We start from the raw sequence: 72,089 nt of genomic DNA on the forward strand, positions 1-72,089 counted from the left end.
TACAATGGAAAAATAGATGTAAGCAAAGTGAAACAGAAACTTAAATTTAAAAATGACAGTTATGCATATATAGAAAATAGGGAGAGAAAGGAAGTTTTTGGGGGAGAGAGAAAAAAAGAAAAAGTTTTTCAATATTGAGCAAAGGGAAGGGAAGGGAAGGGAGAAAAAACGTGAAAAGGTTAAGAAGTAACCCTTGTAAATTTAAAGAAAGATAAATTTTGTGTAACAAATTAGAAGTGTAAAAAAGAACTAATGAAAAAAAGACTATGGGATTGAGAAGAAAAGAATAGACACAATGCTAAATATTTGTAGCGGAAATTAACGGGTTAGAAATGGATTTAAGAAGGACTAACAAAGGACAAATATAAGAGAGGAGAATGAATTATATAAGAGGGGGGGGGGGGAGGTGGGCAGTTGCTAAATGAAAAAAAGGTTAAACAAGGTAAGGAATCTTTGGAGAGGGGGTAAATGTAAAATAGAGAGGGGGAATTTGTGTATAAAGAAAGATAGATGTATTTATATATATGTATAACTAGAAAACAAAAGATAGAAAGAAAAGTAGGGGAGAGGGGGAAGAAACAAGGGGGGAGATTAAGCGAGAACCAAGTCCTAAGAGACTTTAAAATCTAAACTAACCTAACTAGACTAACTAACACTAAACTAAGCTAACTCACACTAGCTAGCTAACACTAACATAACCTTTAAACCAACCTAAAAAATAACCAACTAACAAACCTTGGCAAAAAAAAAACCGTGCTAACTCTAACTAAAAATTAAGAAGCGAAACTAACTAAAAACTATAGAAGTAAACAAGGCCACGTCCAAAAAGACCACAGGGGGGGGGGGGGCAATAAACAGAGTAAGAGGGGGGTTTTAACTTCATGAAAAAAGAAAAAACAAAAGGAAAAGGACCTGTGAGCCATGTCTGGCGCGATGCTCGTGAGAAGAAGGGAAAGGCGACGGCGCAGGGCAGTCAGCACTGAGCAGTAGAGCCACGCGAGTCTCGAGAGCTAGAGGAGACAATATAGTAAAGATGCGTAGCCAGAGGAGTAGCGCGCGGTGACGAGGGCAACGGGAAAACCGAGACGGGGGGTTTTGGAGTTTAATGCAATGAGCAGCGACAGGAGGTGGGCAACGGACAACGGCACAGCAATAGACGTAGGGGCGCAGGAGTAGCAGTAGAGGTAGGGGTGCAGGCGCAACGTAGAGCGAGGGTAGTACGTACGGATAGTTAGTGTAGGAGTATTTAGAGCGAGGGGTAGTACGTAGTGCAAGGAGGGGAGGGGTTATTATATAGGTACGCTAGTCGGGATAGGGGGAGGTCTTCAAGGGTCCGAGGAAGAGGGAGTGGACAGACTACAGGTGGGGCGGCATTACAATGCAGGGACCGCAAGACGAGGTGTAGAAAAAGGACCGTGCAGTCTAGCAAAAAGGGGTTACTTAAGATTAAAAAGGGGGAAGGCGGGGCGAGGGGGTTTCAGATAAAATTAGGAAATTTTTAAAAAGGGGGAAGATAAATTAAGTTTTTTTTTATATAATAGGTATATAAGGGAAGAATAGGAAAATAGAGAAATAGGGAGTACGAAAAAATAGGAAAATTAGGGAGATAAGGGAACTAGGAAAATAGAAATTATAGGAAGAATAGAAAAATAGGGGGATTAGAAAAAATTAGGAAAAAAAGGTTTAGAAAAATAGGAAAAATTAGGGAGATTAGGGAAATAGGAAAATAGGATAATTAGTAAAAAAGGAAATATAGGAAAGTAAGGAAAACAGGAGAGAATTAATAAGGGGTTAGTGTTTAAGGGAAAAATTAGGAAGAGTCGAAAAGTTAGGGAGTGTAAATGAGAGAGAGGGAACTGAGAGTGTAAGTGTAAGGAGGGAGGGGGGAAGGGAAATATAGAAAAAATTGAAAATCTTAGAAAAAAGGTAGAATAGGAAGAAAGGAAAATTTAAAAATAGGAAAAATAGGGAGTTTAGAAAAAAGAGGGGCTTTAAGGGAGATTGGGGAGATAGGAAATTAGGGAAAAACAAGGAAAAAATAGGACAATTTAGAGAAATAGAAAGAAGAAACTTGGAATAACAGGAAGATAGGGAAAAAATTAATAGGGGTTTAGGAAAAAATAGGCAAAATTAAGAAAAAAAAGGAGGTTTGGGAAGTGTAAATAAGAGAGGACAAAGACTGTAGGCATAAGGGGGGAAGGAATTTCGAGAGAGAAAAGGAAGGGAGGGAGGGAGGGGAAAGGGGAAAAAAGTAAAGTACCTATAAGGTAAAAAGTGAATAGGAAGTGTGTGTGTGTGTGTGTGTGTGTGTACCTGCCTTTGCCCCAGTAGAGTACATCACACAAGGTGAGACAGTAGGTCATCACCGAGTGACCTACTCTCTACTTGAAAAGGAAAAGTGTGTAAATTAAGTTTAAGATGTGAAAAGGAGTTTGAGGCAATGTAGTTGTGAAAGATTTTAGTGATTCTGTGACTTATTGACATTTGCATGGACAACGGCTTCCTTCCCAACAATAAATGAAAAAAGGCAAGGACAGGGAGAATAAAGGTTAGACAGACTTTATAAGAGGATGAAAACCGTCGGTAGCTATGGCAACAAATAAGGGATATGGTAGAAAAATTGAGTAATTTTTTCTTCCAGACAAATGTGGAAGAAAAATCTTTAAGAAAAGGGAAGGAGAGATGTGAGTATTTAAAAAGGTGCAAGAGAGTCCAATGAGATTTTGGTAGGCATTGATAAAGGAGGATGTTAAGCTGCATTTGAGGGAGATGATGTGAAGAGGGTAGATGATAAGGGGATCATCCTCCTTAAGAGGTCTAGAGGGATCGAGGAAAGTGGTAATGAGGGGATTATTGATGAAGACAATGTCATGGACATACCTAAAGGTAAGGAGAGAGAGAGAGAGAGTCAGAAAGGCCAAGAGGTGCTAACTTTATTATGAACTTAAACTCAAAATAAGTGAGATTCAAGTGGCACTAAAGAGGTGAACAAGAGAAGCCCATAGGTATGCCTTTAGATTGGGCCCAACACAGAAAGCCGGCTTGGATAACACAAGAATCAAGAAAAAGGTGGTTGTAGCTTAGAAAAGTATCAAAGCTAAAGAGAGTTTTTACACTAACCCTTTTTGTGAGGTGGAAACTACCAAATTTGTATGTGTGTGTGTGTGTGTGTGTGTATGTGTGTGTGTGTGTGTGATGCAAACAAATATGTATCGCATGAATCAAGAAATTGCACAACATCTGATTCATGATTAATGGCAATGAACAAGTATTCTTTAACTCATAATTACATAAAACAACTCCCATAGGTAAAACACAACGATATTACTTGAGAATAATATATTGCTTGTAAATACATACCATGATTATTATGAATAAGATTGTTGCACCAATATGATAATTCATGAAGGATCCTTAGAAGGAAAGAAGGACAACATAAATATTTTATGGATATAGTATAATGTTGTGAATCAAAGTACTTATTGTGCTTGAATGATCATCATGAATCAAAAGGAAAAGGCTAGAACTAAAGGAGAGGGCAAATCCAATAATCATATTCCTACAAATTTGCAAGTCGTACAAAATAACATTTGCACATCCACAAATAGACGCCCAATCCTCACCACCCTCCCCATTTTTCCATAAAATTTCAAACACATCTTCGGGGAGAAGCTTCCCGGTGAAACACTGTAATATCATGTCCATTCTTTCCAGATAATTTATGAAGCCTATGCTAGTCATTATTTAACCAAGTAAGATGTTTGATGGCTAAAATTCAAGGAAAAAACACACTCAGAAGCTACCTGTTTGAAAAATATCTACATTAATAAACTCAAAAAAAGACCACAGCGCAGTTATCATAAGGCATCCTCTTTGTGTCGCCATACTTGATCCTGAGCTCGTTACACCCAAACCAGAATCTGGTTGGTGATTGTCCTGCTACTTGGCCTTAGCATTGTGGCCTTGCCTAAAAGACCTTCCCTATGCATACCTCCCTCTCTCTCTCTCTAAGTCATTTGCAAATCTTGAGCTGCATTTTTCTCTAGATCACCACTTTCAGCTGCCATTCCAGGTGGATTATCTGGCATTCCTTTGGTCATACCACCTTGATGGCTTAACAACGGAGAAGAATCTATTTCTGCTTTTATTGGAGGATCTGCAGGTTGGATTTCAACATCCGGATAGGCAGCCTTGAATCTTGCTCTCAATCCTTCATCTACTAAGCGCACTCCATTTAGCTGATTGCCTAGAGAGATCCACCTGGAAGACTCAAACATATCACAACAGATAGGCTATTGAGAATTTGCGTGTTGAAGGATCCCTAGAACTATGAAGGTCATAATTATCTCCAATTTATTGTTCGGTAAAAAAAGGCTCATTTCCACTAACAAACAGCAGAGTTCCAAAATATATAATTGACACCAGAAAATATACCCTGCATGTGTATTGTGCATTCGTGCAAACAATTCCAACTTTCGAGTCCGGGGACTGATCCTCTCCAACATCGGATACATCTGCAAGTACAGCAGTTGATGAAGAGAAAGTATTACAGATTTTCAGTAGTATAAGGCTAATTGGAGTGATAGTTCTTTGCAGTTCAGCCAAAATAGAAGATCTATCTCTATGGAGTAAACCAAACCCGCAAACACCACCACGCATTTTGGCTTCATTTCCAATAGCTCTACCAAAATACACCATTTCCACGTTTCTTTACAGTTATATTCTCTCTCAAGTCCCTAAAAAAAATGCAAAGGGTTGTTTTCTTCGAGACAAGTGCCTTGATGGATAATGCAGAAATATCATAACAAACTCTTAATTGGCATAACTCCAAACATAGTTCCATTGCTATGCAGCAGTCAGACCTTCAGGAAACATATGCTCACTCTACCCATCCAATTCAGGATGATCGGCTGAAGTCATACTGAGTGAAGTGTCCAATTTCTTGAACACAGCTTGCCAAAAACGCCCAATAAACTAAGCATCTCTATCAATGACAATTTCAGCTAATAAGCCACACACGCTGAACAACTTCAAACAAGTGAGCAAGTTGTGTGGCTGGAAATACTCTTTTGTAGGGCTCAACCGTGACAATTTGGTGAGTCAATCCACGGTCACCCTAATTGCACCATTGGGTGCATGGTAAGACAATCATAAAATCCATCAAAATACCCAGTCATTTCTTCTCAGGTATTTCCAACAGATGCCAAATGCAACAAGCAGTCTCGAGTGCTCAACTTTATTGACTTGGCACTGTTTATAATTTTGAAGATACATCTGAACATTAACCTTAAGCTTAGTCCAAACGATGGTTCTTTTGAATATATCCAAAGTTCTCCGTACCCCCTGGATGCACAGCACTAGGACTATCATGACATTCATACAATATACGATTAAGTAACCCTTCTTAAGAGATACTATGACCTACATACTTGACTTTTTAAAAAAGAAGCCACACTAAGACTCTTTTTGCATACAATTGAAGCTGCCCAAGTAATTCGTACCCCCTGGATGCACAGCACTAGGACTATCATGACATTCATACAATATACGATTAAGTAACCCTTCTTAAGAGATACTATGACCTACATACTTGACTTTTTACAAAAGAACCCACACTAAGACTCTTTTTGCACACAATCGAAGCTGCCCGAGTAATTCAAAGCCTAAGAAAATTAGGCCTACTTAAATGAAGCATGTCATGTCAATGACCTAGAGATCCCTAGCAAAGAAGGTACCAAGAGCTACCAAATGATACTAGAGTAAATCTAAGAAACTAGATCCTCCCTGAAGGAGATGTGGGAATTTTTGTTTAACATGCAGCTAGACCAGACTAGATAGCATCACATATTCCTTCATCTCAATTGCACGAGAGGCACAAAGGATGCAAATGTAATTCCTTGTCTTGACCCATACTTACAAATGCAGGTGTAAACCCTAGCCTTGACCAATGCTTACAAATGCAGGTGTAATCCCTTGTCTTGTTCATCCCTATTATCAGCTTTCCCCTTTAATTTGCCCTTTAGGCACTCCCATGCCATATGCCCCTCTTCCTTGCAATGAAAGCTTATGTTGGCATCCATCAAGGCCTTTCTTTCTACATGGGATAGCCAGTCAAACCCTGGCCTATCACGTTTCTTTCGTCTATTAAAAGGTGCCTTAGAAGCATTTCTTGGCTTTCCAACTTTCTTGAAATCGTTATTCTTACTGCTCTTCTAACCATTAGTTCACCCAAGCAACAAAGCACCAGCTGTAGTTTCAACTGCGACATGTTGGTTACTCTCGTCTGAGTGCAGTAATCTCTGATTTCTTTGGGCAGCCTACAGCAATACTTCTCAATCTGTTCTGATAAAGGCACTCATCTTAGTGCAGTAATCTCCGATCTTTGGGCACCTTGTCATGTGCATGGACCGTATCTGACGTGTGCTTTAGGCACACAAGACTAGCTCAAGAAGGCTTCGAGCTAGGCAGGCAATTCATGGTTGAGTTGCAAGGGCACGGATGGATTAGGGTTTTAATTAGGATTTTTGCTATTTTTAACAACACTGGGCTCGAGCCTATATAAGGAGCCCAAGGGTTTAGTTTTTAGTACGCAAGTCAGAGCAAGCTTAGCTCTTCCTTACTGGTATGAATCTTGGAATGTGTTGGTATGGGACGCCAAACTAGTGAAGATCTAGTTGGCAGATGTGCCAGTATGCCAGCAGCTCAGCCCGTGGCTCAAGGGGAGCATCTGGATGCCATGGTTGGGTGGTGAGCATGCATGTTCTATGGTTGTTTCTTTGTACTTGCTTGCAGATCCGGATTCTCACGAGTGCTGGGAGCATGTTAGTTCCAACTCCTGATGCGATTTTCTGTAGAGAGAGACATGGATGAGTCTTCTGATGAGATATCGAGCTATGAGCACATAATTAAAGGCTAAGGTATGGTATAGGAATGTATTAAAGTAGCCACCCTAGGATGTGGACTACATGATGTGAGGATGTGGATCGAGGACATCCACAAGGAGAGATGTGGATCAAAGGATCCCACAAGTGTTGACTATTCAAAGGGCTCTCTCTATATAAGAATCCTATTATGTATTGTTGATTATACATATTTGGAATAGATTGATTCATAGTTGCTCATCATCTCTTTCATGGAGTTTCCTCTGTGCTTTGAGCCTCCGTACTTCTTATGCTCATCTAGTTGCACTAGGTTTAGCACAATCTTACATTCTTTGACATCTTCCTCCAAGTATGGTTTAGAATTCGTTGCTTGCTGAGGTTTCCTATGTTGAATTGGTTATCCCGTCAACTAGGTATGTGTGATTGTCTGAGAGAACTGTGAGCGTAGTGCAAGAGAGTTTTGTTGGTAGGAGGAAGGTTTCGAGAAGATTTCGCAAGGGTATTGGAACAAGAAGAGCAATGGGCGTTAGGAATTTCGCTTCGATCTGCAAGTAAGTCGAGTAGTGCCGAGAAGGTGAATCCTAGATTTGTCATCACTTTTGGCTCGGGCACGATGAACAATGGTGAGCTTAGAGGTGGTTAGGTGCTACAAATCGTGGCCCAAGGCCTGGCTAGATCATCTGGATGGGAAAAGGTGACTTGTGCAAAATTAGGGCTGGAAGATGAGCAATTAGGGCTGGTTAATTTTGGGTTGCTTCTTGGGCATCTGGCTTTTGAGATGCCTTGATTTCCAAAAGCTTAGCTTTGGCCTTGAATTGCCAGAGAAGAAAATCGTTTTCTTTTTTTAAAGCCCTCCCCCCCCTCCCAAAAACAAGTGCTTTTGGACCAAAAAGCAGTGCTTTGGAGGGGAAGGCTAAATTAGTTTTTTTGGGGGGCAGCTTTTTGATACTTTCAGGGAGCAAAAAGCACAAGCCAACAGCCTTAAATACCCCTGCCCACCCTTGTTCAGCCCCTACGAATACCTTCTGGTGATTTTGGCTTGCAATGGAATATTTAACTGACAAGGCACTCCTTCGGTGGAAAGAGTTACGGCCGAAGCCTACCAATTGGAACGAATTTGAGGAAACTTTCAGGAAGGAATTCCTAGAGGAGGAGGAGGATGACATAGGATTTGAACACTAAGAATTAGAGAAGTTGTTAAATGAATTCTCCAATGTATTTCCAGCTCAACTACCAAAGGGCTTACCTCCCGAAAGGGCAGTAGTGACTTAGTCCCTAGCACTCAACTTGTTAGTATACCACCATATACGATGAGCCATTTTGAGGAGGGCGAATTTGCTAGTCAACATGAAGATGGGCTATATACGCCCGAGTAAGACTTTTGAGAAAGGAAAAAGATGGTTCATGGAAAATGTGCGTTGATTGCAAACATTTGAATAAAGTGACAATTAAGAATAACTACCCTCTTCCCGGCTTAGATGATAGGATAGATAGATTGGCAGGAGCGAAGTATTTCACAAAGATTGATTTGTGTACTAGTTATCACCAAATACGTATCTATGTGGAACAAATAGAAAGAACTGCTTTTCGAGCTAGGTATGGCCATTACGAGTTTGTTGTGTTACCTTTTGGTTTGACTAATGCTCCATAACTTTCCAACAAATAATGAACGACTTGTTTTGAGATTATTTAGGCAAATTCGTTGTTGTGTTCTTAATTCTGTTGGGCAAATTCGAATTATCTTAATTCTATTGAGATGGCATAAGTAAATATCACTTCTTTATGAAGGGGATCATTTGCTTAGGATGCAAGATTCTAGGGAAGGTGTTAGCATTGATCTCGATCGTATCAAAAGGTTTTGGATTAGCCGATACCTCAAACTGTGAAACAACTTCATTCTTTCCTAGGATTTATTGTCTTTCTGAGGAAATCCATCTCAAAATCATTGTTCCTCTTACCGATGTATTGAAAGGTCGTGGACGTAAGTCAAATCAGCCTATCTCTTGGAATGATGATTTGAACAAGGCTTTTGACACTTGAACCTCTGTGTCAAGGAAGCACATGTTCTCGCGCAGCATGATTTTACCCGGACGTAAGTTTTAGAGGCTAATGCGAGCAATTATGTGATTGGGGCGGCATTGTTCCAAGATCATAGACCTGAAGCTTTTGACAGTTAAAAGCTAGATGACACTCAATACCGTTGGCCCACAATGGAAAAAGAACTTTATCCCGCAGTGTATGCTCTCAAGGTTTGGAGACACTACCTCTGTGGTTCTAAGTTTGTTATATTGACTGATCATCAGTCAATTAAGTATGTGTGTGATGGTTTGGACTTGAGGGGAAGAAAGGCTAGATGGTTTGAGCTAATGCAAGACTTTCATTTTAAAACACATTATTATAAGGGTTCTTTGAATAGTGTGGTTGATGCCTTAAGTCGCATCAAGGTTGCAAATGCTATGACATTTACTGAGATATCCTCTAACCTATTTCAATCTATGAGAGGGATTTGTGCAATCAATAGTGTAATGAAGGGGAAAAATGGCCAAGTTAGAGGTCCTTTAGGTGGAAAATGTGGAGGGACTATGTAAGTCCCCATCCACCCCCTACTATATACTTTTTTATGTGACATCTAATCCTATCTACTCTCCCTTCCTCCTTCCTACCTACGCTCTCTTCCCTACTCCCTCTCATTCTCTCCCTCTCTTTCCTACTTCAATCTCTCTCTCCTACCCCCCTTCTCCTTCCTTCTTCCCCTATCTCTTTCCCCTCCTGCTAGTCTATCCCCCTTTCTCCAAATCTGCCCCTGTACCCTTTTCTACATTGGTATTAGAGTACGAGTTTGGAACCTTGCTTCCAAATTTCTAGCACCGTGCCAACACCAAACGTCAAGCAGCCTCACAAATGCCCGTGTCCACACCCGGCGACGAACTAAGCAAAACTAATGACGACGGTTGCAAAATAAGTCTTGAAGTTGCCATCGTTGTCGAGAGTGGAGTTCCCGGAAAATACTAGAGGATGGACTCTCAAAGGATCCCCTCCCTTTGAGGGGCAGGCTTGCCTACGAGTTGCTATCCCAAGCTCCTCTGAGGGGAGGCAACAAGGGTTAAAGGAGCAGAGAACCTAACGACAATGCTGGCCGGTATATAGCTGTTCGACCACGGCACGTTCCTCCTGAAGCCCACGCCACACCTAACGTGACGAATTCACCGACGCTGCTAGTCCGTCGCCACACCCACGCTCCGCCAGGGATTCGCCGCCAGTGCAAGTTTGCCCTGCGACGCCTTCGCCATTCCCATCCACCATGCCCACGCTTGTTTGTTTCGTCGACCTCACATGTCGCGCGACAAGCCGACGCCTCCCATCTCGTCCGTTTTTGCCGCCACCTCCACCATTCATATGCCGCCCTCCTGCTTCAATCAAACCTTCGCTTAATTTTTTTTTAAAATTAATTCCTTGGTTACTTAGCCGGGCTTAGTTTGTGATTAAGGTTAGGTTGGTAGGTCTGGTAGGAGTAGTAAACCAACTTCTAGAGGATATGTTTCGTGCATATGTTTCCAAGAGGTAGTCTTCGTGGGAAGGATATTTACCCATTATTGAATTTGCTTACAACAGTGCAAAACATTTAAGTACAGGTTTCGATCCTTTTATGCTTAGGTACGGTTTTTTAACCTAAATCACCAATAATGATTGGACTCAAGGGAATCAAGAATGAAGCTGCTAGGACATTCTTGCAAGACATGCAAGAGATGTTGCAGTTTGCCAAGGAGTTTATTAGAAGTGCCCAACACGGGGACAGATTTTATGCTAATAGACATCATTCACCTAGGGAGTTCTCTACTGGAACAATGATATATTTACGCATTCCCAAGGAATCCAAGAACCTAAGTACTGGACAAGTTAGGAAATTATCCCCTAGATATTATGGTCCATTCAAGATTATAAGAAGAAGTGGATAGGGTGCACATGAACTGGAATTGCCTCCTAATGTAAGAGTTATCCAGTTTTCCATGTCAGTCGACTAACAAAAGTATTGCGTGGTGAGGTCATTGTATCCAAGGCCATCCAGCTCTTCTTTTGCTGCCTATTCCCACCATCACCTGGTGTGGAATCGTGGGACTTGAAGATTTGACCTTTGTACCGCACAAACCTGAAAGTATTCTTGGATTCCGTAACGTCAAATTAGAAATAGAACAATCACTAAATACAAGATTAAGTGGAAGGATCGTGCTGAGGAAGATTCTACATGGGAGACATTGACTAATCTTCAAAGAGAGTTTTCGAACTTTCTTATGAACTCAAGAGGGAGTTCTTAGAAGAAGGGGAGTATGTCATGTGCATGGACCGTATTTGACATGTGCTTTAGGCACACAAGACTAGCCCACGAAGCCGGGGGAGGCTTGGGGCTAGGTAGGCAATTCTCGGGTTGAGTTGCAAGGGCACGGAGTGGATTAGGATTCGAATTAGGATTTTTGCTATTTTTAGCAGCAGTGGGCTCGAGCCTATATAAGGAGCCCAGGGGTTCACTTTTCAGTGCGCAAGTCAAAGCAAGCTTAGCTCTTCCTTGCTATATACCTTCTTTGTAAGACTAGAATATGTCCAATCATACAATTTAGATTTTTTGTTCTAGATTTAGCTCTCCCTTGCTAGTCTATACTCTGGATCGTGTTGCGAACGCACACTTCCTTCATGGTGTAGTCCAAGACCCTACAATAGATCCAAGGCCCTTGAGAGCACCACTTGGTGGTATGGGACACCAAGTTGGTTGGGATCTAGTTGGGAGATGTGCCAGTGTGCCATTAGCTCACCTCGTGGCTTGGAGGGGACATCCTAGTCTTGGATGTCATGTGGCCCCAATCCTTGGCACCCCTTTTGGTATTTCTTTATTATTTGAAAGACCCGGCAAATGGGTACACAATGGATACAATCCCTCTTGAATTAAGTGCAATTCACCACCCATTAGGCATCAATCTCCCATGCTTAGACGCTATTGGGCTCTGCTCTTATAAGCATTACAATAGGAATCCATTTCTGATCCAATGTGCTTGCACTCAGCCTCGAATCGTTCCTAGCAACCCATACTGGGTCACAATTCCCATTGCTGCCTCAAATGCGCACTTCAGCTCTTATATGTCCCGAGCAGAGAGAGAAAGCATAAATACACAGTCAGCATCAATGGGAATTAAACAAGGGATCAGCCCACCACTATGAGATTCCTGCACGACATAGGCCTTCCAAAATCAATTCGTAAGTAAAGCAGGGCACCCAAGGTGACCAGCCCGCTCTCCAAATGGCCCACAGCTAGCTGAAGGACAAGCCAAATCGTCACATACTGCATATCGCCCATGTATCTACCTCAATTCTTCCCTTCACCCACATTGGGAAGATCCTAGAATGCAAGGTTAAAATTGTAGGCTGATTGTATACTCAGATTTGAAAATATTTACACATTTCTTTTGGTTGTACATTGGTGTGTGTACTTTCTCCAGATCTGAAGTGCTTCCATCTGCTTCTGCTTATATTGTTAGACGTTGACTTACAGTGTTAAATTTTCTTTTGTTGTAAACACAACATAATTCCACTGCTTGGAGCCACTAGCTAAACATCGAATCACAAGTATACTAGACTAGGTTTCTCTACCACATCTAGGGGTAGAGTGTTAGCACTTGGACTAGGGAGTGTGAGGTGCTAGCCATGCGCTGAGGTGGGCTCCGAATCTGGCACTGTTTGCTGCTGCTGCAACACCTACTGTGGCTCTTCTTGGATCACCGTGCACCGCTCAAAGGCTTCAGTAGCTACTCCAAGATTCCTCCAGCTCAATTTGCTATGTTGCCCTATGAACCACAAGATGATCTCCCGGTATGCACTCTAGAATGCCCTGGGAACTGTGTCCTTGGCTGACTGCTAGGAGTGACTGGCAGAATGAACTGATTTCCCCATTCAAAGGGGCTCGGTCAGCCAACTGGGGTCCAGACCTGGCTGTCTGCCAGGACCCACCTGCAAAATGTGCTGATTTGCCCATCCATAGGGGCCTTTGTATAGGGCACAAAGCCCTTCTAGGTCGGCCGACTGGGGCCAGACCTATTTGCATAGTTCCCAGGAGTTTCGGAAACGGGGAAACGGAAACAGGCGGAAAACAGTGTTTCGGAGTTTTGAGCACTAGAAGAAACGGTGGAAACGGAGTTTGAGTTTTTAAGGTTAATAAAATATATATTATATATGTAATTATTATTAATACATATGTCATACAACAACACTTGAGAGGAGGACAAGGAGGAGAGCAGAGGGCAAGGGCTAAGGAGAGCAAGGAGAAGAGGGCAACGGCTGAGGAGAGCAAGGAGAGGTTGGAGAGGAGAGCAAGGAGAGGTTGGAGAGGAGAGCAAGGGAGAGCAAGGAGGAGGGGCAGCGGGCTGAGAGGGGGGTTGTAGGATGAGAGGAGAGCTGGAGAGGGAGAGCAAAAACTCCCCTACCCGCCGATGGGGTTCTAACGTCTTACTCAGTGGTTGAGGCGGGTGTCTGTGTGTGTGTGTGTGCTGGTACTTTTGCTTCTATAGCTGAGCATTGGTGTCTACAAGCTCTTACATTGCTGCTCTATATATGTGTTTCCTTGGATAAATTCCAGAGGCACTACAAAAGCACAAACACCCCCCCCCCCCCAAAAAAAAAGGCCTGTCCGAAACGCCCTTTTTGGTTTTGGAAACGGCGCAGAAACGACGACCCGTTTCTGGGCACTATGCCTGTCTGAAAAGATCTAACCTACCAGCCCTAGCCAATGAGGCCACTTGGACAGCACACAGGGTCGGCAGAGCTGCAGCCATGTGGACTGCTGTGCAGGCCTGCATAGACCCTGCTTTAGGCCCATATGATGGGCATATGGGCTTGCATACAGCCGGCACAAAGTGTCTGCAATGGAGGGCCATTTACAGGCAGCAGAGACTGCCTGTTAAACAGTCTGCACAGCGAGCTGGTTAGCCACACGTTGCATACAGCCGGCACAAGGTGTCTGCAATGGAGGGCCATTTACAGGCAGCAGAGACTGCCTGTTAAACAGTCTGCACAGCGAGCTGGTTAGCCACAAGAAGAATCTGCTACTGCTGCTGCTGCTGCTGCTGCTGCCACCACCACCTACGTGGCAGCCTGTCTGCTGCCCACATGGTGGCCTCTCTCAATCCCTCCCTGCTACAGATCTCAGCCCCTTGTCTTTCAATCATAGCTAGATCTTGCTTCTCAAGCTCTTCACTGAAAGCCTCGTATCACCTTTCATTGGCCACTGGCTTCTTTTAAGTCCGAATTGTCTTGGTAGTTATCCAATTTTCTGTTGGCATCTTCAGATCCTCCATCTACCCATTGTGCATCCATGAATTATTCCTCCTTTTCATTGTCCTCATCAATTCAAATCAGATGGAGTCTGCTCAACTTGAGCAATTGCTTTCCTCAATAGGAGCACTCGCTTATGACATTAGTATGCACACCAGTCCTCTTTCACCAGACGGAGGACATTCAGATTATGTTCATAGATGAAGTATTTCAAAACATGGATGATGGCCTGGCCCCAGCATAGACTTTCCACTAAATTAGCTGACAGATTAGCATGCAGAATGGTCAATATATTGGCTAGATTGGATGGGGGTTAGCTGTTAGCTCCAAAGATACAGGCAAGCAAACAAATGCCTGAGCACAAGCATGATCATGCCATATCCATGTCAGCAAGACACCATCATGCCCCCATACACATAATTATAAAAGTAATGCCAAACGCACTTTTGATTTCTCATTGCCAAAGTTTCATAGGCCTTCCCTCGCAAAGTCTTCAATCCCTGGCTAGCCTGATCGTGCGCACATTTTATGATGTGCCCTACGTGCTCAGAGGCATCCATGTTGATCATGTTTTAGGTCACAATTTGGTTCCAATGCTTAGGAGTGAGGTGAAACATCAAGATAGCTATTTGGTATGAACCTTCATAGCAATGATGTTTGAGAGCTTGATTCATCCAAATAGGGACAGGCACCTAGTGGATGCCCTACATGGGTAACACCATGCCTCAAAGATAAGTGTCACACTTCGGTACCCCCCTTGAAGGATCTATTATCTCATACAATTACGTCATATCGTGTCCTATTTGAGGATGTCAGGCAAGAGATGCCTTTCCATTATTATATCAACCTTAGCAAGGAATGAAGGAAGCCAATCCTCCTCAAGGCATGAACAAACAAGTTCACAATAAGTAAGTTCAAGGGGGAAATGCAAACCTGCAAGTACAAGCCAAATATGGGCAGCACATCCATATGGAAGCATACTAAAGGCTGAGAAGGAGCCCACGATGCTTGAATGGAATGAGACAAAGGTTGCAACAGCCCCACTTTCCAAGTATCCAATTGCTATGGGCGCAAAATGTCTTATGCCAACCCATACAGACCACTAAATTAGAAACCCAGCGCAAAGAGTAATTCTGTAGAAGAAAATTCAGAAATAAGACAGAACTCGACAGCCATCATGGACAACAAATTCAGGTCAAATTTGTGCTTTGAATGAGGAATGGAACCTTGAGCACAAGGATGTTGGGAAAATCAAGCTCATCATGATGATAGAGGAGCAATGTGGATTCCCCTAAGATCACAAACGTTGAGACAATTATATTGAGAGGTAAAATCACTGGGAGAAGGGCTCACATCTTAATGGGCATCAAGAGTACCCACCATTATCTACACAAAGAGCTTGCAAACAATGAGACAGCTTGACAATGTCTTGCATGTGACTGGATGCCATCTTTGGGGAAGATAAATAAATACCATGACTCTCTGCTTCTCACACAAAGGCAAGGTAGTGATGTTGCAGGGTCTTATTACACAAAAAACAAAGTTCATAACAGCAGGGAAATTGGCTAGACAACTCAAGAAGAAAGTGCCATACATGCACTGCAATTGTCGAAGCCCCATACAAGTAATATTCCCTTGATGTTGAAATGCGACAGGCACTCCTAGAAGATCCAAAGGTGTTGAAAAAGGGGGTGAGATTGGAACTTGATGAGAAAGATCCAGATGTTGATGGCAAACTGTATAGGACACTAGTAGGCAAGCTCATCTATTTGCTCCAACCAAGCATGATTTAACTTATGCAGTCATTGCAATGAGTCAATTCATGGCTCATCTAAAACAGGTCCATTGGAAGGCAGCCAAAAGAATTTTGAGATAATGAAACATGCCATTCACATGAATCTTCACTTTGGCCATGCACGTTAGCTCCATCAGCACAAATGTGACATTGATCAGGGAGGCAGTTATGACAACAAGAGCACAACTGGTTTGCAGCATCATTTTGAATCCCTTTTAAGCCAACCATAACTGGTGACTCAGGTTGAAACCCGTACATAAGCATAAAAGGACTCTAACCAGTACTCGAATGCTTTGCACTGTTATACTTCTCAAAAACAAGTGTCCAAAAGTTACTTGTAAACTTCGAGTCCCAGTCACTGACTATGTCAGAGGGCAAACCATACAGCTTAAACAAGTGGTCCACAAACTCGTGAGCCAGCTGAACTGCTGAAATAGTTGTTCTAGTAGGTAAGAACCTAGCCATTTTTTGTCAAACGGTCGACTATGACCCAAATGGAGTCATGACCCTTGCGCGTTCGAGGCAAACCAGTAATAAAATCCATGGAAATACTTTCCCATTTATTACCTGGAATCTGCAGTGGCTGTAATAAACCCGCGCTTCGAAGGTGTTCTGCCTTAGTAACCTAACAAACCCGGCAACCTACTACATAGTTTTCAATGAATGCACGCATCTTAGGCCAATAAAAGGTATGCTTCACAAGAGACAGAGTCCGATGTATACCCAGATGTCCAGCACTAGGAGCATCATGACACTCCCAGAGAATCTTGGATCAAAGTTCCAAAACATCTGGCACACAAATCTTTCCATTTCGGAACAGCAAGCCGTTCCTAATCATCCACTGACCTCCTGCCGCCTGTACCGTAGGGAGCACAATCCCTGAGTTTGGTCAACCATGGAGCTCCCATCCTGGACTCTCTGCCAATAAGAACTGAAATAACTATCAGTTGCCCAAAGCCCTCTCAAGGATTGAAATAGGTCTGAGGATATTTCCGTAAATGACATAGCATTTACAAACTTGACTCGACTTAAGGCATCCGCCACACTATTCAACGAATCCTTTCGATAACGTATTTCAAAATCAAAATCTTGCATTAATTCTACCCATCTAGCTTTCCGTCCCCTCAATTCAGACCCATCACACACATACTTAATTGACTGATGGTCAATCAATACAAGAAACTTCGAACCATACAAGTAGTGTCTCCAAATCTCAAGGGCATACACTACAGCATAGAGTTCCTTTTCTAGTGTGGGCCAACGATATTAGGTGTCGTCTAGCTTCTTACTCTCGAAAGCTACACGTCTGCCCTCTTGGAATAGAGCTGCCCCAATCACAAAATCACTCGCATCGGCCTCTAAAACATAAGGCCGGGTAGGATCGGGTAATGCAAGAACGGGTGCTTCCTTGATAGAAAACTTCAAGGTTTCAAAAGCCTTGTTCAATGCATCATTCCAAGAGATCGGCTAGGTCAGGGGTGCTGTGATATGTGAATAATCACGCACAGACTTCCGTAGAAATACCGTAAATCCTACGAAAGAATGAAGTTGTTTCACAGTCTGAGGGATAGGCCATTCTAAAACCTTCTGGATACGATCCGCATCAATGCTAATACCTTCAGAAGAAATCTTGTGTCCTAAGTAAATGATCTCCTTCATAAAGAAGTCACATTTACTCATCTTGGCATAGAGCTTATGCTGTCTTAGAATAACTAAGACAATCCGGAGGTGTCCTATGTGATCCTCAAGCGTTCGGCTATATACCGAGATGTCATCTAAGAACACTACAACGAATTTGCCCAAAAAATCTCGGAACAAATCGTTCATCATTTGTTGGAAGGTGGCGGGAGCATTGGTCAAACCAAAAGGTAATACAAGAAACTCGTAGTGGCCATACCTAGTTCGAAATGCGGTTCTATCTATGTGTTTAGCATAGATACGGATTTGGTGATAACCCATACGCAAATCAATCTTAGTGAAATACTTCGCTCCGGCCAAACGGTCTATCAGATCATCGGAACGAGGTAGAGGGTATCGATTCTTAATTGTCACTTTATTCAATCGTTTATAATCTATACACATTCTCCATGTAGAATCTTTCTTCTTCCTTAAGAGAACAGGTGCTCCCCAAGGTGATTTACTTGGGCGAATATAGCCCATATTCAAGTAATCATGTAGCTGTGAAGATAACTCATCCTCCTCAAGTTGGCTCATCCTATAAGGTGGAACACTAATAGGTTGAGCCCCAGGTACTAAGTCTATGCGATGATCTACTGCCCGTTCTGGAGATAAACCTTCCGACAGTTGAGCAGGGAATACATCCTTGAAATCATCTAACAACGTTCTGAATTCACGGTGTTCAAACACACTTGAATCATTCTTATTATTAACAGAGACAACAAATCAAGAAAGCGGAATCAAAACACACTGATAGACATCATAATGAGAAGTGTTTAATATATTCCGAAGCTGCATCGCAGATACAATAGGTCCCTGAGAAGAGGGAATATTATCACACTCAATACCAAATTGGGTGTCCTTATCCAAAAAAGAAAGAGTATGGTCCTTCTATCCAATCCGAATATCGTGGGTTTTAAACCACTCTATTCCGATCAACAAGTCCACATGCTCCAAGTGCATGACATAGCACGTAAAAGCCGCTATATATTCTTGAATCCGGATAGAAAGGGCTTCAATCTTGCGATCCCAAAACTGCTTCCCAGCTGGAAGCTGCACCTCATAGGTGTGATCGCTAGGTATCGTGGACAGCCCCATCTTCTGCACAAGTTTGTAATTAACAAAGTTGTGAGAGCTGCCCGGGTCAAAGAGAATGTGAACTCTTTTGTTCCTAACTTCAAAGAGAATGTGAACTCTTTGGTCCCTAACTTCTCCATAAACTCGCAAAAGATCATGGGAACCAAATAACGAAGTATTAAAAGTGCAATTACAAGAAAGTGGGCAGGTAATGACATTTACAGAAATACCTGTCATCGAAACTTGGTTCGCTCCCTTGGCTTTGGTACTCGGACCCGCCTGGAGCTTCGGTCCCAGCGCTTGCTTTTGGTTCTTGCGCTTAGGACAATCATTCTTAGTGTGGCCCCGCTCCTCGCAGAAGAAGCAACGTCCTTCCTTCTTTAGCTTCAAGGTACGAAGGAAACGGGCACGACCATTCTTCACCTGAGTCAAGTGTTTCTTGGAGGCGTTGTCTATATTCTTCGTCTCCCCGGTACCAGTGGTTGACTGGAAGAACTTCCGTTTGTTCTTCCCACTCGTGTCATAAACTGTGGTTCCCTTTGCACTGGCCATGATATCATCATAAATACGTGTGTAATTCATGGCCTCTTGCAACGTGGTACACTTGTTATTCTTGATTTGTAACTTGTAGGAGTCAGGCAAACCATCCACAAAGAAACCTAACAAGGTCATTGGATCCATCTTTGTAGCTCTGGTCTGCAAATCCCGAAACCTCTGAAGATAAACCTCAAAAGTCAAGTTCAGCTTGGACATATCGAGGGCTTTGAGCTTGCCTACGATATCATAATCTTCCTCCTTCTTCAGAAACTCTTTCCTGAAGACCCCTTCGAAATCTATCCATGTTGCAGGCTTGGGTTGGAGTTCCTTCCACCACAATAAAGACTTTCCTGACATGAACCCGACTGCAAGCTGTATTTTCTTGTCATCTGGATAAGGGTGAAACAGGAAGTGTACTTGCCACTTGTGCAACCAAGTGTCAACAACCTCCTTGGTACGAGACTTCTGATCTCCGAGAAAAGGATCTGGAGTGATGTTCGGACCTAACACTGAAGCCATGGCATCCACATGCGTGAGCACCTGAACAGTGCTAGTCAGAAGTGTGAGGGTAGTCTGAATCCCTTGGAGTTGCTGCGTCAACCTCGTTTGATTCGCGTTAACTTGCTCAAACTTTCCATCAAGAGCAGTGGTGAATTCACTGAAGGCTTTCTTCGTAATCAGATCGTCGTAGAGACCCTGGTCATCCTCCGCAGGGTAGTTCAAATCCTGGTCACCCATCGCAAACTCAGGATTTACAGAATCAGCCATGTCTGAAATCTGATCTGACAAGTAGTGGACTTAGAGAAGTGACAGGTGGAATCGAAGCTTGAAGGAGAGTGCAGCAGAGGGAAAAACTGTCCCAAGAGGAGGTGACGAAAGAAGAGAAGCTGGCCGAAAAGAAGGGGTACAAAGCTGACGATCAGCTTGAGTAGGTGAACCCAGATTCCCACTGCTGGTTCCAATGCAGGCTATACCGTACGGAAATCTGCTGCAGCTGTAGCCGTACCTAGGTGACGAAAGTCTACTAGGGGTGTGGAGGGATCCTCTTGCGCACTCTAGCATAGGCTGTGGTTGAGCTTATGATCTCGCCAGGCTATAAAGGAGACGGTGCAGCTATTTAGGAAGCTATGCTTTCTAAAAAAGCCCACCCTCCCAACTTGGAGGGTCGATGCTTTTTTTAGCATGCCCACGCTCCTAAACTTGGAGGGTTGGTGCTTTTCTCGCATCAGCCACCCCAAACAGCAGCCTGGCCGCTTCCAGCTCCAGTCTATGGTGCACCCCTCTACACGCACCTACCTGCATCACCTAACCTCCTGCGCAGCCCTGACCAATACACGGAATCCCTTCGCCTACCAAACAGCTCCTCTCACGCATCTCCTCCAATCCTCTCCACTCTCTCCTAGCTCCACCTCACACCCTCTCTCACCTAACCCTTCAGCAATCTCGAATTCATCCTCACTCTCTTCTTCCTACCTTTTCCCTAAATCCTGACCACTTCCCATAACCGACGGACCAAACAAGAACTTGCAGCATAAATTTCGAAATTAGGGCATACCTGGAGGAACAAATCGTCCAAAATTCTTGGAATAGAAGTTCCTACCTCAGGAGCTGGCTCTGATACCAACTGACACGTCCCAGCACTCCTGAAACCTCTGATCTGCAAGCAAACACAAGAACACACACAACGTGAGAAAACTGAGCAGGTTGCTCACCACCCAACCATGACATCTACGGGATGTGATCCCGAATCAAGAGATGTCCCCTCCGAGCCACGAGCTGAGCTAGTGGCACGAACTCCCAACCAGATCCTAACCAGCCTGGTGTCCCATACCACCAGGTGGCGCTGTGAAACCTAGGATCTGCTACTGGGCCTTGGGCTACGCTATGATGCAAGCGCGCATCCGCGACTCAATCCAGGATCAGACCTAGCATCTGGGAATGAAACTTGCTCCCATCGTCTCTGCGAGAACTGAACCTCTGGGCCCCTTTTATAGACTCGGGCCCCAAGCGCCGAAAATAGCGAAGACCTCTAATTGGTTCGTACCCTTGCCACTCAACCCGAGAATCAAGCCTGCCTAGCTCTAAGTCTCCCCAGGCTACCTGAGCTAGTCTTGTGTACCCAGTACACGTCGGATACCAATCCGTGCACATGACAGTTCGGAACTAGATTCAACATCAAGCTGTCAACGCCAAATCCTGCCCAGCCTAATGAGACCATTGACACTAGCCTACAGCCTACATGCGCTCTAGAGCGTCGGCATTAAGCCAGGCTGTAACGCAAATCTGTCAACCCCAAATCCTACCGAACGATGCACGTGAGCGTAGGCAGAATGTGAGCAATTGCTGGCTGCAACGAATCCCAGCTCCATACCAAGCCCATCCAATCTAGAAGGGAGAAGTCCAATCTTCAATAGGTGTTCAAGCACGTACGGACCATCGTCAGACTCTGCTGGCTTTTCAATTGGCACAAGCTGGTCTAATCCCAAGGGCTAAAGGCTGCTGGCTTGTCACTTGGCACCAAATCTCGAGAGCTGAAGGCATCGCTCAGACCTGTGCGACGTGCGCCATCCATCAACAAGACCTATCTCCACAATCGTATGTGCTAGTTGCAGCTGTCTAATGGTCGCGACGCTGCCCTATTCCACGCCCTCACCGCCCCGCCCGCGCCCGTGCGCCGCCCTACTCGATGCCGTCACCGCTTCCTGTTTTTCTATTCCTGCAAACCTTAGCCTACAAGATTTGCTACCTAGGGTAACTAACAGGTGGTTACTTGGTTGGTTAGATTAGTTTAGGTTTGGTTAAGTCTAACTTGTTAGTGGGTTGGGTTAGTTTGGTTAGGTTTAGTTAGGTTGGTCGGGTTAGGACTGTTAGGTTAACCTAATTGGGGTTCCATTATAGGATTAGGTTGGGTTAGAATAAATCAGTGTCCTAACTGTCTTACCACTCTTAGGTTAGGAGTCCTAACTGTCCTAGGTGACTTAGTGACCCCCCCCCCCTCTTCCCCCAAAAGGGAAAAAAAAAGGGGGTAAAAAGTTTACTTTTCAGCCTCTTTTTAGGGGCCTTTCACAACCCGTTTGGAGCCATTTTGGCTCCGTTTCGAAGCTTCTTCGACGACTTTTTTTTTCCTAGCCTCTCCATCGACACTTTCGTGTTTCCACGTACTATCTCAGGCGCTCATTATGCAAGGTTTTGTTATCCATTTCTCCTTGCCTACATTCGAACTCCTCTCCAGGGCCAATCACCATGCCACCGAAGTGTGCCCCTCGTGATATATTGCATGACACTGATGAGGCTCCTCAGCAAGTGCTTGCCACAGTGGCTGCATCCACTGCTGGTATAGAGGTTCCTTCCACTCAGCCTCTCTCTCATGCATCCCCGGAAGCGCACGCAACAAAGACGCAATTTCTAGATGCCCTTTCCTCTATGCTCCAGGGTGCTTTCCACCAAATAGGATAGGAGTTCAGCCAGCAGCTTACCACAACCATGGCTATAAAGGATACCACTCTTGTCCAGATGGGACAGCAGATTGGTCAGTAGATCACATCTGCCATTGCTATGCAAGATAAGGGTAAGCAACCCTCACCCCAGCAAGGGGACCACTCAGACAGTCAGGGTGTTTTGTCTGCTCCACACAGAGGTTTTATGGCAAATGCCCGTCGTGCCTATGAGCATCAGTCTTCTGGACCATTACATGTACCCCAACATGGGAATTATCTAGACTTCGATGATGCATTTTCTGTGCCACACAGCACCTTCTTGCAAGATGTTGGGCCATCTTCTGGCTCACACCTTTCTCCATCTATGCAGGCTGAGCCGTCTGTTTTGAGCCGACCCGTTGATGTGCATCCAGTTAGTGCTCCTTTCACAGCACCAGCGAGTATGCCTGGAGCTCGCTTTGGTTTATATGGCAGCCTACGACCCTGGGAGAAAGGCCGGCCCTCTTCTCAACCCTTTGGTATGCCATCATTTCGGAGAGATGCGTTTGGCAAAGAGTCCCAGCCCCGGGTTCATGCACCTATCGCTCCACCAGCGAGCACATATAGCCAAACGTAGCCAATGCATCAGATGGTAGCAGCTACTACGCAGCAGGGGGCTGGTGGTCGGCAGCAAGCCACTTTTGATGACATGTTGGCAGATTTTTTGCGTTCATATAAGGCCCTACCTGAGTGCATCAAACTTAAGATGCCCTTCTCCGATTATGTGAACCTCAAGCATGATGATGCACGCACTTCTGGAGGTTACACACACAAGAATTATGGAGCCAAGGATATCAAGGACAAACTCACAGTACTTTAGTTTAAAGGGGGCACTCGCACTCCCAATGAGTTGGAGGAGTGGCTCACAAAGCTGAAAGACTATTTCCGGTTCTACCCCAAGTCTGAGGAAGAGCACATCATTTTTGCAGGTATGCATATGCAAGACTATGCCCACATATGGTGGTGATACATGAGGGATTCCCCTCAAAGACCAACCACTTGGAGAGGTTTCAAAGAATTGATGGTCACTACATTGTATCCCCACTTGTCTTGGACCAATACTTGGCTGAATTTTATGCCTTGTCACAGACCAGTACAGTCCAAGAGTACTTGCAGCCCTTTTGGAGGCTTTCCTTGTTTGTGCAGGACGTATCTGAAAAGGGAAAGCTTCTGCGTTTCATCCATGGGTTAAGTCCTTCTGTTGCTGCAGATGTGAAGGCACATAACCCTCAAACAATTGAGCGTGCAGCCCAATTGGCAGAGGTATTTGAGCCCAAATATGCCAGCAAATATAAGATGACAGCATATGGGAATGCAAATGAGGCTGAGAAGAAGCCTAAAGCGACTGATTGGAATGAAAGAAAATCAGCAGCAGCACCATTTCCGAGGTTTCCCACAGTTATATGGGCAACAAGATGCCATATGCTAAGCCATACAAGTCATTTGATGCTAAGCCAGGAGCTAAGCCAAGTGTTGGGATTGAAAAATCAGATTTTAAACAACACACGAGGGCTATTATGGACAGCAGAAAGAGGGAAAACTTATGCTTTAAGTGTGGTGAGAAATGAACTCCTAAGCACCAGGAAGTTTGCAAAATGTGTGACAGTGGTAGTGCAAAACTCAGCATGATTATTGAGATATCGGATGATGAGGATTTGATGGATGCTTCTGAGACTTTGGATGCCACTCATGATGATTCAGAGGGTGCACAAATCATGGAAGAAGCTGCAGATGTTGGAGCCACGAAGGGGGCTGATTTCCTTTTTGACCCAGGTGGTGCTAATGAACATAAAATGCATGGTATACATCCCAATGACACTCATCCCATATGTAACATGCGAGGCCGTTGGCATAAAGTCTTTCATGTGGAGCATCAGGTTGCTATGCCTTTTCTTGCGCGAGAGGATGCAAATGGCAATGCTCCTGTGGATGAAGAGGAGATCTATTGGGATGCTATCTCTTCTCATGCCTTGATGGGTGCCAAAAGTGCTGAAACTATCAGATTGAAAGGACAAATTAATGGCAGGACTATTCACATGCTTGTGGACAGCAGTAGTACTCATAGTTTCATCAATTCTAAGACCTTACAGAAGGTGGGACTGATTGCTACTGAGATTGATCATGGGCTGAGAGTAGAGGTGGCAAATGGACAGCATTTGATCAGTAAATTTTGCTGCCAAGATGCAAGGATCAAGCTCTCTGAGGATTATGAATTTGCTGTGGATCTCTTGGCACTAGATATGGGCCCAATAGATGCTGTCCTGGGCTGAGATTGGCTGAAATCTTTGGGTAAAATCAGCATGGATTTAAATGCCCTATCACTCAGCTTTTTCCGCGAGGGTAGAACTGTAACATTGCATGGCATTGCCACTGCTAACTTGCAGGTCATTTCAGCAAGGCAGTTAGCCAGAGAGCTCAGGAAGGAACATGCCCTCCATGCATTGAATGTGTCAGTATCTCAGGCGGGTACATTCCTCGTGTTGAGGATTGTGATATGCAACAGTTGCTATCGGAGTTTGCTGATGTATTTGCTGATAAACCATCCCAATTGCCTCCCAAGAGGGATGTGGATCATGCCATTGTTCTAGAGCCTGGCAGTAAGCCCACAAACAAAGCCCCACACCGTCTTTCTAAGATTGAGCGGCAGGAAGTGGCAGTACAAGTGCGGGAATTGCTTGAGAAGAACTTCATCTCTCATTGTACTTCTCCTTTTGCCTCTCCGGTGCTTCTAGTGAAGGAGAAGGATGGATCGTACCGCATGTGCATTGATTACAGGGATCTAAATAAGGTCACTATCAAGAACAGGTTTCCAATCCCCATGATAGATGACCTGTTGAATGAACTCAAGGGTGCTCAGTTTTTCATGAAGATACATTTGAGGTCTGGTTACCATCAAATCAGAGTGAAAGAAGGAGATGAACACAAGACGGCCTTCCGCACTGAACGAGGCTTGTATGAATTCAAGGTGATGCCTTTTGGATTGACTAATGGACCGGCCACCTTCCAAGCATTGATGAACAAGATATTACAGCCACTTCTTTTCAAATGCGTGTTGATTTTCTTTGATGATATCCTCATTTACAGCAAGGATAGACAAGAGCACATTAAGCATGTGAAGCAAGTGCTGGAAATTTTGAGGATGCATCAGCTTTATGCAAAAGCCAACAAATGCACTTTTATGGCAAAGGAGGTTGAGTACCTGGGGCATATTGTGAGTAGACGTGGCATTTGGGTGGATCCTACAAAGGTGAAATGCATCAAAGATTGGCAACAACCACAAAATCCCACCCAATTAAGAGGATTTTTATGTCTTGCTTCCTTCTACAAGCGCTTTATTCGCAAATTTTCCAAGAAAGAAAGATATATTAACGTCCACGGGAGACCTCGCGGGCCTATGGGAGAAAGTGCACAAAAAAGCAAACTCATACAAGCCTCAGTGGGCCGAAGCAAAGGGTACGCTAGGACCCTTGCTGAGTACTAATCTATGCTAACATAATCGTATCATATCAATCAATCTATCCACGCGCTGGGACGAAACCGAAGCGTGGTACAGTGATGGCTCTTTGGTGAGCTGCGAAAATATCTCGTATCTGCGTCTGTCGAGCTGTCTCGCGTTGCGGTGGGGGAGGCAATCTCCACGCTCTCTGGACTCTCTGGGCTATGTCTAGAGCGACCCCTCGTCTCTGTCAGTCTCCCCTGAGGAAAGCTATGATAGGTCGGACCTCAATAGAGTGTACTCTGGGGACTCTCTGTCGCACATGTGGCCTCTGCGCCCCTCTCTCGGCAGTACTGTGCCAGCTGCTCATCCAGACTGCTCTCATATCGGCTAGCTGCTCTACCTCCACTCCACTGTGTCCGAGGGCTGACTCAAATGTATAGAAGTCTGTGACATGCCGCTGTGCCCAGTCACCCTCTATGTCTTGTAGTGGTCTGACCATCCCTGCTGCTCTCTGATCTATCGTAGAAGCGCCTCCCTATATCGCCGCATCTCCATCAGATAAAGCCCGATACAGACCTGGTCATGGAAATGGATCAGTCGTGACAAAGGATCGAAGCCATTCCCCTCTAGGTAGAGACAGTGGTAGCGTCCCCGAATCTCGTAGCACGATGGGCAAATACAAAGAAAATGCTCCTTTGTCTCAACTGCCCCTAGCGTACAAAGCGTGCAGATCCGCTACTCTCTAGGTATACCCACTACTTTCCCTGCCTCAATCCTCAGCTGATGTGATGAAACCCACATCTGACCAATGGCAATCCTCAGTGAATGAGATACTCCTCTACCCTCGAGATACTAGGCTCTGATAATGAATCCCTCCTCTCATTTTCTCAGGAAGTGGTCGCGATAAAACTGGGTCTTAGTGGGGAGTTCATGGTCCTCCCCCAAACTCCGGGATGTGTGAAGCTGGAGGAGGTCTAACCGTATAATACGGTTGATCTCATCTCGCGGGATCAACTCAGGAGGTGCATTCATGCTGTACTGAAAGGGGGAAAGCCTATCCATCTGGATACCGTGCCTGGCAAGCCATGTAGATATGCGTGCATACCATGTGTCTGCCCCGCTCTCTGCGAGTCGTCTGGATGACTCTAGGGCCAACCTCGGAAGTCTCCAATGGGGTAAGTCCCACACCCTATGGATAAAAGTCACTGTCTGAAAGATGGCATCAACCTGGAGAGGTGTCATGGCAAACTCTACCTGTACTATCTCATGTGGAAATGAGGGCTTACATCGGATCATCTTGGATCCCATTGTCACCTGTAGCCACTCGAAGCTTCTCCAATCTGTCCTCGGAAGATCGTACCCCCAAAAAGGTGCTGCATAGATGGCAGTCGGCCGCACTAGTGTGTCGAAAAGCCAACCCTTCGTTGATGGATCCTAGAAGTGCGCCTAGAAACACTTCCACTCTAGTCTAGCCAAAGCACTACGCCCTCGTGTGGGTTGTGCCTGGGCTGCATGTTTCATCGTGAAGATCGGTCCTGTGAAGACTGCTCCCAAATATGTGTATGACTGCACTATCTCCACTGGTTCACGATAGGTGAAAGTGAGTCGGTTAGTCATTGCTCGTGAGGTGTTGAAGATCATAACCTTAGTTTTCCCAAGGTTGACCGTCAGATCTCTCTCTGCAAAACACCTCTAAAGCCTCTAGATCTCTCTGTAGCCCCTCCACTGAAGAGGATATAACGACTATATCATCAGCATATAACAATATCTGTATGAGATCCCCTAAGAATGAGCCCTCGCCACCTAGGCGATCTATGAAAGATGTGATCTCATTAATGTAGAGTCCAAAAAGAGTCGGTGAGAGAGGGCAGCCCTACTTCACCCCAATGGTGCTCTCGACCCAATCCGATAGGCCGCCTGGGGCACGGACCCTACCTCTGATTGACTCATATAAGCTCATCACACCCCAAATCAGCATCTCTGGGATCTGCATCTCCTATAGTCTCCTGATCATGCGGGATCATGGAACAGTGTCGAAGGCCTTTCGAAAGTCTACGAAGCATGTGTAGACTCTCTGATGTCTGGACCTTGCTTCCTCAATGATAGCCCTCAAAGTAAAAATGTGGTCTAGAGTAGAGTGCTGCCTCCTGAATCCTACCTGCCCTGGTGCTCATTGCCCCCGTGCCTCTGTATGACTGTTGATCTCTCTCTCTAGTACCGATCCATAGATCTTGGCCAATGTGTGACCAATATAGGGGCTTTTCTACTAAGAGCATCGGCAACAGTGTTATTCTTTCCAGGGACATATTCAATCATGCTCCCGAATTGCTGAAAGACCTGACTCCATCGAGATTGCCGATTGCTCCACCGGGAGCTAGGCATTGTCTGCAGCCACTTTAAGACGTGGTGGTCTGTCTTGACTGTGAATGTCCGTCCATAAAGGAACGGCTTCCAATGTTTTAATGCTTGGATGACACCGAGTAATTCTTTGTCGTACACCAAGCAATTCTTTTCGTCAGGGTTAAGCTTTTTGTTGTAGTATGCCACGGGTCTTTCTTCTTGCTGTAAAACTGCCCCCATGGCTACATTGCTTGCTTTGGTAATAACCAAGAATGGATCATCCCAAGATGTGATTTTCATAACTGGCGCTCTTGAGGCCAAGCCACAAATGAGTACCTAAAAGCATAGACTCCTCTACTGCAAATGCCAAAGTGCATGTCTCTCTGTCATAGGAATCTACTCTATATAGGCCCCCTGTCAATGTCCCAGTAATGATATGGTATTACCATTTCTGAAATTATAGGAGGCACAACGGTAGCCGCCAAATATAATTTTGTATCCAAAAGTAGCTATAGCTAAAATGGATATGAGATTATTCTTGATCCATGGAACATACCAAACATCCTCTAGAGAGACAAGATTACTTGATGCTACAGTAGTTCAAGTTGGCTAATGCCCTTCACTGCATAAGATGAATTATTGGTGCATGTCAATGCGCCCCCCTTAGATGCATCATGTAGAGAAAGAACCAACTTCGTGCAAGAACCACAGTCAAAGTAGCATGAACTAAATGCATCAGAAACTGCTATGCAAGAGTCATGAATGGAAGGATTATAATAGCATGTAACCACAAGAGCCCAATCATGATGAGCCACATCGGCTGATTCATCCTTCTCATGAGAAGAAGAAGCATCACTAACTGCAAGGCTGGGCTGCTTCTTATTCTTCTCTGAGTCTATGCGCCTAATCACTTGAGATACAAGCAATCCCATTCTGCTTCTCCTGCAAAAAAGAGAGTTACCAGCTGGCCAAAGCTATAATGGTTGGGATTGCCCATGGAAACTGACCTCAATGAAGTAGCAAACCCCATATATGACTCAAGAAGTCCCCTCAGCGTCGTGGACACAAGCTGACTCTCTGGCACAACCTCATCAATGTCAGCTAGCTGCTCTTTAAAAATCTTGACCTTTGTCAAATAGCCATCCATACTTTCTCCTTCATCCATGTCCAAATTATCCCATCGCTTCTGCAAGTATGCAACCCTGCGAATCTGATACAATGAGGCTAACTTATCCAAAGCATCCTTTGCAATACCTACAAATATGCAATCCGTGCTTCATCATGGGTTTGATAGATGAGGCTAACTTATCCCAAGCATCCTTTGCAATAATGCAAGATCTAGTGTGATGAATTATCATCCTCATAACCGACAATGCAATAAAGGCGTGAGCTTCAGCATCTCTGACATCCCATCAGCACGTTTGCCTCCTTGCAGGTCATCACATTTGCAGCTTTTCAGGGCATTGACCTTGTGTGGTTAGAATCAGGCATTGCACTTGCCTCGTGATCAATGAGTTTTCTTTGGGTTCTTTGCATTTGTGTGTTATTTGCAATGGCAAGCAACGAATTTTTTGGCATGCTTGCTCTTGAAGACAAGCTTGATGGCACCAACTACCCCATGTGGTCATACATCATGCAGTGGCCAAGAACTTGTGGAACATTATTGCAGGTATTGAGGTGAGACTTGTTACAGGTACCTTTTGCCATTGCACCCGCCATGACAGGTGGTGGTAACGTTGTTAGCTCTTCATCATCTATCACTACTGCCGCACTGCCTCTGACTCAGCATTAGATAAAGGCACAGCAAGGCACGCCCAACAATCTCTCCAGAAACGAACTGCGCAACACGTGCAACAATTGCGAAAGTCCTAACCAAAGCAACAGTCCATGCAAGCGAATGTGGCTGCACAACTCCTTCCAAAGGGCATCCAACTGCAGAAAAACACTGCTGAGCTGCCCCGACCAGTCTGAACAAGAAAGAGACCTGAACTAAATCTCAAAAGCTCACAAGCTGAGAAAACCAATGCCAAAAGAGTTCTAAATGTTCTTCTAAGTAAGCTACAGTAATTGCTCCAAAAGCAGCTCAACAGCTCCAAAATTCACAGGAGCAACTCAGAAATGCACACTGTCAAAAGTTGCTTCAAAGTGCCTTCAGAAAACTGATTTGCTGTCTGTTGGAGCTAGAAAACTGCAATAATTGAGCTCAAAAGTGTTGCAACAGATTTAGCAAGAAACAGTCTAAAACGGCAAAAGAAGCTGAACTGATGGAGAACAAATCTAAGAGCTCCTGGAAGAGGCGATATGCAGCAAAAGAGCTTCAAATGCTGCAGGACCAGTCGCACAAACAGAATATAGCTGCAAATAGCTTCAAATGGCTCCAAATCAGGTCGCACTAGCAGAAAACAGCTGCAAGAGGCTCCAAACTGCTCCAGACCAAGTCGCACTGGCAAAAGGCAGCTCTAGGAAGCTCCAAAACAGGTAGCAGGTATGCAAGACAGCTGCAGCAGGTGACAGCTACACCTGGAGGAGTCGTTGCTCTCTTTTTATCACGACAGAAATGCTCCAAAATGAGCTGGAATGCACAGGGCAGGACCTTTGCTCTACTCTGATACGACTATTAGGTTATTGAGAAGCAGGAAAATACTGTACTAGAGAGCCAAAAACGAGCTGTGTAAGTTATTCTAGCAGCAAAAGAGTGCAAGAGAGTACGAGTTAAGCGATGGTACATCACTTTTAGGTCTAGCCTTAAAGCCCTGTCCCAATCAACCCATGGGGAAAATTTTGAAACGTCTCACTACATCCGTGAAAAGATTGAGACTATTCTTTCTCTAAAGATCCATTGGTAGATTTGTTCATAAATGCGCTTCCTAAGAATGATTCTGAAATTTCAACAAGACACTTTGTATCTATTACATTTACAAGCACACTTGAATGTGCTCGCATCTGAAAGCTGAAGAGCTCTAGGAATTTCAATTATGTCTAATCACAAGATTTGATTAGTGATAATAAGGATCACAAAAAATGAGAGCATATTTTTATAACATGGTCTACACCCATTGCTGGCGCTGATGCTCATGGTCATGATAAAGTTGTGGTTCTCAACTATGTGAATGATTGCCATGTGGTTACAATGAGTTTGGGCATGTTCTAGGATCTTGCATGTGTACCCAGTTTTGTATGATGCTCTCCAATGGATGGTCTTCTTTACAAACTAGCTTGCATATTGTTTATTGCTTCAATTTATGTTCTTATTTATTGCATTTAATTTCTCGTTTTCATTATTTTCTATTGTTATGTCAGTTGTCCAAGAACTAGATCCATCAATGCGCATGCCTGTTGTTCAACATACTCAGTCACATGTACATGCAGACCCACATACCTCAACTTGACTAGTTTGTCATATTAGATGAATCCAGGAACATTCCCAAACTCATCCTCTAAAAACACAACATAGTGCAGTTTCAATCTCATGATAGTCACTCACAAGGTTGAAAACCATAAACTCCATCATGCATAGCAAGGACTAGCTACTATGACATCCCCACTGACGTCATCAGCGCCCAACAGTGGGTGTCAACCATAGTATAAAAATATGCTCTCACACATACAAATCCACACACCCACACATACTTGAGCATCCATTTATACAAAGTCTTCGTACTGAGTTTCTGTCGGCACTCCGGAGGTGAAGGGCAGACTCAGCCATGATGAAGGCTAGCACTAAAGGAGAAGGCTAATCAAAAGGTAGTCCAAAATCTCTTCATTCAAGCTACAACTGCTTGTGAAGTCTAAACATTTTCATTTTAGTCTCTCCCCAACGAGCATCTAAATCTAAATCTAGCTGATAGGGCAACGCACCATTTAAGATAGAAAGAATTATCACAATACCAGCAGGCCACAACTTGGACGAAAACTTCACAAGGTGAAATTTGCATGTCCGCTAATATGGCAGAAGCATATACCTAGATGAATCCAGGAACATTCCCAAACTCATTCTCTAAAAACACAACATAGTGCATTTTCAATCTCATGATAGTCACTCACAAGGTTGAAAACCATAAACTCCATCATGCATAGCAAGGACTAGCTACTATGACATCCCCACTGACGTCATCAGCGCCCAACAGTGGGTGTAGACCATAGTATAAAAATATGCTCTCACACATACAAATCCACACACCCACACATACTTGAGCATCCATTTATACAAAGTCTTCGTACTGAGTTTCTGTCAGCACTTCGGAGGTGAAGGGCAGACTCAGCCATGATGAAGGCTAGCACTAAAGGAGAAGGCTAATCAAAAGGTAGTCCAAAATCTCTTCATTCAAGCTACAACTGCTTGTGAAGTCAAAACATTTTCATTTTAGTCTCTCCCCAACGAGCATCTAAATCTAAATCTAGCTGATAGGGCAACACACCATAGGCATGACTAGTTTGTCATGCCTATGGTTCTTGAATTACTTGGAATTCATGCAGAAACATTTGGGGGAGAGTGAGGGAGAGACCACTACAAGTTAATCAACATGTGTGGATCTATATAAAGGTCTATTAACTATTAAATAACATGTCCCACTATACTAACATCGAGACCTAAAATTACTAATGTATTCTAAAGCACCCCCTTCATTGCATGGTCTAGATGATTAAAAGCTAACAGCTGATACGTGTGTTGCAATTAGGACATTCAAAAACACGTCCACCCTGTAAAATCATGTCACTTGAGTACAAAAACATGAATTCACGCAATACAATAATAAAGCATTCTTCAGATGTTGAGTCCAAAATGCCAGACAAGGAAATCCACCTCATCAGGTTTGCGGCTTGTCTCCCGAACCTCAGCAACCAAGACATCTGTGTCAATATTTCGATTTACCTCTGGTTGCCCTTTTATACCAACTAAGCAATGCTCCTTGCTGTGATTGAGCCAATGGCCCGTTCGTCCAGTCCTAATGATTCGCTGCAGCTGATTTGTTTTCACCCAAATCAACTCTTCAACTCGCCGATAGCCCCACAGCTCCAAGCTGAAAATATATAAAGCTTCAAGTAAGACAAAAAATGTGGCAAAGTGGCATATGTGAAATGCATATTAATTGATTATCCTATACAGAAAAAAGTATTACCATTCTCGGCCTAGCTCCATTGCACGACCAGTTACCCATAGAAAGATAAGACCATCTGTTTGAAGAGCTGGTACATTCAAGTTCCGCATCTCATCATCTGCCATCGTGCCATAAGGTAGCTCCATGTGGATATCCCATGGCGGGTCAGCCATAATAACACCAAACTGTCCTAAGATGTCCATTCGAAAGGTGCGTATGTCGCAATTAATCCATTGCGGTTCACCAAGTTCCACCTCAGAACAGTATTCAGCCCGGCGAGTCTTTGTTAAGGGCTTGGAGGAAGGGATTCCAGGAGCTCCCATCATCATTGCAGGAACATCTGGAGTTGGATCCAGCTCATAGTGAACGTATTTACATGTCTGCCAATGCAATAAAACAATCATAAGATATTAGATGCCTGCCGATACAGTATAACATATAAATTGATTGCTCAGTAAGAAAATCTTAAAATCTTCATCATTAACATCCTTAATCTGGGATAGGTGGTTAGCTGGAAGATATGCCTTTCCCGATTTGAACACCACTCTAAACTGGAACTCTTGCTATGACAAAAGCCAATGTGTAATCCTCCAAGTCAATGCACGTTTTCAGATCATGTGTATGTGTGTATGTGTTTGTATGCGCGCACGCGCGCGCGTGCTGTTAGCTGACATCACGGTTGCATCTTTGTATAAGATTTTGCTGTCTTTTGCCTAGGTTTCCCTGCATGCCAATTGCATCCACCTTTGAGGATGAAAAGCAAACAGCCAGAAATGCTTGCCAAAAGAGACATTGTGGAAGCAAGCCTCTAGCCGTAGCTCTAGTAAGAGCAAGAAACCATGAGAGTCGGAGCAATGCTAGAACAAATGAGGCATAGACTCCCGTAAACACAAACATCATCGACAATTGACCGGAGCAATATGACGATGAGCCAAGATCTGCTGTCCAAATGGAAGAACCCCAAGTAAAACTTGCCAAGAAAAACTTTTGCCTAAGAGGGAGCTTAGAAGCCCAAATATGCTGCAATCTTTTCCGCCACCACCAAGAAGAGAGTGTCATACACCGGAGGGATATGACCTTCTCTTTTATTAAGTTCATTATTGGGCATTGTGGAGCCTATGGAAAGATCGCAATCATCAGGTCTTTGGTGACCCCTCTCTAGCTAAGTATCAGTTCTTCCAAGCATCTTTAAGGCAATCATTTTATAATTGTCTATGTGTGCAGGTTCTGGATTATCCTGCCTTCTTGTCATATAATGACATTTTCTGAAGTTTGTATCTGGCTGTCCCCTTCTTTGGGACTGCTCTTTGTAACTTGAACAACAAAGTCAAATTCAGCTCCCATATTAAGCTGTTGCTCTGTCTGCCTCTTAATCCCCTACCCCAGGGTCCACACAGTGCAGGCCCCCTTCTCCATCTCAACTCTCAGCCCTGCCTTCTCTCAATGACTTGGAACTTTGCTTTCATCCACTCCCTGCCACCATTTCAGTAAGTTGTAAGCCTTCTTCCATAGATTGCCGTTAAAGACAATAATTATTCACTAATACCTTCCCATCTCTATGCCTCACAGGCCAGGATCACACCAAGATTCACCTTTCACATTCGGTTAAGATGGCCACAAATCAATTCAGTGTCTTCTCTCAAGAGCTACAAGTTACAACACCAGATTAGCATGAAAGTAGAGGATGCATTAGCTCAGGGAGATCAAATCAATATAAGACTTTATCTCCAACTTCCAAGCATGTCATCTAATACAAGATATGGAGTAGCTTTCAATGTCTCTTAAGAGACGAGAACAAGATCTCACACCCCTCCCTGAGTCACCTTCCTCCCTTGCTCCTAAAGCATGCTCCCACCCTGCAGGTCACTGTCTATTGTCACTCTCAGTCTTAAACTGATGTATGACCGAAAAATGCTTTATTAGATGTAGCTACTCTAAATAAATAGAGCTGCTTTTGCACTCTATGGGGAGCTGCCATGTGCCCTCCCTAAGCTGATGTATTAGTTGGTTCTGTGCTGTCCCATAAACCTGTTGTGGACATTAATAGACTTTCTTTCTTTCTTTTCTCCTGCATCTTCCTTTTTGCCTCCTACAGCCCTCTCGTGTGGTGCTACTCCCTTCCCAAGCTCCTCTCCATGATGCCTCCCTTGCTGTATGTTCTTCGTGCTCCGTCCCATCTCCTGAATCCCCAGTACAGATGTGTCCCTGCTCCTGCCCATCCCATGGGCTGATCCTGCAGTCCCCCTTCCTGCACCATCCATCTAAACATGCTCAACTACCCCCCCCCCCCCGGCTCTTCTTTTTGTCCCCCCTCTATTACCTGCCACCCTCTCTGTCGCCTTCTTCCACATCACCCGTGGACATTAATAGACTTTCTTTCTTTCTTTTCTCCTGCATCTTCCTTTTTGCCTCCTACAGCCCTCTCGTGTGGTGCTGCTCCCTTCCCAAGCTCCTCTCCATGATGCCTCCCTTGCTGTATGTTCTTCGTGCTCCGTCCCATCTCCTGAATCCCCAGTACAGATGTGTCCCTGCTCCTGCCCATCCCATGGGCTGATCCTGCAGTCCCCCTTCCTGCACCATCCATCTAAACATGCTCAACTACCCCCCCCCCCCGGCTCTTCTTTTTGTCCCCCCTCTATTACCTGCCACCCTCTCTGTCGCCTTCTTCCACATCACCCCTCCCTTACTTTTCATTTCACCTCTCCCCTTCTTGTTGCTAATTTTATTAGACACCAATGGTGGTGTTTCATTGCACCAGTTTTTTAGTAGACATGACATTCAAAGACTGAACGACCTGAAATACACTGCTGCAATTAGAATCAGGGTGCTCAATTGTGAAGAGGGTGTGTCTGTAATATTCAAAAGTAGCATCCATCACACTAGTCACAGATACTGAAATCCACTGAAAATGGGACCACCACTCGATACCTACAGCTAAGCAATCCTGCTCACGTATGAAGATGACTCACCTTCATATGACGACATGTGTCAAGAAATGAACAATCACCTAAATTCACATCAGTGTGAATGGCAATAATTCGTCTAAAATGAACCTGCATAAGATAGGATTTCACTATTAGTCATGACCATACATGCCATTTGTGACAAGCCCAACCATGCCCGACAATCTATAAACCAAAGCATCACAAACATCAATGACAAGGATGCAAATTAAATGGTGCCATTCTAATTTGATTGTGAGCATTAATGTACATCAAAAAACTATTTATAATGAACTAACCACCAAGTTCGAAGCTGTATATAGCTTTCAATCCTATGACAATGGTAACTTTGCAAGCATTCACGCAAAGCCCCCAAGAACTAATATCAAACATGTTATGATTAACGTTCATTGGCAATACATGCTCTCTAGCAGCCTGAAAGATAATGACATTTAAAGATAGTATATACCTAGATGAGTCCAGGCACATGCCCAAACTCATCCTCTAAAAACACAACATCGTGCAGTTTCAATCTCATGATAGTCACACATAAGGTTGAAAACCATCAACTCCATCACGCATAGCAAGGCTTAGCTACTATGACATCCCCACTGACATCATCAGCGCTCAACAGTGGGTGTAGACCATATAGTAAAAACATATGCTCTCACACATACAAATCCACACCCACACATACTTGAGCATCCATTTATACAAAGTCTTCGCACTAAGTTTTTGTTGGCACTGAAATCACATAAGGCACATCTAGGATTCCACGTAATTCTGCATTCATAGTGTTTTGCCTTCTAACCTGTAAAAAATAGATTAGTATGTAATGTTAGAATTATTGTTATATTCTAGGCAATGGCCAATGTAATGTAATAAGTAGGTTAGGGGCACTTTTTCCTCATTGAGATTTTTCCCCTAACCTTAGTCTAATCCCTAACTACGGTCAGTGGATAGGATAAGAGTTTTGTCACTTAGACAAAACCCCACCCTCTTTTTCTTATACTTCTAACTTCTTCTATTCAGACGTTCAGTTCACTCTTGCTCTCACTCTTGCTTTCTACTGTCCCAAATCTCACATTTCGTATCAGAGCAGGTTCTTCCTGCCCGTGCTCTTGCCTCCTACCTCCATTCCGCTCCAGCTCGTGCCCTCCTGCAGCCATTCCGTACAGTCCATATGACTATACGGATTCCGTACATGCTTTCGTACACCCTGTACGGTTCCGTCACCAAGCCATACCAATCGTTGTGTTCCGTACTACTAGCTCCCACATTCTGCACGTACATGCTCGCCGTACATCGTCTGTATTGTCAGTCGTTCGTACTGCAACGCCGTACTTGCCAGTTGTCCACACTGCAGCGCCGTACAGGTCGCTGTAAAGCAGGCGTCATTCCATCTGTACAATTGCAGACCGTACGTTGTACAAAATCCGTACCCTCTTGTCTGTACCTTGTACGGAATCTGTACTAACAGTTCCGTACAAGTAGAAGGTGTCCGTACTGTCAGTTCCGTACAAGCAGACATCTCTGGGATTATGTCAATGGAGATGAGGCAAGGCCAGATACTGTGGCTACACCTGTTACAGCTTGAGGCAAGAATAGAGGTCAAAATGCAACACAAGTGATTGGAGGAACAGCTGCTACTCTAGTGGCTCCCAGAGCAAAGCAGAAAAGATGGGATTCTAGGGATGCATAAGCTCTTTCTGTTATTTCTCTTTCTGTCGAGAGGTTCATTATTCCTCACATTCCGTCATGCAAGACCTCAAAGGCAGCTTGGGAGATTTTAAGAGAGCATGCTTACAGCAAGAAATGATGTTAGAGTTTCCTTCCTGAAGAGAGTTATCTCATACCCATATGAATGAGGCAGATTCCATGAATACTCACCCCACAACTTCAGGATTTGAGGGAACAATTGCTCCGAATTTTCTTCATGAGTCGTATCTCGGTTTCCACACCTCACTGAATTTGTCATTTTGACGGGAGGCAACAATCCTCTCTTTTCACGAGTTGGTAGGATTTTTGTTGCAAGAAGAGCAAACAAGAAGAAACATGGCAACACGGGCTGGCAAGCATGCCATGCTTTCTAAGTTCAAGCCCAAAGGAAAAGGGTAGCAAAAGCAACCTGCCAATCAGCCCACACATCAACATAAAGCTGATTCAAGACAACCCTCTTCTAAGGCTAAAGGTGATGCAGATAAGCCTAAGAGGAAGGGCATTTGTCACTACTGCAAGAAGCCATGACATTACATTGGTGAATGCAAGAAGCACATAGCTAAGAAAAAGAAAAGGGATTCAGGTATGGCTGTCTCGGATGCATCAGCTCCTAATGCACATGATGGAGGGGATGTTACGGCCAACTTTGTGGAAGAGCACTATGCCTTTTTGTCTTGCATTTCAGATTTTCAGTGGATAGTCCGAATACTACAGCCACTCTTGAGGATGACCCGTATGCTTTCTTGACTTGCAGTTATGACCCTTCAAAGGATACATGCTCTTTCAGTATTAATGAATGTCACCACAATGTAAATATCTTCTAAGGCTAAAGGTGATGCAGATAAGCCTAAGAGGAAGGGCATTTGTCACTACTGCAAGAAGCCATGACATTACATTGGTGAATGCAAGAAGCACATAGCTAAGAAAAAGAAAAGGGATTCAGGTATGGCTGTCTCCGATGCATCAACTCCTAATGCACATGATGGAGGGGATGACGGCCAACTTTGTGAAAGAGCACTATGCCTTTTTGTCTTGCATTTCAGATTTTTCAGTGGATAGTCCAGATACTACAGCCACTCTTGAGGATGACCCGTATGCTTTCTTGACTTGCAGTTATGACCCTTCAAAGGATACATGCTCTTTCAGTATTAATGAATGTCACCACAATGTAAATATCCTAAGTCAAAGTACCGTTGACCATTTATTTGATCATAATTGAAGAGTTTTCCATCTAGGTTAATTATGGTCAAAAGAGTTCTTTTAATGGTCAAAGAATTGACTACGGTCAAAGATACTTGACTCTACAAAGTCAAGTAAGCCTGATTTCGATCGAGGAGACTTGGTTTATTAGCAAGAGTGTTAACTGCAGTTCACTAGAGAACCACAGAGCTGACTACGGTCAGAGAGTCTTGTTGACTTCAGTCAACAAGACTTGGCATGCGCCAAGAGAGAGTTAACTTCAGTTAACCAACTTGTGCCAACTTCAGTTGGGAGACTTGACCATAATTAAGGCGCCTCGAGCATTGGTCAAAGCCCCCTTAATTATGATCGAGAGCGTTGACTCTGATCAACCAGAGAATATGTGTGTGTGTGTGTGTGTGTTATTTGTGCACATGTGTTCAATGGGGACACCCACCGTGACTAGGATTAGTCCACAGTCTTTTATTTGCATGCAAAAGCACTAACAATTAATGGATGCCATGGTGGTGCGCTTTAATTAATTGTTGCACGTACTAAAAGGGTTGATTTTTCCAAGCGCTAAGGAGCTTAGCAATCGACCAGAAGATGTTCGTGTGACCAACGAACATCGAAGACCCTAGAGATTGCCCTTTTGTGGCATGTACTAAATTTTAGCTAGTTATTTTGACATTTGGCATGTTGCAAAAATATTGCGCCATGAGCTCTTTGTAAAAGGGAATTTAAGTTTGCAATTTGTAGTAGACAGCTCCACGTTGAACTATGTACTCAAATCCTCTCTTCATGAATAAAAACCTTGGAGGGGATCCAACCGGACAATTGTCCTGGACCCTAGTGTGTTTCTAGAGAGAGGGAGAGAGAGAGAGAGAGAGAGAGCAAAGGAGAGAGCATTTGCAATAGATTTGTCAAGGAGTTTGCAATGAAACACTGAACACTTGGTGTTTTGATAGTGGTGCTTCTAAGCACATCACTTTTTGCATCTCTGCATGCACCACCTACTAAAAAGAAGGTAACATGTGCCAACAATTCTTCTTATTTAGTGTGTGGAGTAGAGGACATCATACTCACATCCACGGATGGCACAGATTTCAGAATTGAAGATATTCTTTTTGTGCCAGGCATAAAGAAGAATTTGCATTCAATGTCCTCTCTCAATCGAGGAGGATTTCAGGTCATATTTGATTATGCTAATTGTGCAGTCCAAGACAAAGAGAATGACTATGCTTTGATGTTGTCTGGCACTTTGTATCGGGGTCTTTTTCAGCTTGACATTTATGAGAAAAGATCCGATCTTGCACTTTCAGTGAGCACTCCCACTGCTGCGATGCAGAATGCGAAGTTATGGCATGCCAGATATGGGAACATAAGCTATGGCAGCTTGATGACACTTCAGAAGCATGCTATGGTTGATGCATTGCCTCCTTTGGAGTCACCTCCTTCTCATGCATGTGAGGGATGCATCCTTGGCAAGATACATAGATTTCCTTTTAAGAAGGATGGTGTAGTAAGAGCTACTCATAAATTACAGCTCATACAAAGTGATGTCTGCGGTCCCATGAGAACACCTGCTTTTGGTAGTTATCTCTATTATGTTACATTCATAGATGACTTCACCAATTATACTTCGATCTATGGTCTAAAGAAAAAATCAGAAGTGTTTATGCATTTCAAACACTTTGTGGCTTTGGTTGAAAATGAGACAAGACTCAAGGTGTAGACACTTCGCACAGATAGAGGGGGGGAGTATATATCTCATGAATTTGAGGCATTTTTTAAGGAGAAGGGCATCACGCATCAGCTTACAGTGAGCCTTACACCTCAGCAAAATGGCAAAGCTGAGCGCAAAAATCGCACTCTCATTTAGATGGATAGATGCATGCTTACTAATAAGAAGTTGCCTCACAGGTCTTGGCTCGAAGGCCTCATGTGTGCTAATTATGTTTTGAATCGGGCTCCCACAAAGGATTTGAAGACAATCACTCCCTATGAGGCATGGCATGGGAGAAAGCCTTCAGTGGATACTTCAGAGCTTTTGGTTGTGTTGCATTTGCCCATGTACCTGTGGAGTTTCGACATAAGTTGTAGATAAGGCACTTAAGTGTCTTTTTGTTGGGTATAGTGCACAAAGGAAAGGCTATCGTCTCTACAATCCTACTTCTCGCAAGATTTTTATGAGTAGAGATGTTATTTCAGCACATACACATGCTGAATTTACTATTCCAGCTTCTTCATATGATGTTTTTGAGGGGATGCTTCCTATAGCTTTGGTTCCCCAACTGAGGCTCATGCTGAAAATCAGAATTTACAACAACCTCCTTTTGGGGGTTATCTTTAGTATGTTACATTCATAGATGACTTCACCAACTACACTTGGGTCTATGGTCTCAAGGCAAAATCAAGATAGAAACGGTCTAATCTCTCTAGCAATCCATCGTGCCTTCTTTGTCCAAAGGAGAAGAGAATGCTGCCAGGTTTCGTACCAAGTGAAGTACCACTGGACAGTGGTCTGACATCTTGGGCTGATCCAAGTGAAGTACCACTGGACAGTGGTCTGACATCGTGGTACCTGCCAGAATCTTGGTAGATCCGCCTCTGTGTAGTGTCCAATCCCCAACATAGAAACGGTCTAATCTCTCTAGCAATCCATTGTGCCTTCTCTGTCCAAAGGAGAAGAGAATGCTGCCAAGTTTCGTACTAAAATCTGACTCTCTCCACAGGTCTATACCACTGATCATGAAAATGAACTGCTCCCACGTGCTACGCTCTACTACTGGCATCTCAGAGAAAGAGACGCCGCCCTGTTTGTCTTCCCCAAACTCCAGGTTGTTGAAGTCACCTCCAACAATCCAAGAGTCTACATCTCGAAACTCCAGGTTGTTGAAGTCACCTCCAACAATCCAAGAGTCTACATCTCGAAGACACTCTGATAGCCTTCCCCAAAAGGCCGGGCAATGCTACCTACACGCTGGGGCGTACACGTTCATGATCCCAATCCTGGACTCTCCCGTCTGAACTCCCATCCAAACTGCCCGTCCTAGAATGAGCTCGCCCTGATCGTAGACCTCTGAAGCCAAAGTCTGTGAGACTGAGATGCTCTCCTGTAAGTGGGTGCATGTCCTAGAAAGACTGCCTTGTGCGATTTTGCCGGGGTTTAGAGGACGAGTAGTCAATGTCTGTGTAGTGCCGTACTAGGATGGAAACCGGCTCAATACCGATCTTCCGTACCCACTTCATCATAAAGGAGGCTTCTACCCCGAACAGCTCCGCACACTTTTGGAGGGGCTAGAAGTGTGCCTACTCCACCTTTGCCTCCAACGGCAATCTGATAACTCCTGTCGCTAAACCGAACACCGACACCTCGTGAGCTGCTTAGCTGGAAGTTCATCTCTATGCCATGGGCGTACCAAAGGTCTAGTCCCTGTGGCCCCATCCACTCGTCCATCATGAGGATAATCTGATTTTCCAAAATAGCATCAAACACCTCCAAGGACCACTTCTCCAAGCCTGTGGAGCCAAACGAGATGTGTCTGAGATCCCACTGCACTGATCAAACCCCCCATTCAGGGCTGAAGGATCATGAGCGTTACCTCCAATAGTAGAGGATATGAGTCCGGAATCTCCAGATAGTTCCAAGGTCCTAACCTCCAAAAGTCCTGCGGTAAGGGACGCCCAGGCTAGAGGTTGGGAGCTGCTGACCGGGAGGGCGAGCCTCGTCTCTCAAGATCCCTCCCTAGACGGACCTGCTACTGCACTGAGGAAGCAAAAGGAGGCGTCATCGTTCCCTTGCCTACTGGCAGGGGTGTCGAAGCAGAAGAACATGCTGCTGAAGTGGAGGGGGAGGGGGCGACGGTAGAGGAAGAGGTAGGGACACTAGGGATAGGGGAAGGGGAGCCGGTGGTGAGAGTGACCATAGAAGGGGAGGTTGATGGGGGGAGGAAGCAAGGGCGGAGGAAACCCTGGAGGGGGAGGGGAAATTAAAGAGGAGGGGGAGGGGTCTGGGGGGGGAGCAGGAGGAGGGATAAGGACGACATCAGGCCCCCTGCTGATAAGGCTCGTCGGGGCTCTGGATCGACTCCTCCGCGGTCCTCGTCGAGCTAGCGACTGCGGCTTCCGCCATTGCCGCAACTGGAGCTCCTAGAGCTCGCTGTTGCTGCAAAGGTGGGTGCGGAGACTAAACCTCCGAAGCTGGAGGATCGGCAGAGGGACCGATGGCCCCTGCCGCCAGAGGAGGTGCCTCTTGTTGTTCCTCTTTCGAGGCCTCTCGGTCAACCCTGTCTCTCTCTCTGCGATTGGTCCTCTGCTTGCGGCGTTTGCGGGACTGCTTGGTTGGTTTCTTTTTCTTTTTAACCTGTGTCCAGTCCCCTACTGAGGGGATAACCCATGGGGTCTAGGACTCCTATTGCTCTTGCCTGAGAGGGCATTGAACTCGGGCCTGCTGACTCTACCTACTCTACAGATGAGGGAGGGAAGGCGCACGAGGGAGGCCACGAGAGCAATACCTGGCAAGGTGACCCATCTGTCTGCACCGAAGACACTGGCCTAGTAACCCGGAGACTGGCGAAGTGTGCCCCCTTCAGGGGTCTCGAGAAAGATCAACTCTGGGAGGGACTCCAGGCTCTCAACCACCAGTCTGATCTTGGGCACTCCATCATCTGCTAAAACGGAGGCAACCGTCTCTAGCAGGGACTCAAGCATTGTGCAAAATGCCCGACCAATGGAAGGGAGGATGGCTCAATACTCCTTGGGGAGCCTTGGGAAGCGGAGTGTAACCGAAAACCGTGGAACATGGTGTGTCATATCCATGTCCTCCACTGTGAACCCATGATACCAAGGAAAGAGGTAGACAAGGTGCGGGCCAACGAGTATGGGGCTCTGCTCCACAAGTGTCGAGACAGTGTCGGGGGAACTCAGCTGGATGAGAAAAACACCTCGTCCATAGATGCCTAGATGTGGTCTCCATCTAATGCCAAGCTCGCCTAGATCCACTCTCGCACTTGTCTCCGTGTAGGCGTGAGGCCCACAATTCTGCCCACAAGCGCCTTATCCTAGAGGAACTGAACTGCCTGCTGTACCTGTTGCTTGTCAACTGGGGAAAGAAGAGCCTTAACGACTGTGGGATTCGAGGGTGCTGCCATAGAGCCCCCCTGGCCAAACCAAGGGTCACCACCAAGGTTTTTCTTTCACCTTCACAAGCACAAGTGCTCCCGCTACAGGGAGGGAGAAGAAAAAGGGAAAAAAGTGTCAGAGGGGGAGGTGGAGACGAGGCGGGGCGAAGGAGGGAGCAAGGACAGAAGTGGAACAAGGAGGGCAAGGAGGGCGGACGGCAGAAGAGGGAGGAGGGCGAGAAGGCAAGGGGGAACAGAAGGAGGGGAGGAGAGGCAAGAGGGCGGAGAGGAGGCGGAGAGGGGAGCCAGCGGGAGAGAGAAGAAGGGCGCGGGAGGCGGAAGAGGTGGAGGTGACGAGGGGGCGAAGGTGGAGGCAGAGAAGGCGGAGGCGAAGAGAAGCAGGGTGGCGGGAGGCGCAGTAAGTGGAGTGGGAGGGGGAGAAGTAGGGGCAGACGGGGGTGCAGCAGCGGGCGTAGGAAGGGCGGCAGGAGCAGAAGGGGTAACAGGGAGGACGAGGGAGTGCAGAGGGGGCAGACGGGGCGGAGACAGCAAGGCTACTAGGGGCGGCACGGCATCACGGGGAGCAATAGCTCGCAGCTCTGAGCCTGAATAAGAAGAATTATTTGCACAAGTCACCTTCTTTTTAGTAGGTGGAGGATGCAGAGATGCAAAAAGGCTCTTCTTGGAAGTGATGTGCTTTGAAGCACCATTGTCCAAATACCAAGTATTCGGTGTCTCATTGACACTGAGAGAGCATGCATCCTTTGAATGATCATAGCTGCAAGTCAAGAAAGCATAAGGGTCATCATCATCAGTGGCTGTAGCATCTGAACTTCCCACTAAAAAATCTGAAGTGCAAGACAGAAAGGCATAGTGCTCTTCCACAAAGTTGGCTGCAATATCTCCCCCATCATGAGAATGAGGAGCTCATGCATCTGACACAGCCATACCTAGATCCCTTTTCTTCTCTTTAGCTATGCGCTTCTTGCATTCTCTAATATAATGACCTGGCTTCTTGCAATGGTGACAAACGCCCTTCTTTTTCTGCTTATCTGCATCACCCTTAGCCTTATAAGAGGGCTGTCCTGAATCAGCTTTATGCTGATGTGCGGACTGATTGGCATGTGGCTTTTGTTGCCCTTTTCCCTTGGGCTTGAACTTGGAAAGCATGGCATGCTTGCCAGCTCGGGTTGCCATATTTCTTCGTGTCTGCTCCTCTTGCAACAGAAGTCCTACCAACTCGTGAAATGAGAGAGGATTGCTACCCCCCCTCAATGACAAATTCAGCGAGGGGTGGAAATCGAGATAGGACTCAAGAAGAGAATTCAGAGTGGTGGTATTCATCTCTGAATCCGGAATGACTTCATCAATATTCAGCAATTGCTCCCTTAAATCCTGAAGCTTTGTGAGGTGAGAATTCATGGAATCTCCCTCATCCATATGCGTATGAGAGAGCTCTCGCTTTAGAAAGGAAACTCTGGCATCATTTCTTGTTGCAAACATACTCTCTAGTATCTCCCAAGCTGCCCTTGATGTCTTGCACGACCGAATGTGAGATATAATGAACCTCTTGACAGAGAGAAAATCACTGATAGAGCTTGTGCATCTCTAGAATCCCATCTTTTCTACTCTGCTGTGGGAGCTGCTGGAGCGGCAGCTCCAACTACTTGTGCTGCATTTTGACCTCTACCCCTGCCTCCAGCTGTAAAAGTGACAAATGTGGCCATTGTATCTAGTCTTGCTTCATCTCCATTGACATAATCCCAAAGATGTCTGCCAACCAAGATGTTGCGAACCATGAAACTCCGTGAGGAGTAGTTAGTGCCATCCAACTTATCCTCCTGTGTCAGGACTCCGAACACCTCATTGGGGTTGTCCTGAGCCATTTTTGCCAGATAAACTCAAAAAACACAACAAACTGACCAAGTAAAATCCCTTCATGGGATGTAAAATGCACAAGTAAAATCTGCAAAGAAAATCTACCCACAGTGACAAATATTGTCACAGCCTATCAAAGGCTCAAAATGCACCACAATGCTCTGCTAAATACCCAAAAATCTGCAAATGAAATCTGCAAAAAATGGCAAAAGTCTGCAAATTTGACTCGTACGAAGTCCAGAAATGCTTGCAAACTTCCAAAATGCTCTTTTACCTACAAAATTGCAACCCAAATGCAAAAGCCCCAATTTCTTGTGGGAAATTACATACAAAAGAGGGCAAATGATCTAAAAGCCCCAGATGTTGCACAAATTGACTGCCTGCAAAAGCCCCAAATTTCACTGCCAGTGTAATTACAAAAGCCCCAAATTTTTGGACAACCTACAAACCAACTGCAATGTCTGCCCACAAATACAAAATGCCCCAAGTTCTCCGCAAACAATGGCTATCTGCAAACAATGCCTGCCAAAAAACCAACTGCTAGAGTACCTGCAGGAATAAAACCTGCACAGAAGGCCCTGCAACAGACATGTCCGGACACTTTCAGCCTGCACCCAGCTGATAGTACGGAACTATCAATGTACGGAATCCGTACAGTGTACAGACGACTATATGACGAAATCCGTACGGTGTACGGATGGCTGTACAGCTGAACTGACAGTGTGCTGACATCAGATGTACGGAGCAATGTACTGAACAGTACGGTCAGCCATACTGTTGTACGGTCGAGCTGACGGCAACTGTGTGCAGCGGGTCTTGTACGGCGAGCTCGGCGATGGAGTTGGTACGGACGCAAGTATAGGTGTTGTACATCGCAACCGTACGGACAGTCAATCCGTACATTGCGGACGGCCTTGGAGCTGACGTGCGAGATTTGTACGGACGGGAGCTGGGAGTAGGAAGAGGAGAGCAAATGCCGAAGTAAGGAGCAGGTCCGGGAAGGGAGAGCTGCTCTGATACCAAATGTGAGAAAACAGGAAGCAAGAGCAAGAGTGAGCAAAATGGAGAGAGTGAGCTGAACGTAGTTCACTCCCCAAAGTGTACTGAACTGAAGTGAAGTACAATGAAAGAGATGAGGGTTTTGTCTAAGTGACAAAACCCTATCTAATCACTAACCGTAGTTAGAGATTAGACCGTGGTTAGGGGCTCAATCATAATGGTTCCTATAGTTTTTCAAGCTCATGGGATCCTGTGTCTTGTGCGAGGAAAACCGGTACAAATTGCTTCATTGAGAAGCTTTGTTAAGATTGGGGCCAATGTATTTATTGCATATGTAATGAACTTAGTACGTAGGCCCTCATGATCTTTCACTCTTTTATGTCTATAGGAGGAACAAAGGCCTATGAGACTAATTTGAATTACATTAGGAGGAATAAAAGGCCTATGAGACTAAACCTAAATTACATCAAGTGCGTGAGGAAATACCACAAAGATTGATGATCAATGCTTACAAGTAGAAAGGGCATGAATTACAGCCAGCATTTCCTTTTCATAAATCTGTAAATTCTTTTTAGGAGGCTGTAAAATGCGACTTTCATAAGCCACAACTCATCCCTCCTGCATCATGACCGCCCCGATACCATTTTTGCCGCATGCATTCACTTGAACATGAAAAGCCTTCCGTAAATCATGTAAAATCAGCACCGGATCTGAAGTGAGCTTTTTCTTCAGTGTTTCAAAAGATGCATTCCGTTTCTCAATCCAACAAACGGTGTTTCCTTTTTCTGCAAAGCATGTAGTGGACCAATCTCGGCAAAGGGACGAATGAAACGATGCTAATATGAACATAGTTCGAGAAAGCTCCGTAACTCCTACAAATTCTCCTGATTGCATCGACATTAGCTGGGTCCATCCTTGGAAACAATATGTCCCAAAAAGTGCATCTCCTGCATGAAGAATTCACTTTTCTTTGAATTGACAATCAACTTATGTTTCCTGGCCTCAGGAAATACAATAGCCAAACACTTCCTATGCTCTGCCTCATTCTTCGAGAACACAATCATATCATCAAAGAACGTACCAACAAAAGACCTGTCCTCCCAAAAAATCATGTCCATCAGACGATTGAACATGGCAGGGGCATTTGTAATCCCAAAGGGCATCTCCAGAAACTCATATAAGCCAAAAGTAGTCATGAACGTTGTCTTGTAGACATCCTTAGGACGTATCCGAATCTAATGATAACCACTTTTCAAATCTATGCAACTGAATACCACCGATCCCTCAAGCCTATCCAAAATATCGTCAATCCTGTGAATCGGGAAGCGATTCTTAATAGTGATCTTGTTCAAGAAGCAGTGATCAACACACATACACCAAGAACCATCTTTCTTCTGAACAAGCAGTACGAAAGATGTACTAGGCTGAATCAGCCTCTTCTCTAAAAGATCATTGACCTGACTTATTATTTCTTCCTGTTGCGCCGCACTGACCCTGTATGGCAGCTATTAGGCCAACTACTGCCTGACACTATATCTATACCATGATCCTCTGGCCTCTTGGGCAGAAGTTCACCAGGCAAAGCATTAGAAAAGCAATCAGCAAACTGATTTAGAAAACCTGCCCGCTCTTTATCCAACGCAGTGGACTTTTCATCAATATGATTAGATTCCTGAGGAGAAATTATGTATGCACAAAGATGATTTTCATTACTGTAGAAATGGCAGAAGCCGCTACAACAAGAACTGACTCTCCCTTCAATTTGGCATCAATCACATAAGTCTATCCTCGAAGAGTAACTGTAATTTTCCTCTTACGGGCTTCTATGACATAGGAAGTGACTCTCCCTTCAATCCTCGAAATGGCAGAAGCCGCTACAATAGGAACTGATTCTCCCTTCAATTTGACATCAATTACATAAGTCTATCCTCGAAAAGTAACTGTAATTTTCCTGTTACGGGATTAGATTCCTGAGGAAAAACCATGTATGCACAAAGATGATTTTTCATCACTGTAGAAATGGCAGAAGTCGCTACAATAGGAACTGACTCTCCCTTCAATTCAGCATCAATCACATAAGTCTATCCTCAAAGAGTAACTGTAATTTTCCTCTTATGGGCTTCTATGACAGCATCCATTTTATGCATCCAGGGTACGCCCAGCAAAACATCACAATCATGTAATGGCATAATGTAAAACTCTCTGCTGTCCACAAGACTCTATACATGCAAGCGCAGCTTCCCAATAATCGGAGTTACCGGTGTAGTGAGTTCGAGATTAGCCATTCCGGCTTTACACAAGGGTCCCATCTCCTCCACACAAACACCAAGCTTAGCTGCCAGTTCACAGGAGATGAAATTAGCTTTGGCCCCTGGGTCAAAGAACATCAAAGCTATCTGATCTCTCTTTACCCCAAGTACAGGATAACTCTGTATCCTCTCCCTGCGGCTTCTCACTTATCACATCCGGAAATACCTCACAGAGGGCTTCGGCTTTTTGTCCTTATTATTGTTATCACCCTTGTCAGCTCTGTTATCATTAGATTCTTTCCTTTTTCGGTTAGGGAAATCACGAGCCACACATGCCCTTCTTCCTTACAATGAAAGCACTTGTTTGCATCCTTGAGAGCCTGTCTCTCTTCCGGACTTATCCACCTGATCTTTCGACCACTGCCTTTGCTTGTCCTTTTACCTACAACAAAATTAGCCTTAATGGGCTTTCCAATCTTTCCAGACTTTCCTACATCCTCTTTCTTAGAACCCTTCCAACCACTAGACTTCCCTTGCGATAAGTCATCAGTTGTTGTGCAATTGTCAATCAAGTGTGACATATTTGTGACCCGTGTCTTCATGCAATAGTCACGGATTTCTTTAGGCAATCCACAACAATATTTCTCAATTTGTTCATCCAATGGCACATGCCGATATGAACTAGCAGGTAACAATGCTTGCAAAAACTTTTTGTTATATTCGCTGAGAAAATGGCGGCTGACTGCATTTAAGTTGTGCCAGGCTGTCATGAAATCAACCTCCAAGGTAGTGGTCGACCAGGAAGCTGAAAATGCATGTTTAAACTCTACCAAAGAGGTAGGTGCACTATTCTGAAACAAAAAATTCGTCCACCATTGCAATGCATTCCCTTTCAAGAAAGTAGCAACCTTTCTAATCTTCGATGACTCCGTAAAGTTTTCCCCTAAATAGGCTGCATCAAATTGCTGCAAGAAAGTTAAAGCTTTCAATCTGTCCTGCACACCGGCCCTGGTGGGTGCACCTAACCTGAATTGGGTTGTTTTTGGCCCCTGGACACAATTGGCAGATTTTAAGCTAAAAATAGTAAATGGATTTTTACCACTCTTTTGGGGTCACCAGAAAACTACCTCAAGGCACAATTAATACACCACCAAGTGCACAATTTGCCTGGGATCACTAGGAATTAATTCCCTGAGCTTGATACACGTACCAAGACTCCAAGATTCCCGTGCCACCAAGGTCCAAGGTATTCACGTGTAAATTCAATTACGTTAGAATTCAAGTCCTTGTGACACTCATCCTCTTCTTCTCCTGCTGATGGGAAGAAGAAGAAGCGCTGCAATTATTGCAGGAACTAGGTCATGACATCTGAGTGCCGGAAGCGTATTGCTCCCGAGAAGAAGAAGCACGGACAGCAAGGTCTTTCTATCACAAATACTCCAGCTGCTCATGTCACAAACAGAGAGGCAGCCAATGTTGCTCATGATGAGTGGGCATTTCTTGTGGAGTGTCATTATAATCCTACTATGCATGAATCAGTTTTTGCAGTCTCTGATTCTGCCTTAGACTGGTATTTGATAGTGGTGCTTCAAAGCACATCATTTCCTACAAAAATCTCTCACATATTGAGTGGCGTTCAAAAGGGGGCACCGTCACTTGTGCAAATAATGCAGCATATCCCGTGAAAGGGATTGCTCAAGTGATTGTCACTACAATGTCAGGTAATACTATTACACTTGCGAAAGTTTTATATGTTCCAAGTATCAAAAAGAATATGATTTCTATCTCAGCCATCTTCACACATGGCTTCAGAGTTCTTTTTGACAGTAATCGATATGCCGTTTATGATAATCGATACGATAACTAGATTGTACTTACTGGAACACGTGATAGAGGGCTATATCATCTTGACATGTATGCACAATAGGTTGCTATAGAAGCTAATGCCGTGGCTGAATCTGTAATTTGTGATACGCATCTATGGCATGAGAGATTGGGACATCTCAAGTTCAACAGTTTGGTGAAGATGCATTCACATGACTTGGTCGTAGATCTTCCACCCCTGCATGCACTTAAAAAAAATGTATGCGAGGGCTGCTTGTTGGGCAATACGCATAGGTTTCCATTTCCCAAGGATGAGGCCCTTGGTGCATCCAGGAAGTTGGATCTCATACATAGTGATGTGTGCTAACCGATGCAGTATCACTTAGATGACTTCACCAGGTTCACTTGGATATATCCCATAAAGCTGCAGTTAGATGTCTTCTCTTGCTTCAAGCATTGGATTGCCTTGACAAAGAATGAGAGTGCGGAGACTCATCTTTCGCACTGACGGGATTTTCTGATTCTTTTAGCAGCCCGGGGTATCGTTCATCAGTGCACAGCATGGTTGTAAGACACGTTAAGACACGACACGTTAGACACGCTTCAGACACGAGTGTCGAAAGTGTCTTAAAGATAAGACACGCCATTGTGGTTATAATAATAAATATTTAATTAATATATGTATAAGTATACAAATGTACAACTTGCTAGCATAGCTAGCTGCTAGATTCTAGAAGTACAATAAGCTACACTTAAATAATGCAAGAAGAAACAATGCACTTGTACAATGTAGTTAAGAGTCAAGACTTGTCACTCAAGTCTTAGAAGTTAAAGTTAAGACTCACGGCTGAAGAGCTCGCAAGTTTTGAGTACTTAAAGGTTTAAACTAATAATTGAATCTTGTCACATGTGACATGAATGAAAACTGCATCTCGATACATATAATTGAAAGGAAGCTTTCGACTCTCAAGACTCAAATCTCTGAAGATTCATCCTAATCTGAATCTATGAGGTCACTGCCACCGCTAGATCCAAAGTCACCATCAATGATATAGCATGGCTAAGTCAAACTCAATGTGTGTTGTTACTCCCCACCCACCGAAAAAAAAAAAAAAAAAAACGAGAGTGTCTTACGGTGTCTTAAGTGTCTTAAGTGTCTTATCATAAGACACGAGTGTCTTAACAACCATAGTGCACAGTGCCATACACTCCACAATAGAATGGGCTTGCAGAGTGTAAAAATAGAACAAAATGGAAATGAGCCAGCTCATGCTTTAAGGGAAAGTATATGCCCAAGGTTGGATGCAATTATGTGTGCCAACGATGTGCTCAACCAAGCACCCACTCGAGCATTAAAGACCATGACTCCCTATGAAGCATGGACAGGTTGTAAGCCTGTCATTCTCACATGCGGGTGTTTGGGTCGCTTGCGTATGTACATGTCCTCTTAGTTGAGGCATAAGCTTGATGATAAGGCTGTCAACGGCATCTTCATTGGCTACAGCTCACAAAGCAAAGGTTACAAGTTGTTTCAGCCTAGCACAAGCAAGGTGATTGTCAATAGGGACGTGGTTTTTGTTGAGAATGGCCCTTTACCTTGGCTGGACTGTAAAACACAGCCTTCAGTGGAAGCCTCTGATGTGTTTGATTCTATTCCGTCTTTCACAAATACAAATAACACAGTACAGAGCACCATGCCATATGCTTCTAGCAGCTCCAATCCTCCTCCCATTGCTCTTGCTCAGAGTGATTTTCCACCGCCAGATGACCATGCTATCGAGCAAGCAGTTCAAGAGGAGAGGGCTGTCGTGAGACAGCAAACATCAGTCCTTCGTTGGCTTTTGGATACCCTCAGGGACAGCAAGCAAGCTGAGCCTTTACCTGCCCGCATTAGAGGTGCGCACAAGCAGATGCAAGGCAATTTTTCCCATATAGGCCACCCCTTTGTACTTTCTCATTATCCATTTGCAAGTACTCACGTTTGCTTCAACTTGTTGTTTGCTCCCTTGCACTCCACTCCCATTCCATTGCTTCCAGTACCCAACACTTCCAAGCATTCTTGGTTCTCTTTGGTTTCTTGGGACATCGCAATCTCTTGTGAAGAGTTAATGTTTCTAATAGACTTTGTATTTCTCCATTTCTATATTTGACCAACTCATACCATCTAATAATGGGCTCAAATTAACCTAACCAAGGGCCAAACTAAATAAATCTACCCAAATAACGCAAGGTTATAACTTCAACCACAATCAAGCTATCTTGACCTAAACAACCCTGCCCAAATTAAACCTTGACTTACCTAGCAAGGTTAGCCTAACCAGACTCTACCCAATCAAGTTAACCTGACAAGAATTAGGTCCAAACAGCATAATCTAACCATAGCCAACCCTAATTACCCACAACTCCTTTGTTTTGGTCGAAACCATAAGCCCATGTGCACCAAAAATCCAAGTCTTGAAGGCCAAAGAGCCCTTTTCCCATGTGAATTTCAGTTTGGATTCCCAAATCTCTAGCTCTTGTCAAAACTTGATCATTTTTAGAAGATCCAACTCCCATACATCCTAATGACATAAACGGTATACATCATGCATAAAACCTTATTTTTCAGGCCCGGGTCAAGTATATAAAGGCACAGTATCGCTTCATACAAAAGAACCTACTATCCAAAGAAGTGGATCTTACTTATTGTCCCACACAAAAGGAGTTACATTTTTTTTTAATCCCTCAACAATAATGAGCTATCTTACTTCAGAAATAGACTTGGAGTCACTCAAAACCTTTTGCAGGATTTATATGACGAGGTTCTCCAGTTTTGCAGTTTTAAAATTTCACTCCAACTTTTTTGAGCCATGCTCACAAAAGCACCAACTTTTGCAAGTTTGCTCCAATAGCACGGAGAAGCAACACGTAATCTGCCCATCATCTTATGAAGTGATGTAAATTGCACTTGTCTGCATAAGGCCAATGTATATAGCATAGAGTTGTAAATAGGCATGTCCCTGACATGTAAGACAATGTATACTAACAGGTTTTCAGTAGCATATAATATGTGACACATCTCAACTGCAGTAGTGCTACAGTTGTGTCTGCTTTGTAAGGACACTAACAAACTACATCTGTTGCATGATGAATCCACTCAGACATTCAGAAAGCGTAGCTTCTGCCCTTGCTGCAAATTGCATTGGCATTGGAAATCCATTCAAAAAATTCAAGACGATTGCTGATCGCCTCAGGACCTGAAGTATGTAAAATAGAAAACCATGAGCATACACACAGAGAGAAAGGAGTGTACGTTCAAAATGCTCCCATGACACAATCTTCCGCCATAAATCGTTATAAATAATATGTTACATGGATATACCCTGACATAACAGATGATACATGATTCATAAGTTATGATAAAAGATTTACTTTTGATACAATAAACAAGGCAATCTTTTTTTCTATTTTGGAATATAAACAAGGCAATCACTGGACCCTAGTCACTCGTCATCGCTCTCCTCAAAAGATTTATGTCTACTCCCAATTTTTGTAGGTTGTCTTGGAATAATTTGATCTTAAGCATATAGGTTATTATTTAATCTTAGGATGCGGTCCCTGAAGCAAAAGAAGAAGATGAAACCTTCTCACAAGCTATGTAAGAATTTCTCTGGCGTCGGCAATCTTCCTTAGTAAGGTTCGGACAGTACTCCTTTAAGACAGAACCCCCCTTTGTTTTAAACTGCAAGAACCAGAAGAGTGTGTAATCATAATATCCTGAAAGCAAAGCAAAGCCTTCCAAAGGAATCCAAATAAAGCATAACAGAGGCTGACCTTAGCTGCAACTGCGGTCTCCTTTGCAGTTGGTCTATGGAGAAGATCTAAGAGCTCTTCCCCTGTCTTTGACTTTTGCAGCTCTTTGAATGACTTTTTTGACAATAACGCTTCCAAGTCCTTAAGGTCATCATCCTCACTGCTATTTTTTACTTTAGCCCCTGCCATCTGTGGAGGTGGAGCTGCAGCTGGACCAGGCCCCAAAGGTGGCCTTTGCAAAGCAGGCATACCCCCAAATCCAATCCCTAATCCAGGAACACCAGACGGAATGCCATGCATACCCATCATCCTGGACCCTCCTCTTGGCCCCATCATTTGAGGGTGACCTCCCCCTGGATACATAGGTGGCCCTGGACCTGGTAAAGGAGGCCCATGCAAATGCGGATCTCCACCAGGTCCCCAAAGGTCTGGTCTGGCAGGCGCTGGACTCATCGCAAAGGACGCTCCGCTCATCTCCATACCTACAGCCACGGTAGGGTGAATTGTACCAGGAGTAGGCAGTTCATCTTTCTGCTGAACGGGAGGTGTTGGAAGCTCCTTAGCTAGCCTATTCCTATCGAGACCTAACACCATCAACCTGGTCTTCCCACTCACAATGAAGTCTTCGAGTTCGACTCCAGCATTTTCATCTGCAAAAGCCCGAAGTGCAGCCTCAATTGCGCCAATCCCCCCTCGTTCTCCTCCAATCTCCGTGATAGCATTTTTTTCAATCACACTTAAGTCCTTAGGCAGCCGACGGTGAAGCCCAGCAGAATCAATAGGCACTGAGGTTGAAGGCGATAACAAACAGTTTGCGACCAATTTCTTCATAATAGCAAGGGCGCCCAGCTGAGATCCTTTCACCCAGTCACTCTCCCCACCCGCTTCCCTGTCAATGTCCCATTTCTCCTCCGATCTCCCAATTCCAGTCCGGTGTGACACCTCCCCGTTTGCCTTATTTGGGAAAGAACCACCCTTCTCCGTCCCATTATTTCTGGCAGCGACGCCAGACAGACCTGATGTGAGGGCCCTAGCTCCAAGCACTCCGACTTCACCTTCCGCTCGCAGGGACTCTGTTTTGGAAAAATCGGCACTGGCCATACCAGATCTCCCCAGGACGCGTTCGCCATGGTTTTCCTTCCCGCCGAAGGAGGAGACAACCTTGAAGGAGAGCTCGAGGGAGGAAACAAGGTGGGGAACGAGCTGTTGCAGACTCTTGGTAAGGTCTAGACGCGAATTACGCTGGCTGGCAAGCTGATCTTTGAGGAGGCGACGCTGCTCGCGAAGAAGCAGCAGCTCCTCGGTATCCTCTACTTCTCCCTCCATTGCGAGGTTCAGGGTTCCAAGGTATGGCTATGGTTATATAGGCTACTGTGCCTATGGTCACTGCCACGTGGACCATCTTTCAAATTCTCTCTACGCTCTTGCAAATGCTCGATCTCTAGGAGTGGGACCATTGCAAAAGGGAGGTCCCTATGAGAGCTTGTGTGCTTCCATCCGGTGAGTCATGACGACCTGACAAGGCACTTGAAGGTTGTTCCAGCCAAGAAAGAAGCTCAAAGTTTGTGCACAAATGGGGAAAGCTCGGGCAACCTAGAATTGGCAAAATCCTCAAATGCCAAGGAAAGTGATGAGCATAGCATTTTGGACGCATGGGGATACAAATTTCCAGTGCCAGTGGTGCTGGTCTCATGCCACTCGTTGATACAAGGAGCTGCTCTTAGAGACCCGCTCCGCTTGGTCTCAAGGTGGGATCTTAAAATGTCTTTAATTTTAATAATATTTCAAGACCCTTGCCGCACTGCTTGGCTTGGCTCTATGCTCAGTTTACTCATGATTTCAACTAGATGAGCAATGGCAAAGCTTTTGCACAAAAATCCCCCCCCCCCTTCTCTCTCTCTCTCTCTCTCTCTCTCTCTCTCTCTCTCTCTCTCTCTCTCTCTCTCTCTCTCGGCATACGCCTTGTGGATTATGTGTTAAATGTTGATGGAGTGGTGTTATGCTTATGAGTACAACCGAGCGTGATTGACAATCGCTCCTCCAGATTTTCACATGCCATCGGGGGCGCATCGGACATCGCAAGACATGTGGTGCTTTACCAGCCGCCGCCACTGGACTCTATCTCCGAGTGATCCAATTTCAGGGTGGGCGGGCTGTTAAAAGAAAAGAGAACTCTTTCTGGGGCCTCGATCAGCGTCTCTGGATTCGGTCACATTATTATCCACCCTTTTGGTCTCCTACTTTTAGTCTTACACATGTTGTATCAGAGTTCCTTGATTGGGTTCTCTTCACCTCTCATCCTTTGCCCTCCACCTTGATGCTATATGCAAACCCACTACGGTAGCCCTTTTCATCCTTAGATCTCCTACAACAACTCCTCACAGAGATGCACCGCATGAGAGTCGAGAGGTTGAGCAATAAAGACAAATGGATACCCTCCACTACGATTCCTCACAATCCACACTGAGGCCACTTATCTTCAAAAGGAGATAGCCTTCGCACCAAGCAACCATAGAGGAGAAGATTGCAAGAGCATGTGACGAATAAAGTCTGCAATAGTGTGGCGGCCATGGTCTGCTTAGGATAAAATCGCACCAATGCTTCCCGGATGATCGCGACTCCAACTCCTATAGTAATGTAGACGGCAAACTAATGGTGTTGCCCACTCCCAGAGTCCAAGATGCCTTTACCACTAGAAGGCAAGTTGCCTTTGTCGCAAGATTGGTTGGATCCAAAGAGTTTACAATACATCTTGCATAAAGCACTTTAAAATAGAGGTAGCTAGAGTTATCTTGTAAAGGCCTACTCGTTTTCGCAATCGAGCTGTGGCATCCGTGATGCAGACCTGGCAATTAGCAAGGTTCAAAAAGTCACCAACGCAAGACCTGCCCATATTGTTGATGCCCACTTTTTGCTTCCAATCACCCTAGTTGTCTAGATACCATTAAAAAGGCGGTGATGAAGAGATAATTGAAGAAACAGGTTGCACTACTGAAAGGAGTCATTAGCAATGGCATTGGAGAGGAGGAAACACGGAAGGAGGCAAAGCAAGCCTAGACAATGAAATTGTCAGGGAGCTTGAAGGAGCTGAATGAGCGAAGGTAGATGGCAAGGCCAATGTTGAAGGTGTTGAAGACGGAGGTGTAGCAATCGTTAGAGGGGGGAGAGAGGTCGGATTGTTGTTTGCAAGCGATTGAGGTGAACTAGTTAAAGGAGTAGTCAATGCCTCAATGGGGCAAGAGGAAGGGGAGATAGAGGGAAAGGAAGAGGCCTTGGCTATGGTACCATAATGGTGAGGTGCAACCTGAGCAAGGGAGCCATTTTTGGCCATGGCACATGTAGTCTCTCACTAGTCTTTGTTGACCCACACAGTCTCTCTTAGCTAGTCTACTACAGAATATTCCAATTCTCGTTGCTACTGACTATTCCAACTGGCTTCTCTAAAGTCTCTGCTACCACTGCCTACTTTTAGCTTGTACTCAGTCTACCCGTTTGGCCACTTGTGACTTCACAGCGAGATGTGGAGTGCTTTTTCATCAAGATTAGCCTTTTTGCCACATGGCACATCTCCTAGCCCCCTCTCCACTCCTACCCAACAACACGTGGAGCCCTCCTTTGCTAGAGCATGAACTCCTCTATGAATGCCACACGGCAACTCTTCCTTGACGAAGTAAGAGATGCTATACATTATATGCATAAATCCATATTGCTCCTACCTCATTAACTCAAACAACAAAGTTGATGTGCATGCCATAAATTTCACATATATCTTACAATGAAGTACTCTAATCTTCATCACATCAAGTCAAGCTTTATGGCATCCGAATAACTATTGTCAAACTAAAACTAACAACCAACTCTATTGTGATAGAGTTTTGTCTTTAGCCAACTTAATAATTGCATATTCGATCTTTTTAATAGACCTCTCAAATAGGGAAATCTTTTGCTAAGGTTGCCCACACAAGTCTATTACAATGATGATAATTCGTTCAGCAAGGAATTCTACAAAGGCTTGCCCAAACAAGTCTATTACAAACCTTGTATACCAATAAACCTTTGAATGTAAATTACCTCCATCACATGGACACCATCTATAGAAACTGGACCGCTTGCTTCATTATACTTGGTACGTTAGTGCTTGGAGCTACACTTCATTGAGTTTCAAAATGTCTATCATGTAATGGCAAGGACTTCGTCATTTTCTTAGATAGTTGCTAATGCTGCCCTAATTCTCGACATGCATTTTTCTAATTACTATACATGTCATGGTAAGGGGAGGAAGGCTTTTCATTGAATGTCTTCTTCCTATATAATAGCTCTATCATGGAACAAAACTCGCCACATATATAAACAAGGAGAAACTTTCAACACCTTACACCTCTATAACAATCATACACATGACCTCAAAGCATAAACTTGAGTGATACATGGACGAGTCCTAGTAGAAGCACTACTAATGCCTATGCTATGCACAAACCTAAAAGAAAAGATTTTGATGAGCACATGCATGACTACAAAAACATAGTGACATATAACGAGGGGTAGACCAATAAACCCCACTTTGGTTGCTTCTTGTTTGCCAGACACAATTGACATTCAAGAGGTAATGCTTTCTTAAACTTGCAATGAATGTACTTGCAAATTGCCAAGCCCTAAGACACCATGCAAGGACAACCACCATCAATAGCCCTCCTTGATTGAACAATTCTCATCTAACAAACACTAAATGGCAAGTCATGTGCTTCCTTAGCACTTGTGCATATCTAAATACCAATGTGAATGCATGATCGCAAGTGATTCATGGATGAGCCCTAGTAGAAGCACTACTAGTGCCTATGCTATGCACAAGCCTAAAAGAAAAGAAAGGTAGTGAAAAAAATAAGTGCATTTGAGACGATGAGCACTTGCATCATTGCAAAAATATAACCATAAGTGTGACATATAACAATTGAGTGGACCAACATACCACACTTTGGATGCTTCTTGTTTGTCAAATGTGATTTACATGCATGAGGTAATACTTTTTGAAACTTGTAAGGAATCTACTTGCAAATTGCTAACCCCCCAAGACCATGTGCAAGGAAGACCACCAGGAGTAACCCCTAAATAGTACTCCTAGATTGGAAGGCTTTCATCTATCAATAGCCTAAATGGTAAGTCATGTGATTTCCTTAGAACTCGTGCTTGTCTAAATACAATGAGAAATGTGCAAAAATTCCATCAAGCATCCAACATGAAAAAACTAGGTGTGTGCTTCATGTTTATGATAAAAGGGGTTGGCCCTAGGTTTATTGTCCCATAATGACAATCATTAAACCTCCATGTAGTACCTACAAAACTTATGCACATAGCATGATCTTCATGATAAAAGGGGTGTGGTATTTTCTCTCAATGACAATCATTCAACCTCTTATATTACATACATTTTATAGCACATGATAAAACTTGTGCTGATAGAAAAGGCCAGTTGACAACAATAAACAAAAGGCTAGGTCTCTTAATGACAATCAGTAAACCTCTTATATTACCTACATTTCATAGCACATAATAAAACCTATGATCATAAAAAAGGCTAGTTGACAACAATAAACAAACAAAATTTTGCTTGCTTTTTATTGCCACTTCACCATTAGCATTTGCTTTATATTGTAATTTCACCATTACCATTTGAAATTCGACATCAAGGGTAATGACCAAAAGTCAATGATACATGAAAGTTTAAGAACTACTAAAGGCGAAATGAAAGTTTGAACCAAGTTGCTATAGCATGAAAAGTTCCATTCATATGGCTTCAAATAGACTAACTACTAGTATGCTCCTCCTATGGCTAATATCAAACTTATAATTTAGGGTAGCTGAGCAAATGACATATAAATTGGTGGATGCACACATTTGCATAAATGCGTACTCCTAAGACAACATTATACAAGGGCCAAAATGTTTGCATGGCCCTTAGAAATAGCATCCTCTAATCTTCATACAATCAATTATAGTTCTAGTTTGTGGCGACCAAGAGAATAATATGCCAATTAGCTACCTCAACATTCTCCTTTAGCACCTTTTCTCTTAGTCTTATACCTTTTAAATATTTATTTGCAACAACTAAGGTGAACCTTTTGTTCCTTGCCTTTGTTTACAAATCAATAATGTTTCAATTGCTTAAGGAACAGATAAGTAAAGAAAGGGATGAGAGGTCCCCGAGGGGAAAGACAATCTCTTAGTCCTTCATTTTAGATCGATTCCCTGTCAAATGGGAATTTCCTTTGCTATGGAAAATTGTTAAAGAATTATTGCCAAGAGAGGGCCTAACACTTCATATGTATAGCTAACAAAGCATGGTGCAAATGTTGAAAAGGTGTCAATACATGAAACTTTGGGTGTGGAAGATAGGAGATTGAGGATAACACAAATAGTGGAGTCCATTTCTTGAAGAAATTTTGTAAGAGAATGGCAACAATGAGGAGAGGAATGGTGGAGCTTCTCAATATATAAAGGTGTAGCCAGAGGATGGAGTTTTAATCAATATTCATAAAAAAGAATAGGAGCTATGAAAGGATGAGTCAAGTAAACCTTGGGCCACTCAAGTCAAGATTGGCTAGTATTGAGTTACACAAGTCCAAATTATCCCTGTGCTAGGGTACAAGCTATTTGCCTTTGTATGGTAATGTATGTGTGGCAACTTGCTATTCACAGCTTTTCTCCCAAGCTAAGACAAATACACTCATGGTTGACAACATTAAAAGATTCATGGATGAAGAGGTATGATTGGTTAGGCAGCATTGTAAACACATTGGTTGGACACTTGGGAAGACAATTGGGAAATATTGCTTGACGCACATCATAAATAGACGAATAATGGAAGCTAAACACTCTATCTACCAAGGAGGCAAATTCATGAGTCCCATAGGGGATGGCCAATCTTTTGGCACAATGGATTTGAGTTAAAGGCCGTCATCTTATGGGATTGGAAATGTCCTCAAGTCCTATGGGTTATGTATGGGAATTCGATCTTGAGTTTTGGGACTTGTTTATATAATATTTAGCTTGAATTCTTAACTTAGATTGTTAGTTGGGAGACCTTTATCAAGATATTAACCCAAGCCTAATGAAAATGATGCCAAATACGTTAGAGCAACTAAAAAAGGGCTTGGTGTCCCTTGATGATACTAAATCTATCTTGTAAAATTAGAGCAAAGGCAATGGCTCCAAGGGTAAAGGATTTTATGACAAGACTCGTAGATATGGAGTGACCTCTATTCTCAAATGAGAGGGATACATTTGAGAATAGTCTCATTTTCATCATGCATTGGATCGAATTTTTAGGAATATGTGATCATACTTAGACTAAATTTGAACAAAGCTTATGGCAAGGTGAGATGTGACTTCACTTGGGTAAGAATGTAGAATGTGACTATTCTTGGAGTGGATTTGAGCAAAAGCATACAACAATAGAGTGAGATGAGACTTTGACCTGGGATGTCGTAGATGTCTATTCAAACTTTGAACTTTGTTTTCAAATGCTTCAACAATTGTTTGAAGAAGGCATGGTGGGGATCTTTAATTTGTTCAAATATAGTAAATGTTGCCCTTTAAGTTCCCACTTGCTTTCATTAATAATGTAATATATGTCGTGGCACCAATTGTGCATATATCACTTGAGTAGCTATGCTAATAAGTATGGGATAGAAACTACTATCCTTGCATTTTAGCACTACACAACCTAGAAAACACTCCCACAAATTTGTTCCTAATAAACATTCTATAGAACTCACACAAAAGATTACATGTTGTGGTTGAAGCGCATAGGGGTATGTTGCATACATGAAGTTTGAGAACATATCTTCCATTGCTACTCCCTTCTTTTCCAAAAGATGCTAAAAAATCCACCTTGTTGTCATCACCCATTCATCCACAACACAAACACTCTATTCCTCCATAGCACTCTCCCATTCATATCCTGATCCTGCTTTGTGAAGAGGCTATTCCAAGTTTAATTCATCTCACGTTGCATTTCCAATCAAGCTAACAAAACACTATTTGGGATGAACATCAATGAAGTTGGCATAAATGTTTAAATCATTCGTGGCATAATCAAGCTATCGAGAAAAAACTCTTTTAGAGCTCTACAACTCTTGCAAAGTTTCAGAAGAAAACTCTTGTGAGTTGCCTAAAAGAAACTCTTGCAAGCTTCTCAACTCTTAGAATTTCTAAACATTTGCAAGTTTCTTAGTAGAAACTCTCACAATTTTATCATAAATTTCTTGGAAGTTTTCATCAAACAACTCCTACCTGTGAGAGCTTTTACTCCCACCTGCTAAACTCATAACTCAAAATAAAATGATGACAAACCAAAGATCAGAGGAGGGAGCTACCACCCAAAAGAAACCAGATGTCAGTAGTGGGGAGGAAGAAATTGTTTACATAGAACTCATGAAGGAAACCCACTTAGTCTAGCCCTAGATGCTGTAAAACTATGGGCCACCATAGAAACGTCCCACTATAAGAACTATCTGTTTGTGACACATAGCAAGGAGGCCTACTAACCATAGTTTCACTCTACAAATATGGTAAATAGAGTCAACAAGCTAGGACTTATGGTTTAGTTAAAATTCTACCTTGTACAGTGAGCAAAGAAGCTTGTTCCCACTTCATCTCCACTTGAATAGAGAAAAGCACATAGGGGAGGTACCCTTGTTAGCAATACAGCCACCAAAGTGCAGATAACAAAAGAACTAGTACCTCAAGCTTTGAATGTGCCAAATAAAGGAGATCATAAGTAGTGGAAAAACTACTAAGGGTTTTCTTAGACACTCGCTACCGGGCCACCAAATGCAATGACAAATGCCATTTATTTAGACAAAACCCTAGATGATGAGACCTAGCTCATAGACTAGACTCAATATAGTTCACAAGGCATTTGAGGCATTGATGCCCGTGGACTTGGGCATAGGAGAAATGCACCCAAGCCCATGAGCTCATTGACATGGACTATGTAAACTCTAACAACATTGATTAATGAGATCTCCCAATAGGAAAAAAGAATCATGTCATCGCAAGCATGAACACCTATACAAAAAGGCTCATTATTTCCAAAGAAATCTCCGTTTGATTACCACATTATTATTCAAGAGTTTGTGCATTGCCAATTCTAAAGGATAAATGCACCAGTACACCTCACCACGTCCTTACAAACATGGTTCTCTAAAAGAGGCCCTCATCAAGCATAACATACATCACTTGCCCAAAATTATCTAGAGCGCATGTTCTAACAAACTAACCATCATCAGCCTCAAATGGGAGGCAATCCCCACAATTGTAGGCAATTGCTACAAATACTATTGCAATGCAGTAATCCCACTTGTTCCAATGTTGTAGCTACCCTCTAACTTCCACCCCAAGGAAATTGGCCCACATGAGACTACATCTAGTGCACCCCAAACTATCCATGGTCAGTTTTGAACATTTACGATGAAATTTAACATGAAAATAAGGCTCCTACTAAATTCAAACAAATGGAACAGTTTTAGTTAAATATGCAAACTAACATCATAAACTTGGAATCATTTCAACATAAGGTGTTAAAGCACTCACACCAGTGGGGTTACATCCCTTGCCATTTGGGCAGATGATGCTGAACAAAGTCATGACTCAAGCTAGGCATGATACAATCGATTTCTTTGGATTTATATAGATGAGGCATAGTCTATATAGATGAGGCATAAGCAAATTGGAGTGTAGTGGACATAGTCTATAATGATGTTCTCATAATGGAAGATAGGCAGCGTTCTTGCCTTTTCAATGATGTAGTGCACATATGGAGTGTAGTGCACATAGTCTATAATGATGTTCTCATAATGGAAGATAGGGAGCATTCTTGCCTTTTCAATTGGGAGAAAAGCTTGCAACTACACACTTGCAACTACACACCATGAAGTATGTGAGATGAATAGATCAATGAGTGCAGCTTTGACACATTGCAGGTGATGCACTAATAGTGTTATGCTCTCTTGGATGAGATATTATTAATGCATATACCAGTGGACGGTGTTTATGCTTGAGTCATTTGGCACTTATTGGCATTTTGGATTGCCATTGCAGTTGGCATTTTCTTTTGGGCCAGATTTGCTCATATGGATGCATAGTATATGCACATGAGTCAGATGCTTTGAGACATGAGTTTTGGTGATATTTCACTCTATTATGGCATACACATTTGGGTGCACTTGGTATTTGGTGTGATTCTCTCTTGTAGGCACTAGCATTTGGGGTTTTTGCTTCATTTGCATCATGGCATCCTCTTCCATGTCTGAAAAGGAGTTTTTTAGCATTGAAAAGTTTGATGGGACAAACTTTTCTTTGTGGAAAGAACAAATAAGGGATGTGCTTATTTAAAAGAAGCAGATTAAACCCTTGGCAGGGATTGAAGCTAAGCCTGCAAATATGTTTGAGGATGATTGGAATGAGTTGGATGCATTAGCAAAATCTACTATTAGACTTCATCTTGTAGAGTCAGTTTATTTGACAGTAGTAAATGAGCAGACTACGGAAGATTTGTGGAAAAATTGAACAAAGGATCTTACATTTATAAAAACTCAGCAATTGCTATTGAGAGCCTTAAAGGCCAAAAGATTATGTCTAGTGACCATAATTATTCAAATATAAAAGTTTACAACAGTGCATATTGAGAGCCTCAAATTGATCAAAACGAGATTACATAAACATAATAAAAACTTAGCAATTGCTAAGAGCCTTAGAGACCAAAACATTACATCCAGCGAGCCAAAAGATTGCTGAGGGCCTTAGAGGCCAAAATATTATATTTAGCCATTGCTGAGTGGTTATGAGCCTTGTTGAGCAAGAGGAAATTTGTACAACTTAGTATTGCCGCCAGCCCAAGTTGTTGCATTTAAATTTTTTAGGGAGCTAATGAGGAGATGATGGAGAGGCCGAAGAGGGGCCGAAGACCATGCACATTGCCAAGACTCAGATTACGGTCCCCTAAACAAGTCGAGAGTACTCTGCTATGAAAATCTTCAGGCCTTCGTCGATGTCTAAGGGGAACCCATACAGCATAGCCATAAAGAGGCCAGAGGTGAGCATGTAATCTAAGATGGTGACATGCAGATATGGGGGGAATCGATCGTGGGAATGAAGGGTGTCCACTAGAGCCAATATTTCTACTCTAGGTGAGTGCAACACAATCACCTTATACGAGAAGGCAGATAACATTGGGATCATGTTGCATCGAGGGGTGGTAGTAGGCATGGTGAAGATGAGTGGTTGAGTAGTGGAGCAGATGATCAGGGGAGCAGATGAGTGATGAGAGTTGGAGGAGGGAGCGTGGAGCAAAGTAGTAGAGCATGCGGAGCAAAGTAGTAGAGCATTTGGAGCAAAGTAGTAGAGCAGGGGTGGATGAGAGCAACGTAGTAAAATGTCAAATGCCACGGATCTTATATATTATAAAGTTTGAGCCACCATGGTGGCTAGAGGCCTAGAGGCTTGGGGTTCCATCCATATTAATTGCAGGCCACTACGATGGAATCTTAAGTGCCACCCTAGATGGGCTGGTAATCATGAAGCAGATGCCCGATGGTGGTAATTGGCAGGTGAGCAAGCCACTACGGTGGTTGGTAATTAACTACCATCCTGGTGGAATCTTAGCCACGACAGACGTGGTTGATGAGAGCCACCACCACCGGGTAATAATTACCACAAAAGTAAATCACGAAGCCTAATCACATCTAATCACTCATTACCATGCACTCTACTACTCTATTAAGCATGCACGCTCGGTGATGATTGTTAATTTACTACAGTCATAGTAATCATGCATGCAAGCCCGATGGTGGTAACTAGCGGCACAGTTGAGTAATCGCAGGCCACTGTGGTGGCTGGTAATTAACTACCAGCTTGGTGGCATCTTAGCCACCACCATTGGGCAGTAATTACCACAAAAGTAAATCATGAAGCCTAATCACCTCTAATCACTCATTACCATTCGCTCTAGTACTCTACTAAGCATGCAAGCTCGGTGACTGGTAATTTATTACAGTCATAGTAATCATGCATGCAAGCCAAGTGGTGGTAACTAGCAAGTGAGTAATTGTGGGCCTCTACGGTGGCTGGTAATTAACTACCAGCCCGATGGCATCTTAGCCACCACAGACGTGGTTCATGAGAGCCACCACCACCAGGTAGTAGTTACCACAAAAGTAAATCATGAAGCCTAATCACCTCCAATTACTCATTAGCATGCACTCTAGTACCTTAAAAATGGTCGACATGGAAAGACATAGAAGAGAAGAAGCAGAGAAGTGCATCAAGGAGCTCCGAGATAGGCTTGAAGAAGTTAGAAGTGATGGGGACATCGCGGACAAGGAGTTAGTAATGATGCAAAAGGAGCTTGAAGATTAGAGAGCTGAAAATGAGGGTCTTTACAAATGGCTCTGCAACATGCAAAATGCATTGAACATTGAAAAAGACCAGATGATGGAGGAACTAAAAAGGGAGAATGCAAAAACTAGAGCGATGATGTAGGATCTGTGAGAGAGCTTCAAGGCCGGGAGGGATGGGACAAAGAGCAGCCAATGTGGAGAAGACAATGAGGCAGCTTTCCAAGCTAGGAAGGATGCTGAGAGCAGCCACGATGGAGTAAGTTGCAGCAGCCATAGTGGGGGTTGTTTTTTCAAAACACTATGGGAAGTTCAAAGAGTAAGCTACAAGACTCTGCAACAAGGTTATGATAAGGTTGTGCACGAGCTTGCAGTGGTTTTTGAAGTATTGAAAAGGATCCCGTCGTCGTGAGAGTTTTCCAAACTAGAGTGGAAGTCTTGGAAACGGCCCATGTTGATGTTTTTGAGCAATTTAAGCAGCTTCAAGAGATGCTAAGGGAATCAAATGAAGCTGTTGTGAGCCCAAAGTTGATTGATATCACCTATGGTGCCTACTTGTACATAGGTAAGTTGCTTGTAAGACAATCTAATTGTAGCTAGTGAAGGCTTGGGGCTCTCTTTTATTCACAATAAAGTGCCACCCACCACAAATAAATGATATGGGCATAGTCTCAAATACATTTTCCATTTTTCAGGATAAGTGGGATATTGTTTCCTTGTAATGAGACTGCATTTTCTTAGTACTATCTTAGTCGTCCTCATCCACCGCCGGTCCAAGACACCCCAATATGTGCTCATGCGTGTCTAAATCCAAATTGATGACACTCTTTCCATTCTTTTGTTGTGGCACAAGTTGCATCTGGAACTTAATAGTTCTTACTAGATGAGAGTACACAAATGTTTATGGACTCTTATGTAGCAATTCGTAATTGCGGCCTCTCTTGGATATTTTTTGCACCATCCCACTTCTCATAGGTTTTTTCCCAATTATCCTTAAATGCTTCCTCAACCTTGTGCTTAGGTTTTGTGCACTGCAACAATAGAAAGTAGGGGTCATCTTCCTCGTTCTCCCCGAAGGCAGCGACAATTGCAAAGTTATCTCCCTCTACTTGACAGTTAGTGAGGTCATCGAAACTCTCCCCAAACTGTGGCAAGTTGTTGTTTGTCTCTCCATTTTTTGTCACTCCATTTGAACATAGAGGGAAAACTTGAACTCACTCCCATGTCTTCACAGTTGCAATGTTCTCACAATCATCATGATCCCCTATGATGCATGCACTACAGAAACAAGAAAGTTTTCTTGTTTTAATCAATTGATTGTTTGAAAAGCCCCATATGCTTTGCAGACCACAAAATCCATTAATTTTATCACAATCGTGTTGACTTCTCCTTTGCACTTCATCCAGTTTTACTTCATGGAACACTCTGCATACTTCACTATTCTTAAGGCTTTGTTTACTAAATGTTGAATGTGCACTTGTGGAGAGGTTGGCTGTAACCCATGTTACAGCATCATGGGCATCATTGAGTTTTTCTTAAGGGCTGTTAATTGGTGTTTATATAGAGCTTGCTTAATAATAGCACCACATCCATCATGTTCACCCAAAGAAATTCCACATCATGTCTAGACCGATTAGGGATTTGAACCTTGAGACAAAGTAGAATCCATGGGCTGGTGTCCCATAGGGATGGTGTTTGACCAAGGGATGCACTTCAATAATTCAGTCACTAATGTAATGACAGAGTTCCTTGTGTAGCACAATAAGTCCAATTTGACATGAGCATCATATTTCATGTGCCACATGTGAGCATATGGGGAGTTTTGTGAGATCCTCACAGTGAGTCAATGGTGTCTTTCATGAGTGCACATATGTGTTGCACAAAGGGATGTACAAGACTTCTTTGAATTCTAGATCAATCTTATCCCTGTTAAGAGCTCTCCTCCACTATTTAGGATCCATGACATGGGCTAGCTCCTTGTAGTAAAGTCATGGAGATTGAGAATTACCTCCTTTGCTTAAGTTGAAAATGCACTTCAATGTTTTGAAGTTTCCCTCCTTGAACTTGTTTTTTGATTACTATTGGTGTTTTTGTCTAATGGAACACCCAAAATAATGTTTGGTGGTCCTTTGTTATAGCCTACCATTGGAAAATCCATCCCTATTAACACATTTATGCAACATAAATGACCATGAAGATATCTTAAAGTATGAAGCCTTATTCTTAATTTTGTTCATTTGTTTAACAGTCTTTTTTAAATTATAATTAATACAAATTTTAAATCTCATAACTTTTGTATCTATTTATAGGAGGAGGAGAAGGAGGATGGGGAGGACATAGCTACAATAGAGAAAATAGGAAGCTCATAGCAAGAAAATAAAGCTTCTCTCGCTCTCCATCAAATGAGTCTAGAAAATAATCATACCTTGCAGCAAATGGGAAAGTCATTCATGTTAGGTCTAAAGTTCATTAACAACCTCTTACTTTTTTGTTTGATGAAGAGGAGATTTTAATCCTATTAAACCACAACAAAGAGGTTAATGACAAAGTCATAATAGCCAACCTCAGGTTTGGCATAAATTTTTTCTTGACTTTATGCTATTGTTTGCTTGGGTGTAGCCATTTTTGGTGAGGTTTAGGGACCTTTCTGTATATACGTATCTTGCATGACCCATAACTTATGCATTGCTCAATGGAATTCGAAAAACTTTGTCTTCAAGTTGTAGTACACATTCCAAACTTGAACATGAGAGAAAATAAGGATTTGGAATGATCGTTAAAGCATTACAAGTGCTATGTTGCATGTGAAGCATGCATCCTGAAGACTATAGAATATAGCAATTTATTCAAAAACATCAAAAGTTTGTTCTATACATACATGCAACCAAGTAATCATTTAAAAGTACACTATGTGAGATTCTCCTCAACCCAAGGACACACCAAAATGAGAACATGAGGCATGGATTAATGGGCCTCCATTGTTGTGCTAAAGTGATGCATACCCATTTGAGGGCACGCTCCAGACCTTTTTTTTTATTTGTTGAAAACCAAAACGGATTGAAATTTTGGAATCCAAACTATGGGACTAGTGCATGGTGGTCTTAAAACATTGATAGTTGTTGGTATTGGTATCTAGACTCACCCTAAAATGGAAGAAGTTGAAAAAGTGTAATTTTTGCATGTGAAAAGATATTTTCATAAATCCAACAGTATTTACAATTTTGAATTGTTTCTTTTTCCATGCACTTGCTTGCTATATGGGTCATAAGCATGCCAAAGGTTATTGCATTTAATAATACATAGCATCAAGCCTGATAGTGTGCCCTTTGGCCTATTTTTGTTTTGAAGCATTTTAGGCCACATTACACTTGTTTGGGATATCCAATTTTGTTGACGTGTATCACTGGAGAGGGGAAAACCGATGATTGAAATTTTGCTACTCCTATAAATTTTGAATTTTCACACCTCCTGCCCATCAAATCTTGGAAGATTAAGTACTTACAACCTGCCTGCCCTCCAAACGCCCTACAACACATGCATCTCGATGTGACTTTACGCAGACTTTGGTTTGCCATTATCTTCTTTCGCGTAAGTTTTCTATTCTTTGCTTGCCTCACTAGCTAGGTTCTCTAGGTCTATTCTGGACTGATCATGGCCATGGCGTCAATGGCAACATTCAACTCACCATGGCTTGCAAGAGAAGTAGACAGAGGCTACGAGACAGGAAAGATGAAAAGCCAGGTCAAGGCACAAGGAATAGAGTGCGGGTCAAGGAAAGCACTGGCATGGTATCAAATTGGCAACAGAAGACACTTTGCAACATCTACAAAGGGAGAAACAATGAGAAGAAAGAAGACTCCTTGCAGAGCAGCAACAAGAAGCGGTTGCAGATGCACACATTCGATCATTGCCATCGGAGCGAAGAACATGAGCTATGGTGTCATGATTGGTGGGAGCATTCGAGGCACCAATATCAGGCCATTCAGGTGATTACTAGTCTCGAGTCTTCACAAGCTTTAGCCTACACCCTAAAGTTCATAGAGTAACAACCCTACCAAGACCTCAGGAGCACGCTCAAGAGGCGATGCTCTCTAACTTGAGAAATGGCCTATAGAAAGTGAAAGGGGTGCACAACTTAGATCAACTAGTTGCAAAGAGGGCGACATTAGCTATGTCGATGTCCCTTGAAACAAAGGAGAAACGGCTTGGGCACACAATGTCAAAGATGTTGTCAATCAGAAGGACCAACGTGGCTCCAGCAGTTGAACGTAGAGCATTAGCAATGCACGATCGTCCGGATCCGAGAAGCCTGTGGGCTTGAACAGAATGCAAGAAAAGGAGAGATAGCCTAATTGCG

The 72,089-nt window shown here is 43.6% G+C and overlaps 1 protein-coding gene across 1 annotated transcript; it reads right to left on the reverse strand.

Moving 5' to 3' along the window:
* Nucleotides 1-3,613: 3,613 nt before the first annotated feature.
* MTA (mRNAadenosine methylase) lies at nt 3,614-56,666 on the reverse strand. The gene is made up of 7 exons (XM_087387470.1): nt 55,362-56,666; nt 55,171-55,269; nt 36,605-36,688; nt 33,657-34,015; nt 33,341-33,557; nt 4,435-4,514; nt 3,614-4,260 (listed from the first exon to the last, which is right to left on the reverse strand). The coding sequence occupies exons 1-7, from the start codon at nt 56,664-56,666 to the stop codon at nt 4,008-4,010; spliced, it is 2,397 nt and encodes a 798-aa protein (XP_087243596.1). The 3' UTR covers nt 3,614-4,007.
* Nucleotides 56,667-72,089: the final 15,423 nt, after the last annotated feature.

Source organism: Dipteris shenzhenensis, chromosome 16 (assembly GCF_047967505.1).
Source record: "Dipteris shenzhenensis isolate YYH24624 ecotype China chromosome 16, Dip_SZ_1.0, whole genome shotgun sequence".
Taxonomy (NCBI): domain Eukaryota; kingdom Viridiplantae; phylum Streptophyta; class Polypodiopsida; order Gleicheniales; family Dipteridaceae; genus Dipteris; species Dipteris shenzhenensis.

Coding starts and splice junctions, on each gene's coding strand:
- MTA (XM_087387470.1), bottom strand. CDS start 56,666: ATGGAGGGAGAAGTAGAGGATACCGAGGAGCTGCTGCTTCTTCGCGAG. Junction 55,270..55,361: donor AGACCGCAGTTGCAGCTAAG/GTCAGCCTCTGT, acceptor TGGTTCTTGCAG/TTTAAAACAAAGGGGGGTTC. Junction 4,261..4,434: donor ATGCACAATACACATGCAGG/GTATATTTTCTG, acceptor TGAGTCTTCCAG/GTGGATCTCTCTAGGCAATC.